The 72089-nt window shown below is 41.2% G+C and overlaps 4 protein-coding genes and 1 pseudogene across 5 annotated transcripts in view; 1 reads left to right on the top strand and 4 right to left on the bottom strand.

Moving 5' to 3' along the window:
• Window positions 1–13991: 13991 nt before the first annotated feature.
• LOC140611369 (olfactory receptor 7D4-like) lies at window positions 13992–15341 on the bottom strand. Its single transcript, XM_072788149.1, has one exon. It carries the CDS (start codon window positions 15334–15336, stop codon window positions 14398–14400), a length of 939 nt encoding a protein of 312 aa, XP_072644250.1. The 5' UTR covers window positions 15337–15341; the 3' UTR covers window positions 13992–14397.
• Window positions 15342–28230: 12889 nt separating this feature from the next.
• On the bottom strand, window positions 28231–29801 carry LOC140611370 (olfactory receptor 7D2). The gene has a single exon (XM_072788150.1). The coding sequence runs from the start codon at window positions 29785–29787 to the stop codon at window positions 28732–28734; it is 1056 nt and encodes a 351-aa protein (XP_072644251.1). The 5' UTR covers window positions 29788–29801; the 3' UTR covers window positions 28231–28731.
• A 6833-nt stretch (window positions 29802–36634) lies between these two features.
• LOC140611466 (developmental pluripotency-associated protein 4 pseudogene) lies at window positions 36635–37517 on the bottom strand (annotated as a pseudogene).
• A 12022-nt stretch (window positions 37518–49539) lies between these two features.
• On the top strand, window positions 49540–50478 carry LOC140611467 (olfactory receptor 7D4-like). Its single transcript, XM_072788214.1, has one exon. The coding sequence runs from the start codon at window positions 49540–49542 to the stop codon at window positions 50476–50478; it is 939 nt and encodes a 312-aa protein (XP_072644315.1).
• Window positions 50479–63562: 13084 nt separating this feature from the next.
• The window catches only part of ZNF317 (zinc finger protein 317), a 16400-nt gene continuing 7873 nt past the window's right edge, over window positions 63563–72089 (bottom strand). For both annotated transcript variants that reach the window (XM_072787394.1, XM_072787395.1), the window contains 6 exons: window positions 70469–70591; window positions 69657–69796; window positions 69072–69198; window positions 68529–68624; window positions 67171–67253; window positions 63563–66677 (listed from right to left, as the gene is read on the bottom strand). In XM_072787394.1, the coding sequence (XP_072643495.1) occupies window positions 65358–66677; window positions 67171–67253; window positions 68529–68624; window positions 69072–69198; window positions 69657–69796; window positions 70469–70499 (1797 nt within the window). In that variant the 5' untranslated portion in view covers window positions 70500–70591 and the 3' untranslated portion in view covers window positions 63563–65357. The remainder of the gene's footprint in view (window positions 66678–67170; window positions 67254–68528; window positions 68625–69071; window positions 69199–69656; window positions 69797–70468; window positions 70592–72089) is intronic.

The following is a 72089-nucleotide window of genomic DNA, read 5'->3' on the forward strand; positions in this document are numbered from 1 at the left end:
GGTCAAGAATTTGCAAGTCTAACAAGTTCCCAGGAGATGCAGATGCTGCTGATATGGAGAAACACTGCTCTTGTCTGTGTCCCTAATGTTCTAGTCTAATAAAAGTTTTTCTCCACTGTTTATATCTCCCCTCCTTGACCTCAGCCTGAGCCTTTACTAGGATATGCTGGCTCTTTCAGATGGCCTCAAGGAAACCCCTGGTTGCCCTGGCTCTGTCTTCTATAGTGACTTTCCCCCAGAAAGTTCAAGGAGATGATCCAGGCAGAGAATATCCCATATCTCTGGGAGGCCCAACATAGTCTGCCTTGGAGACACCCAGAGCTTATTCAAAGCTTCCAGGAACTTCCCAGGCTGAATTCTCAGAGCACCTCATTAAATAAATTGTCCTATTGTCATTGTAATTTTTAAACAATTAAGATCAAGAGAATAATAGGAATGAAACATTCTCCCCCTTCTGTTTCCCTGAAAATTGCTATGCAGAGAGGCGTATTTCCTTCTTCCAATGATTTCTTCATTACCTGGTACATCCAAACACGTGCAGTCAACAAGATCATGCTCCTAGAGATTAAAAAGAGTTTTATCCTCCATCAAAGAAATCTTCCAGGGTTCCTTAAGATACTGTCCTTAAAATATTAAAAAAGTCATAAATAGGAATAAATAAATAAGCACAATTGTATTTTCTTGGGGTAAAAAAAAAAAAAGATATTGCCCCAATTCTTGCCTCCCCTTCTTCACAGGGTTTAGTTTCAAAGTTGAGAGTTTCTCCCTAAGGGATGTGTTCATGTTAAAAAGAACACAGCAGACCTGACCTGCAGAATCCCACTGTAACAAAAATGAAATGCATGAAATGTCTCTGGAAAATGAACTAGAGGTGGTGGGGGTGACTGGGTGGTGGACACTGAGGTGGGCACTTGATGGGATGAGCACTGGGTGTTATTCTGTACATTGGCAAATTGAACACCAATAAAAAATAAATTTATTAAAAAAAAGAGGTGTCTATTTCAAGAAACAGAATGTAGCCGTTAGTGACATTGCTGTTGGAAAACCAAGCATTCTAAAGAGTGGAAACGCCCCCTTAGAATTTACTTGGCATGTGAGATCGTGGCAGACCTCAGGGAGAGAAATTGTGATGGAGGTAGAAAGATTCCAGATTAGTTGGTTGAAGATAGGGAACAATGTGGGAATGGAAGTAGCATGTATAGACCAAATCTCCTAAAATTTGGAGCAATGTCCAAAGGAGAGTAAAGGTCGATGAGTGAGTTTTTTTTTAATAAGTATTTTTTTAAAATTTATTTATTCAGAGAGAGAGAGAGAGAGACTGAGAGGCAGAGACACAGGCAGAGGGAGAAGCAGGCTCCATGCAGGGAGCCCGACGCGGGACTCGATTCTGGGACTCCAGGATCAGACCCCTGGCTGCAGGCGGCGCTAAACCGCTGCGCCACCGGGGGTGCCCCGATGAGTGAGTTTTATTTCTATTGAAAGAAATGGGAATATGGAAGATTCCCATGTTATTAGAAATTGTAACATTACATGGAATATACAGGATTTAAAAAAAGATATTTGAAGTGTAGGTTTCCCCAAAAGTTAGGACAGGATGGGATTCAAAGTTTAGGTGGAGGTTTTTAAGAGGCAATCATTACTAATAATTATATAAATATTTATAATTTTATATTTATTTTTATATTTATTATATAAATAATTACTTAATTACAATGGCCAATGTTGTGGATAGCATAGTGTTCAATGAGAAGAGGATCTATCTGGTGGACACTGTACAACTGAGAACTGAAGGGATGGGGTAGGATTCAGCCAGACATTGGCTTTTCTTTCCTTTCTTTTCTTTTCTTTTCTTTTCTTTTCTTTTCTTTTCTTTTCTTTTCTTTTCTTTTCTTTTCTTTTCTTTTCTTTTCTCTTTTCTTTTCTTTTCTTTTCTTTCTTTTTTTTTTTTTTTGACATTGTCTTTTCTAACTCCTGATCTCAAAACAGGAACTTCTTACTCATTCCTTACCAGTAGTTGACTTATACTACCATCCGTGCAGACCGATGATTGCCAGACCAATATATTGGACCCTCCAAGATAATGGTGCCAATGGGGTGTTCTAGGCCCTTCAACTTCTTTCCAGGATGTTTCACCTTCCCCAAATGTTGCTTCTCTATTATCCCATCTCTTTTTTTTTGTTTTTTTTTTAAATAAATTTAGTTTTTTATTGGTGTTCAATTTACCAACATACAGAATAACACCCAGTGCTCATACCATCAAGTGCTCCCCTCAGTGCCTGCCACCCATTCACCCCCACCCCCCGCCCTCCTCCCCTTCCACCACCCCTAGTTTGAAAGCAAACACCATCAACTTCTGCGCTCATGAAATTGTTTCACTCCAGTGTTCTCAACTGGGCTGATTTTGACCTCTCTAGAACAAGTTCTGGTTATCACCACATGGTGCCGGCATCTAGTGGGTAAAGACCAGGGATGCTGCTGTTAAACATCCTACAATATACAGGACACTGCCTCCCCATGACAAACAATACATACCCCAAATGTCAATATTGTTGAGGTTGAGAAACCCTGGTCTAAACTGTTGGGGAATAATATTAAAATTTTTATCTAAAAAATCCCAACCATTTTCTATTATTTTATAAAGATATTGAAAATATGTAAATAAATCTCAATTTTTTTCTTTTTTTCTTTTGTGCTATTTAATGGTTTGTATTTTTTAATAATAAATTAATTTTAAAAAATAATAAATTAATTTTTTATTGGTGTTCAATTTGCCAACATACAGAATAACACCCAGTGCTTATCCCATCAAGTGCCCCCCTCAGTGCCCGCCACCCAGTCACCCCCACCCCCCACCCTCCTCCCCTTCTACCACCCCTAGTTCGTTTCCCAGAGTTAGGAGTCTTCCATGTTCTGTCTCCCTTTCTGATATTTCCTACCCATTTCTTCTCCCTTCCCCTCTATTTAATGGTTTGTATTGTAGCTAGATTTATATTTTAGTCATTTTGAAGTGCACATTTCTACACACTTGCATTGAGGATATTCACATTGTTGGGCAACCATCACCACCATCCATCTCCAGAATGTCTTTATCTTCCCAAATTGAAACTTTGTACCCCTTAAACACTAACCTTCTACTTCCTCCCTCCTTCCAGCTGCTCACAACCACCATTCTACTTTCTGTCTGTGAGTTTCACTACTCTTGGTACCTCGTATAAGTGGAGTGATATAAAATTTATCCATTTGCAATATCTCAATTTTGACCTTCCCAATTTTCAAAACCTGAACTTCTGAAGTCCACTTTTCTTCCAAATTTCCTCCACCCACAGCCCTCCTTGCCTCAATGGATACAATTCCATTCTTTCATTGTTCAGGCCCCAAACCCTGGAGCCAATCTTGGCTCCTCTCTTTTATCTCACACCCATCTCCCTACTGAGAACAAATCCTCTTGGCTCTATCTTCCGAGTATAGCCCCATGGACAAGTTCTCAAGGTTTTCACTACTAGTGCCACCCTGGCCCTACCTTCCTATACATATTTCACCTGGCTTGCTGCAGGTGGCTCTGAGCAGACATCCTCACACCCTGCAATCCATTCTCAACCCAGCAGCTAGAATGATCTTTGAAATCCTGTCATATGGTGTCATGCATCTGCCCCAAACCCTGCAACGACTCCCCACATCACTCAGAACTTACGAAAGCAAAAATCTTCCAAAGGCAGGGAAAGCCTCACAAGATCAGTACTGGATATCTTACCTCCTTTTGCATTTGCTCCCATTCTCTACTCCAGCCACATCCTCCCCCAGGTGACCTCCCACCTCAGGGTCTTTGTATTAACCTTACCATTTATCCAGGGTACTCCACCCTAGATGTGCATTCACCTTCTTCATAAATGTATGCTTGGGATGCCTGGGTAGCTCAGCAGTTGAGCGTCTGCCTTCGGTTCAGGGGGTGATCCTGGAGTTCCGGAACTGAGTCCCACATCGGGCTCCTGCAGAAAGCCTGCCTGCTTCAACCTCTGCCTCTCTCTCTCTGTCTCCCATGAATAAATAAAAAAATCTTAAAAAAAACAAATGTAATGTACTCAATAAGGTTTATTAAGAACAGGCTTTTTAATAGGACAACTTGCTTTTCCCATACACCTCTATCTGTTTATCCTTGTGGAGACCGAACTTAAAATATGACTGACACAGTAAAAAGTAAACAAAAAATGTTGTTCTAGAGGGGCTGCTAGTGACATTGTTTCCTGACCACAGTTGATTGGCCCAAGCTGAAAGAGAACACATTTGTACAGATCAGAATCATTTTGAGTTTTTTTTTTTTTTTTTTTTTTTTAGAGAATAGACTTTAATTGTAGATAGTTCCTGGCTATATTGAACACTTATTAGTTATATGAATATATCTAAGGTACAAAACCAAACTGCCCCTAGTGCTTCATTTGGGAATAAAAATACAGTTTGATAGGTGTGTCACAAAGGCTAAATGAGATAGAATATAAAAGTCCTTAATATTTCATTAGAATAAAAACTGCATTTGTTAATCACAGCTGCAATGAATATTCTGTTCCAACTTAGAAATCAATTACAGTTAAAGGAAAACAAATAAAACAGCTCTTCTTAAAGCATATTTAGTGACACACGGTTTATATAGCACTTTCATTCATATTATGTGAATTAATTCCCAAAATGCCCTTAAATTTCACATTCATGGTGAACAGAGAAAACTAATGCTTATGGAAATTAAGGACCATTCAAAGTCACAAATCTACTAAGTGGTCCATTTGGATTTTTTTCCTTGTTTTATTTTTTTATTTTTTTTTACTGGAATTCAATTTGCCGGCATTTAGCATAACACCCAGTGCTCATCCCGCCAAGTGCCCCCCTCAGTGCCCATCACCTAGGCATTCCAACCCCCACTCACCTCCCTTTCCACTACCCCTTGTTCATTTCCCAGAGTTAGGTGTCTCTCATGTTTTGTCACCTTCACTGATATTTTCACTCAATTTCTCTCCTTTCCCTTTACTCCCCTTCACTAATTTCCAAATGAATGAGACCATATAATGTTTGTCCTTCTCCGATTGACTTATTTCACTCAGCATAATACCCTCCAGATCCCTCCACTTCGAAGCAAATAGTGGGTATTTGTCGTTTCTAATGGCTGAGGAATATCCCAGTGTATACATAGACCACATCTTCTTTATCCATTCATCTTTTGAGGGACACCGAGGCTCCTTCCACAGTTTGGTTATTGTGGACATTGCTGCTATATACATTGGGGTGCAGGTGTCCCGGTGTTTCATTGCATCTGTATCTTTGGGGTAAATCCCCAGCAGTGCAATTGCTAGGTCTAGGGCAGATCTATTTTTAACTCTAAGGAACCTCCACACAGTTTTCCAGAGTGGCTGCACCAGTTCACATTCCCACCAACAGTGCAAGAGGGTTCCCTTTTCTTCGCATCCTCTCCAACATTTGTGGTTTCCTGTCTTGTTAATTTTCCCCATTCTCACTGGTGTGAGGTGGTATCTCATTGTGGTTTTGATTTGTATTTCCCTGATGGCAAGTGATGCAGAGCATTTTCTCATGTGCTTCTTGGCCATGTCTATGTCTTCCTCTGTGAAATTTCTGTTCATGTCTTTTGCCCATTTCATGATTGGATTGGTTGTTTCTTTGCTATTGAGTGTAAGAAGTTCTTTCTAGATCTTGGATACTAGCCCTTTATCTGATATGTCATTTGCAAATATCTTTTCCCATTCTGTAGGTTGTCTTTGAGTTTTGTTGACTGTGTCTTTTGCTGTGCAGAAGCTTTTTTTTTTTTTTAAGATTCATTTATTTATTCATTCAGAGAGAGCGAAGAGAGAGGCAGACACAGGCAGAGGGAGAAGCAGACTCCACGCAGAAAGCCCGACGCGGGATCGAGCCCCGGGTCTCCAGGATCACACCCCGGGCTGCAGGCGGCGCCAAACCGCTGCGCCACCGGGGCTGCCCTGTGCAGAAGCTTTTTTTCTTGAAGTCCCAATAATTCATTTTTGCTTTTGTTTCTCTTGCTTTCATGGATGTATCTTGCAAGAAGTTGCTGTGGCCAAGCTCAAAAAGGGTGTTGCCTGTGTTCTCCTCTAGGATTTTGATGGAATCTTGTCTCACATTTAGATCTTTCATCCATTTTGAGTTTATCTTTGTGTATGGTGAAAGAGATTGGTCTAGTTTCATTCTTCAGCATGTGGATGTCCAATTTTCCCAGCACCATTTATTGAAGAGATTGTCTTTTTTCCAGTGGATAGTCTTTGGTGCTTTGTTGAATATTTGTTGATCATAAAGTTGAGGGTCCACTTCTGGGTTCTCTATTCTGTTCCATTGATCTATGTGTCTGTTTTTGTGCCAGTACCACACTGTCTTGATGACCACAGCTTTAGGTAGTACAGCCTGAAATCTGGCATTGTGATGCCCCCAGCTATGGTTTTCTTTTTCAATATTCCCCTGGCTAATCGGGGTCTTTTCTGATTCCACACAAATATTAAGATGATTTGTCCCAACTCTCTGAAGAAAGTCCATGGTATTTTGGCAGGGACTGCATTAAGTGTGTAAATTGCCCTGGGTAGCATTGACATTTTCACAATATTAATTCTTCCAATCCATGAGCATGGAATATTTTTCCATCTCTTTGTGTCTTCCTCAATTTCTTTCAGAAGTGTTCTGCAGTTTTTAGGATATAGATCCTTTACCTCTTTGGTTAGGTTTATTCCTAGGTATCTTATACTTTTGGGTGCAATTGTAAATAGGATTGACTCCTCATTTTCTCTTTCTTCAGTCTCATTGTTAGTGTATAGAAATGCCACTGACTTCTGGGCATTGATTTTGTATCCTGCCACACTGCCGAATTGCTGTATGAGTTCTAGCAATCTTGGGGTGGAGTCTTTTGGGTTTTCTCTATACAGTATCATGTCATCTACGAAGAGAGAGAGTTTGACTTCTTTGCCAATTTGAATGCCTTTTATTTCTTTTTGTTGCCTGATTGCTGAGGCCAGGACTTCTAGTACTATGTTGAATAGCAGTGTTGAGAGTGGACATCCCTGTCGTGTTCCTGATCTTAGGAGAAAGGCTTCTAGTGTTTCCCCATTGAGAATGATATTTGCTGTGGGCTTTTCATAGATGGCTTTTAAGATGTTGAGGAACGTTCTCTCTATCCCTACACTGTGAAGAATTTTGATCAAGAATGGATGCTGTATTTTGTCAAATGCTTTCTCTACATCTATTGAGAGGATAATATGGTTCTTATTTTTTCTCTTGTTGATATGATCAATCACATTGATTGCTTTACTAGTGTTGAACCAGCCTTGCATCCTGGGGAAAAATCCCACTTGGTCATGGTGAATAATTTTCTTAATGTATTGTTGGATCCTATTGGCTAGTATCTTGTTGAGAATTTTTGCATCTGTGTTCATCAGGGATATTGGTCTATAATTCTCCTTTTTGGTGGGGTCTTTGTCTGGTTTTGGAATTAAAGTGATGCTGGCCCCATAGAACGAGTTTGGAAGTACTCCATCTCTTTCTATCTTTCCAAACAGCTTTAGTAGAATAGGTATGGTTTCTTCTTTATATATTTGATAGGGCAGCCTGGGTGGCTCAGTGGTTTAGCGCTGCCTTCAGCCCAGGGTGTGATCCTGGAGACCCGGGATCGAGTACCACGTTGGGCTCCTTGTATGGAGCCTGCTTCTCTCTCTGCCTGTGTCTCTGCCTCTCTCTCTCTCTCTCTCTCTCTCTCTGTCTTTATGAATAAATAAATAAAATCTTTAAAAAAATAAACATTTGGGGATCCCTGGGTGGCTCATCAGTTTGGCGCCTGCCTTTGGCCCAGAGCGTGATCCTGGAGTCCCAGGATCGAGTCCCTGCACGGAGCCTGCTTCTCCCTCTGCCTGTGTCTCTGCCTCTCTCTCTCTGTGTGTCTCTCATTAATAAATAAAATCAATAAAAATGTTTAAAAAATAAAAAATAAAAAAATAAAAAAATAGACATTTGATAGAATTCCCCTGGGAAGCCCCTGGCCCTGGACTTTTGTGTCTTGGGAGGTTTTGGATGACTGCTTCAATTTCCTCCCTGGTTATCAGCCTATTCAGGTTTTCTATTTCTTCCTGCTCCAGTTTTGGTAGTTTGTGGTTTTCCAGAAATGCATCCATTTCTTCTAGATTGCCTAATTTATTGGTGTATAGCTGCTCATAATAAGTTTTTAAAATCGCTTGTATTTCCTTGGTATTGGTGGTGATCTCTCCTTTCTCATTCATGATGTTATTAATTTGAGTCTTTTCTCTTTCTTTTTAATAAGGCTGGCTAATGATTTATCTATCTTATCAATTCTTTCAAAGAACAAACTCCTGGGGATCCCTGGGTGGCGCAGCGGTTTGGCGCCTGCCTTTGGCCCAGGGCGCGATCCTGGAGACCCGGGATCGAATCCCACATCGGGCTCCCGGTGCATGGAGCCTGCTTCTCCCTCTGCCTGTGTCTCTGCCTCTCTCTCTCTCTCTGTGACTATCATAAATAAATAAAAATTAAAAACAAAAAAACAAAAAAAACAAAGAACAAACTCCTGGTTTTGTTGATCTGTTCCACAGTTCTTCTGGTCTCTATTTCATTGAGTACTGCTCAAATCTTTATTAACTGTCTTCTGCTGGGTGAAGTTTTCATTTGCTGTTCCTTCTCCAGCTCCTTTAGGTGCCAGGTTAGCTTTTGTATTTGAGTTCTTTCCAGTTTTTGGATGGATGCTTGTATTGCGATGTATTCCCCCTCAGGACTGCTTTTGCTGTGTCCCAAAGATTTTGAACGGTTGTGTCTTCATTCTCATTAGTTTCAATGAATCTTCTTAATTCTTCTCTAATTTCGCAGTTGACCCTTTCATCTTTTAGCAGGATGGTCTTTAACCTCCACGTGTTTGAATTCCTTCCAAACTTCTTGTGGTTTAGTTCTAGTTTCAAAGCATTATGGTCTGAAAATATGCAGGGGACAATCCCAATCTTTTGGTATCGGTTAAGACCTGATTTGTGACCCAGTTTGGTCTATTCTGGAGAAAGTTCCATGTGCACTTGAGAAGAATGTGTATTCAGTTGCGTTTGGGTGTAAAGTTCTATAAATATCTGTGAAATCCATCTGGTCCAGTGTATCATTTAAAGCTCTTGTTTCTTTGGAGATGTTGTGTTTAGAAGATCTGTCGATTGTAGAAAGTGCTACACTCAAGTCATCAAGTATAAGTGTATTATTATCTAAGTATGTCTTAACTTTGGTTATTAATTGATTGATATACTTGGTGGCTCCCACATTCGGGGCATAAATATTCATGATTGTTAGGTCCTCTTGTTGGATAGATCCTTTAAGTATGATATAGTGTCCCTCTTCATCTCTTACTACAGTCTTTGGGATAAACTTTAATTTATCTGATACAAGGTTGGCTATCCCTGCTTTCTTTTGAGGACCATTTGAATGGTAAATGGTTCTCCACCCTTTCATTTTCAGGCTGTAGGTGTCCTTATGTCTAAAATGAGTCTCTTGTAGACAGCAAATAGATGGGTCTTGCTTTTTTATCCAGTCTGAAACCCTGCGCCTTTTTTTTCCCCTGCGCCTTTTGATGGGGTCATTAAGCCCATTCACATTCAGAGTTACTATTGAAAGATATGAATTTAGTGTCATCATGATACCTATTCAGTCCCTGTTTTTGTGGATTGTTTCTGTGGACTTCCTCTTTCTTTTACAGAGTCCTGCTTAATATTTCTTGCAGAGCTGGTTTGGTGTTCACATATTCTTTCAGTTTCTGCCTATCTTGGAAGCTCTTTATCTCTCCTTCTATTCTGAATGAGAGCCTTGCTGGATAAAGTATTCTTGGCTGCAGGTTCTCCTTATTTAGGACCCTGAATATATCCTGCCAGCCCTTTCTGGCCTGCCAGGTCTCTGTGGAGAGGACTTCTGTTAACCTAATACTTCTCCCCATAAAGGTTAGAGATCTCTTGTCTCTTGCTGCTGTAAGGATCTTCTCTTTATCTTTGGAATTTGCAAGTTTCACTATTAAATGTCGAGGTGTTGAACGGTTTTTATTGATTTTAGGGGGGATCTCTCCATCTCCTGGATCTGAATGCCTGGTTCCCTTCCCAAGTTAGGGAAGTTCTCAGCTATGATTTGTTCAAATACAGTTTCTGGACCTCTGTCCCTTTCGGCGCCCTCGGGAACCCCAATTAAACGTAGATCTTCCTTCTGAGGCTGTCATTTATTTCCCTTAATCTATCCTCATGATCTTTTAATTGTTTTTCTCTTTTTTCCTCAGCTTTCTTCCTTGTCATCAACTTGTCTTCTATGTCACTCACTCGTTCTTCTACCTCTTTAACCCTCGTCTTTGGACCTCCAGTTTGGATTCCATCTCATTTAATGGATTTTTAATTTTGGCATGATTAGATCTAAATCCTGCAGTCATGAAGTCTCTTGAATCCTTTATGCTTTTTTCCCAGAGCCACCAGTAGTTTTATAATTGTGCTTCTGAATTGGCTTTCTGACATCGAATTGTAATCCAAATTCTGTAACTCTGTGGCAGAGAGTACTGTTTCTGATACTTTCTTTTGTGGTGGGTTCTTCTTTCTAGTCATTTTGCTCAGTGCAGAGTAGGTAAAAACAAATTGTACTAGAAAAAGGAAGAAAAAAAAGAAAAAAGGAGAGAGAGAAAAAAAAGGAGGGGTACCCTCTGATTCTATATATTGTAAATCCTTCGTCTTCCCCTGGAGCTTTCCAGTGATGGTTGGTCAAAACCTTGCTCTTCCCTTGTCCTTCCAGCTGGTCATCTGGGGGAGGGGCCTGCTGTGCTGATTCTCAGGTGTATGCACCTGGGGGGGGGGGGCTTCCCCGCCTCCCGCCAGGTGCACGGCTCAGTGGGAGCTGTTTATCCTGTGAGGCCTCTGTTCCCTGGTGGCTGTGTTCCCAGGCAAAGGGTGACACAGGGAGGAACAACCACACTGGCGGCAGCCAGCTCTCCAGCCCTGGAGTCAGCTCCCGCAGTAACCACCGCAGCTCCCAGTCCGCAGGGGCCTGGATGCTCCAGGGGCGGGTCACTGACCTGCACAGCTCCAGGCATCATCCAGTGGCAGGAGCGTCCACAACGTCTTGTGTCCTCCGGCCTCCGCCCGTCCCGAGGGATTGCAGGATCACGGGCTGTGTCCCCCCGGCGTCCTGGGCTCCCGGGCCTGCGCCGCTGGGATCGGGCTCCCGGGGGCCGCGCAGCCACCCCCCGCGCCGGGCGGGCTCCAGCCCTTTACCCTGTGGGGTGTGGGTGCTCTCTCCCGGACGCACCTCCTCTGTTAGTGACCCTGGGAGACTGGAGGCTCCACCACCCCTCCTGGGATCCTGCTTGTGTTCCCTGCTGAGCGCCTTTCCATTCGGGAAGAATCTGGTGCAGATTCTTGAAGTTCCTGCTTCTCCGGGGCTGGGCTCCCCTGTCCCAGGGGTTCTCACCACCCGGCCTTAGCCCGGCTCCTCGCGGGGCCCCTCCCCAACTTGATTCTTTTTTATTTTATTTTTTTCTGTCTTCCTACCTTATTAGAAGCGCAAACTCTTCTGTGGTATTCCAGCTGTTCTCTCTTTAAGTCTCAGGCCGAATTCATAGGTTTTCAGGCTGATTTGAAAGTTATCTAGGTAAGTTGGTGGGGACAGGAGACTTGGGGACCCTACTCCTCCACCATCTTGCCCCGCCCTCCCCCAATAAAAATCTTTTTTTTTTTTTTAAGTTTATTTATTTATTTATTTATTTTTTAAGATTTATTCATTTATTCATTCAGAGAGAGCGAGAGAGAGGCAGAGACACAGGCAGAGGGAGAAGCAGGCTCCACGCAGGGAGCCTGATGTGGGACTCGATCCCAGGTCTCCAGGATCAGACCCCGGGCTGCAGGCGGCGCTAAACCGCTGCGCCACCAGGGCTACCCTAAAAATCTTTTAAAAAGATTTTGTTTTACTTATTTATTCATGAAAGACCCAGAGAATTCAGAGGCAGAGACATAGGCAGTGGGAGGAGCAGCTTCCCCCAGGGAGCCTAATGCGGGACTCAATTCCAGGACCCCAGGATCACGACCTGAGCCAAAGGCAGATGCTCAACCACTGAGCCACCCAGGTGTCCCTCAATAAAAATATTTTAAAAAATAAAAATTTAGAGGTTTTTTTTGGGGAATAACTCAATCTGGGTTGAAAATGCTTACCTTTGTTTTCTTTCTTTTTTTTTTAAAGATTTTATTTATTCATGAGAGACACAGAGACATAGGCATAGGGATGCAGAGACATAGGCAGAGGGAGAAGCAGTCTCCATGCAGGGAGCCGGATGTGGGCCTCCATCCCAGGACTCCAGTATCACACCCTGAACTGAAGGCAGACACTCAACCGCTGAGCCATCCAGGTGTCCCTTACTTTTGTTTTCAACAGGATCTATAACACACCAATATTATTATGCTCATTTCTCTGTATTGCAATCATTTGGTTCCCTACTCAATTTGTGCACAGCAGAAAATAAACTCACATTGGATTGGAGCTCATGGAATCAAAGTGAATTAAAGCTGCATCAAATAAGTCTTTCCTCTCTAACAAATTATAATTTTTGAGAAATCTTTCAGTCCTAACTATATTCCCGATAGCTAGGTCCCTTCTATTTCCTCCAAAAATTTCTCCTTTCATTATATTGTCTTGACACGTTAAAGGCTTTATCACTTGTCTTAGCTTGGGTTCTCAGAGAAACAAATGCTGAGCCAAGGATTTATGTGCAAGTGTTTTATTGGTAGGAACAAAGAACATGGAACATGGGTGAGAGAGAAGTGATACATGGAAGAAATACATCTGTCAAGTTTATATTAAGTCAGCTACCACAGAGAATGAGCAGAATTTTCATCCTGTGGGGAAATTCTGGAAAATGGTACAAAATACAAATCTAAGAATTATCCTAGTTAATGGATGAAAGACAATGAATCCCATAGCTCTCCATCAAGGGCTGTCTTTGTGTGGGCATAATTCCCTGGAGGTTCTGCCACCACCTATTGGGCAAAGTTGGTTCTGGATGGGGTTGGCAATTGGCCGTCACGCAGTGGATATGGTGAGAGGATCCCAGGGAATGTGGGAGAAATGTGGACAGCATCTACTACTCCAATCTTCACTGAACACTCAATTCTATCAACATTATTCTCAAATGAGCTAAGTTCTGAACACATTCCACATGTGTGTAACTACCAGTTCTGATGGCATCTCCAGAGAGTCCCAGAAAAAAAAAATAAACCATGTAAGAAAAACAACTTTTATTCTATTGTATTCATTATTACATGTTTTAGGATCTTAGAGGGTGTATCTTAAAATTGTATATATGGGAATAAAAGTCAAATAAAAGAAGGAAATGAAGAAAGAAAGAAAGATGGAAGGATCACAAAGAATGAAGCTACATCTCAGAGTTTTCTTAAGCAGTATATTAGTATGAATATAATCAGAAAAATATAGATTCCTATTTTGAAGTTTAAAATCACATCACTGTTCTTACAAAAAGTAGGATAGAAACTCCATGTCAGCTAGCCAGGTAACAATCCCAGTCAACCTCATTCTCTTCTTTTGAAAAGTGGGGTGAATGAATGGAAATATCTCCAAGACATGTTTTCAAGATGAAGTAAAGTCATACATGTGAAGGAACAGGCACAGTTCTGATATGGTAAACACTGGTATGACCATGTAAGACTTCATTCCATTTCTTGTGGGGAAAACAAGCACACAAACAAATGAAAGTGAAGAACATCAACATTTTATTTATTTATTTTTTTATAATAAATTTATTTTTTATTGGTGTTCAATTTACCAACATACAGAATAACACCCAGTGCTCATCCTGTCCAATCATGAAATGGGCAAAAGACATGAAGAGAAATCTCACAGAGGAAGACATAGACATGGCCAACATGCACATGAGAAAATGCTCTGCATCACTTGCCATCAGGTAAATACAAATCAAAACCACAATGAGATACCACCTCACACCAGTGAGAATGGGGAAAATTAACAAGGCAGGAAACCACAAATGTTGGAGAGGATGCGGAGAACATCAACATTTTAGAGTACAATTTTGGGGGCAGCCACAGCAGCACTTGATATGATGAGTACTTTAAACCTAAAGTTAGAAATCTTAAGAATGGCTACAAGAAAGCTGATAAAACATGGAACTTTTTGGACAGCATATAGGGAAGAAAAGTCAAAAAGGACTACAGAGGGATTGTTGAGGAGAGACTAATACAAAAACAAAAAGGAAGTCATGGGTACTTTGGGAATTAGATAAATCAAAGATGTCTATTAAAGGAGAAAAATATTTAAATTCACATTTGCCTTTGGGGCCTGCAATGTCCACTTGGTTCTGAGGCCAGTGGCCCATCATGGACATGAGGCTGCTCTGTTGAGGAGCCTTCGCAGGGCGCCCTTCACATCCTTGTTCCTCAGGCTGTAGATAAAGGGGTTCAGCATGGGGGTGACCACAGTGTACATCACTGATGCAACTGAGCTTCTCTGGGAAGAATGGGTCACAGCAGAAGTGAGATAGACCCCCAGGCTTGTACCATAGAACAAGGAGACCACAGAAAGGTGAGACCCACAAGTGGAAAATGCTTTATACTTGCCCTCAGTGGAAGACATCCTCATTAAGGAGGAGACGATCTGAGAGTAAGAGAAAAGAATCCCAGTGAGAGGAAAAACACACAGCAGAGCAGTGGCAACATACAAGCAGATGTTATTGATGAGGGTGTCAGAGCAGGCCACCTTGAGAATCTGAGCCAGTTCACAGAAGAAATGTGGAAGTTCAGTGCCTGTACAGAAGGTCAGCTGCCCTACCATTAGAATATGAATCAGGGAGACCCAGAAAATGGTGAGCCAACAAATCAGAACCAGGAGGACACAGAGTCGTGGGTTCATGATGATGGTATAGTGCAGAGGGTGGCAGATGGCCACAAACCGGTCATAGGCCATCACAGTCAAGAGGAAATCATCCATTCCAGCAAAAATCATAAAGAAATACACCTGAGTGATGCATCCTATATAGGAAATGTCTTTGCTGTGTACCTGGATGTTTAGCAGCATCTTCGGGACAGTGGTGGAGATGAAACAGATGTCAACAAAAGACAGGTTGGAGAGGAAGAAGTACATGGGGGTGTGGAGGTGGGAATCAGAAAGGATAGCCAGGATGATGAGCAGATTTCCCAGTACAGTCACCAGGAACATGGACAGGAACAAGCCAAAGAGGAGAGGCTGCAGTTCTGGATCTTCTGAGAGGCCCAGAAGGAGGAATACTGATACTTCTGTCTGGTTTCCTGCTCCCATGTAGCTGGTCTGTTTGCTGGAAAAGGAGACAAAAGCAACCCTCAATGAACAGTCAGCTGTGGGTGAATTCCTAGTATTCACCTTTGATCCCACTTTGCATGGACATCCTTCACCTTCCACTAGTCCTTCCAATGCCAGTGACTCATTCATTGAAGTGGCAACCCATTTCTATTTTATTTTTTAAAAAGCTTTATTTATTTATTCATGAGCGACAGAAAGAGAGGCAGAGACACAGGCAGAGGGAGAAGCGGGGCTCCCTGCAGGGAGCCTGATACAATACTCTATCCCAGGACCCCAGGATCAGGACCCGAGCCAAAGACAGGAGGTTCAACCAAAGACCCACTCAGGTGCCCTACCCATTTCTATTTTAAATGTGTATAATCATTCAGACTATCTTCAACTTAGCAGAAATCTTTCTCTTTTTATCTGCTACTCACTGGTTCTAGTTCTTCTATTCAATCTATGGATATAAACCAATTTCTTCTTTGGTATGATCTTCCAAAATAATTGAAGACATTCAAAGTCTTTTCTTTGATTACTCCCTTTATTCTAATAACCCTATCATAGTGATTAGGATGGGTTTTCAACTCAAACAACATTTACTCTGTTACCTGATGTCACAGTTGACATGCTGGTGTCACAGTTAACTCTCAGGTATCTTTTTTTCCCTAAAAATGTGGTTACTGCTATTACCTTCTTATTTATTTATTTATTTATTTATTTATTTATTTATTTATTTATTTATGATAGTCACAGAGAGAGAGAGAGAGGCAGAGACATAGGCAGAGGGAGAAGCAGGCTCCATGCACCAGGAGCCCGATGTGGGGATTCGATCCCGGGTCTCCAGGATCGCGCCCTAGGCCAAAGGCAGGCGCCAAACCGCTGCGCCCAGGGATCCCTATTACCTTCTTTATAATGATTCAAAATGCTGTTGTGCACAGTAAGATGTCAATAAATAATAGCTATTTTATTAATCTATTCCTTTTATGATAATTATTTTTTGACATACAACTGCCCCAAAATACAGTGTTATAGAACTGTGATTTAGAAAAAGGGGTCTTGAGGGTGCCTGGGTAGCTCAGTCAGTTAAGCGTTTCTTTTGCCTGAGGTCATGGTCTCTAGGTCCTGGGATCGAACCCCATATTGGGCTCTCTGCTCAGCAGGGAGTCTGCTTATCTCTCTGCTTGCCACTCTGCCTACTTGTGCATGTGGCCTCTCTGTCAAATAAATAAATAAAATCTTAAAAACAAAAAAAGAAGGAAAAGGGATCTCGAGTCAGACTTTCTAGAATAAAAATTTGGTCTACTAATTTACCCACTGTGTGGCCCTGACAAAGTTAATTAATCTCTTGTAGCTGCAGATACCTCACCTCTACAATGGGGGTGGTAAATAATCCATACATTGCAAGCCTGGTGAGTGAATTAAATGAGATCATGTATATAATATTTCTTGTATGGTTCTTGTGATATAAAGAGGACATTTGAAAAGGTGAGTTTCTGTTCTTACCATCACAAAAATTTTATCTTCTATGGCTATCATTTATCAATATTCTACTTAAACTGGGGTAGCCATCAAAGAGGGAACTCTTTTTTTTATTTTTTATTTTTATTTATTTATGATAGTCACACAGAGAGAGAGAGAGAGAGAGAGGCAGAGACATAGGCAGAGGGAGAAGCAGGCTCCATGCACCGGGAGCCCGACGTGGGATTTGATCCCGGGTCTCCAGGATCGCGCCCTGGGCCAAAGGCAGGCGCTAAACCACTGCGCCACCCAGGGTTCCCCAAAGGGGGAATTCTAATCATTATAAACACAACAGATCTGTAACCTCTTTTGACCACCACGTAGCACTTCTAGTTCATGAAGACCCTATGCCTCCCTCTTTCAGATACCACTTTCTAGGTAGATTCTTCCAAGAAAGAGGAAAAAGAATATGAACTACATAAATTAGAAGAATGGGAAAAAAATGGCAAAATCATTAAAATAAAATACAAAGCATGTATGGGAGTGTATGCCCAAGTGTACATGTCTGCAAGTGGGGATGTATTATATTAAAAATCAGAGGAGTTAATTACAAAATATATTGGTTGACTTAATAAAAAATATTTAAAGATTCTATAAATAAAATCATCTTTAAAATGTTAAAGGCAAATTTAAGATGTGAAAATAAATGTTTATACCTTCTATAATAGAAAAAGTTTCAGTATTATTAATGTCTGTAGAATGCTAATTAATTAAAAGGAAAACAGAACCACTGGGGATCAACTTAACCTAGGGAGGTGGATAGAAAAGACTTCTCTGAAATCTGAATATCTGAGCTGTGAGAGGAAGGAAGAACAATTAATTAACTGTTAATTAAGGGAAATAAGGAAAAGGCACACATTTTGAGCAGAAAGAACAGAACTTATAGTTTTCTCCATGGTTGGGTGAGCTTGGTAATGGAAAGAAATTGAGAGGCCAGTGAAATGGAGAACAGACAGTGAAGGTCAAAGGGAAAGAGTGTGTGAGCAGCACATGTGGAGCATCCTGTACTATTCCTTAGTGTGCTATCATGTTAGTAATTATATATATATTGTGGGTCAGAAACTGAGACTTTCTTAGCTCACCATTGTCTTTCCAGGGCCTTACATAGGGTCTGCACATAGTAGTTTTTCAACACATGCAAATGTTAGATGTATAATAAAGATTGAGACCAAAAGTGTCAACTATAATGCAAAAAAGGAATCTTCAAACTCATCATATACCTGAATGTGAACACAAAATAGAATGATAAAGTTAAATGCAAAGCATTCATAATTGTTTAAAAGAATAATATATCACGAACAAGTCATACCTATTTTAGGAATGGAAAGATGGTTTAATGCTAGGATGTTTGCAAAAAAAAAAAAAAAAAGAAAAGAAAAAAGGAAAAGAAAAAGGAAAACAATTCAGGGATCTCTGGGTGGCGCAGCGGTTTGGCGCCTGCCTTAAGCCCGGGGAGCGATCCTGGAGACCCGGGATCGAATCCCACGTCGGGCTCCCTGTGCATAGAGCCTGCTTCTCCCTCTGCCTGTATCCCTGCCTCTCTCTCTCTCTCTCTGTGACTTTCATAAATAAATAAAAATTTTTTTAAAAAGTAAGAAAAATGCTTTAAAAAACAATTCATCACAAATACAGGGAAATGAAGAGGAATAATAATCATAATCACAACAGAAAATGGATTTGAGAAAATGTAGCAGCTATTCCTGCGGTTAGCTTCCAGGATAGAGCCTCTCACTAAAGAAGGAAACTAAAAACAATTTCTTAACCTAATAAAGAATAGCTGTTGAAAACTGCAGCAACAGGGTTCTCTACATTAAAACACTAAAATATTTGTATTATCATGAAAAGGCCAAGGCAGTCCATTCCAACTTCAGTCATTCAACACTCTCATGAACATTTAAAGAGATTCATAAGAAAAATAAATCAGCCTGAGTACTCAATGCCAGAAGTAACGACATTATTTGTAGATACATTGTGGACACTAAAGGAAAACAAAATAATACAGAACTATCAAGTGCTATCAGCAAGTCAAATCTGCCAACAAAAATGGAATATAATAGAAAAATCCAATCACATGAGGAATGAAATAGTCAATACCTTGTGCTTCATAGATCTTCAGTTAATGAATAAATGATGGGATGGGTAATGGAACAGGAGCCTAGAATTCAAGGAATAGAATAGAGAAGAGGAGGAGACTCATTGGAAAATAGGAAATTTAGCAAGTGCTGGAAAGCCTGGTTTAAGGAGCGAGTAAAGCACCTTCATACTACAGAGACTTCAGCTTTGTACCTAAATATGGGACTGTTCCAGTTTCATTACTCTTAGAGGTAGACCAGTACCCACTTTCTCGCCCCATTCCCTCATACTCCTCCAGCCCTGACTGGGAAGCAGTGATCCTACCCTCTCTGATGGTTATCACTGAAGCTTTCTCTTCTCTGCAGTCTGTTCTGGAGCAGGCCATTTGGGTTTTCCCCCTAGGCTGGCAACAGAGAATTACAGGAAAGGGCCAACAGAGATATGTTATTATCATCCCAAAGGTTGTGTTCTTAGAGCTCTTCATTAAATAAATTGTTCTACTGACGTTCCTCTCTGAACAATTCAGCTCCCTTGGGATAGGAAGATGAAAGAATGGAAACATTTCAGACAATGCTGTGTCTGTGTAGAAAACAGTGGGCCAAGATGAAGGTATTTTCTTCAAGGAGAAATTCTTCTCTCTTTGGTTGACTTAAATGACAAAGTATCCCCTGAGGAACGTTGAACTCCTACAAGAACCAAAACCAGGAATGAGTATTCTGTGATGTTCACTTGTTCACTCCTTGAAGAGTCTTTGGAGATTGCAATGATCACTTAGTCCACAGTGTCATGGAGGCAAAGAGGTCCTTTCTGATGAAAAGCAGAGTGGTTAATAGTTTTGGTTCTATTGAAAGGACTAACCAAATGAGAACTGAAAATATTCCTTGACATTTGCTGGTGACATGGACGCCTTTGTTGATATTAGGGACGGCTCCATTTGTTACCTCTAAAGTGAGGGGTAGGGGCATAAACAATCCAGGTAGAGTGGGTTGATGAGTGACTATTGAAGAAATAGAGGTGCCGATATAAATCACCTATGACGTTTGTTAGGGAAGGTGAGGATAGAGGTAAATCATTGCATAAGAAATCATGGAGTATGGTTAGTTAACAAAATTTTTGTTTAATGGAAAATAAGGGAATGTGTTTGATTTCAAAGGGTATGACCATATTTATTTACTTCAGGCATTTAAATACAGAATACATTCTGGCCACACAATTCACAGGACACATATACAATCTAAGTAAACGACAATCATAATGTGCTGTATCTCCAATGTATGGGATACATGGGTCCAGAAATCAAAGCTGTTAGTAGAAGCAGCCCTGTCTAATGTCATGCCTGGTGAGCAAATTTGGCAGTATTTGCTTCAGGTCTCCTCCACTCTGGCATCAGCAGGTTTAGAGGTCTTGACATCTGGAAGGTAGCATTTCCAGAGACATAGAAAAAGTCCCATTGGGATGCCTGGCTGGCTCAGCGGTTGAGCATCTGCCGTTGGCTCAGGGCATGATCCCAGGTCCGGGGATCGAGTCCCACATCTTGGCTCCCTGTGAGAAGCCTGCTTCTTCCTCTATGTCTCTGCCTCTCTCTATATATATCTCTCATGAATAAACAAAATCTTTAAAAAAGTCAAGAAAAAGTCTCATTGAACTTCAAGCTATGTAGCTTGAGGTCCCTCATGGCAGAAAGACGAGTCATCATCATTACAGAGTTAATTTTTTTTAAAGATTTTATTTATTTATTTATTTGAGAGAGAGAGAGAGAGAGAGAGAGCGCACAAGTACAGAGGAGGAGGGAGAAGCAGACTACCTACTGAGCAGAGAGCCCAACATGGGGCTCAACTCTAGGACCCTGAGATCATGACCTGAGCTGAAGGCAGATACTGACTGAGCCACCCAGGTGCTCCTTGGCAGAATTAATTGACCCTGGTCATAAATGTCATTGCATGAGCATGGCAGTGGGCATGAACTGGTATCCAGCTGTGATCAGTCAGTGGATGGGAGCAGCCATCAGTATCCTCAGAGGAAATACAGTGGTGGATACACATGGCTGTCAGGCAGTTATACTCCCCCAGCAGGAGACTTGAGTGGGTAAGTCAGTTTCCTTTAGCTGAGGGCAATTCTCTAAGAGAGCTAAAGGCTGAGGAGTGTCAGATGGCTGCACTCCTTGAACCTGGAAAATAAGCCCATAGTTCTGAAGGGAGAAGCGGTTGACCCAACACAGATTTACTGTCCACCCCATCACCATTTGGATAGTGACCTGCAGCAACATGTAGTGTCCACAAGAGTTTATTTGTGATGCAGGAGAGTCAGAAGTTGGGAAGAATTGTCCTTAGAAAGGGGGAGCCACACTGAGAAATTAAGGATCTTGAGTAGGGCTGAACCAAGCATAATGTCTTTCTGACTGGTTCCTCTGTAACCCAATTCTCTCCCAATAAGGCCATAAGACAGAACATGAGATCAACCTGTGCCACTGCCAAGTGGAAACTATTTGTGGGATGTTTCACAGGCACATCAAACTGAATCTTTCTAACAACAAGTTTAGTGTTTTTCCCTCCCTACCTCCCTCTCTTCTTCCTTCCTTAGTGGGGATGAAACAGTCCCCTAGCTCATCTATCCATCCCATATCTTCTTCATCCATTCATCTATTGTTAGATGCTTGGGCTGCTTCCATATCTTGGCTATTGTAAATAAATTTGCAATAAACATGGGGACACACATGTCTTTTCAAATTAGTGTTTTTGTATTCTTTGGGTAAATAGTCATTAGTGGAATTACTGAATCATATGGCAATTCTATTACTCAGCCATAAAAAATAATGAAATATTGCCACTTACAATAACATGGATGGAACTAGAGGGTATAATGTTAAGTGAAGTAAGTCAATCAGAGAAAGACAAATACCATATAATTTCATTCATATATGGAATTTGAATTTGAGAAACAAAACAAAGAAAAGAAGAGACAAACATAAAAAACAGACTTTTAAATATAGACAACAAACTGGTGGTTGCCAGAGGGGAGATGGGTGGGGGGAGGTGAAATAGGTAAAGAGGATTAAGAGTACATTTATGGTGAGCACTGAAAAATATATAGAATTGTTGAATCATTCTATTGTACACTTGAGATTAATATAAAACAGTATGTTAATTATGCTGGAATCAGAAAACATTTAAAATGTTTTAATTGAAAGAAAAAGATTAATGGCACATTTGTTGCCAGAGAGAACTATAGTATTGTTTAAATTCTATAATGTACTTGCAGAATGATTCGTCTATCTTCCATCAAGCAGTCCTTGGCATCAATGGATCCATTACTGGGAATTCAGTCTTGCTCAAGCAAATCCATCCCCTCATTAAAAACAACAACAACAAAAAAAACCAAAAAAAAAAAAAAAACTGATGAAGTGAAATGAAGGACACAATGCTCTTTCCTACCTCCCTGAGTCTATGGCTAAAACCTCTTAGTCCACATTTATTTCAAAAAGGTCTTTCAAATTTGGTTTCATTCATTTAACAAATATTTAAGTGTCTACAATGTGGTACAGACTCACTATGTATACTCAGACCAAAGTTAGCTAAATACAGATCATACAAAGACTGTGTTGTGCAGGAGGTGGGAGATGACTACAAACTAGTCATAGGCCATTATTATCTGGAGGAAAATGTCCAAATACCCAAACACTATGAAAAAATACATCTAGGGCAGCCCAGGTGGCTCAGCAGTTTAGTGCCGCCTTTGGTCTAGAGTGTGATCCTGGAGAACCCAGATGGAGTTCCATGTCAGGCTCCCTGCATGGAGCCTGCTTCTCCCTCTGCCTGTGTCTCTGCCTCTCTCTCTCTCTCTCTCTCTCTGTATGTGTGTCTCTATGAATAAATAAATAAAATCTTAAAAAAAATACATCTAGGTGATGCAGCCTGCATAGATGATGGCTTTGTTATCTGTATGTATCTTCACCAGTGTTTTTGGAGCCACAGTGGAACTGAAACAAGTATCAAGAAAAGATAGGTGGAAGAGAATAAAGTACATGGGTGTGTAGAGGTCATAGAGCAGATGGCCAGAATGATAAGATTTCCAAGTATGGTACCAGGTACCTGAACAAGAACAGTCTGAAGAGGGGCACCTGGATGGCTCAGTGGTTGAGTGTCTACCTTTGGCTCAGGTCATGATACTGGGGTCCTGGGATTGAGTCCCGCATCAGGCCCCCTGCAGGAAGTCTGCTTTTTTCTCTGCCTATATCTCTGCCTCTCTTTCTGTGTCTCTCATGAATAAATTTTAAAAAAATCTTAAAAAAAAAGCAGTGAAGAGAAAAGTCCCAAGAAGAGAGTTCCGAGACACCTATTTGGTTTCCTGCATCCATGTAGCTGATAATTCTGCGAGGAAAGAGCCAAAGCAATACTAATGAAAACAAAGAAACAGAAAGGGCACTGGGCTGGCTCAGTTGGTAGAGCATAAAACTCTTGATCTCTGGGTCATGAGTTCAAGCCCAACATTGGTTATGGAGCCTACTTTAAAATAACAACGACAGGGGATCTGGGTGGCTCAGTTGGTTAAGTGTCTGCCTTCAGCTCAGATCTTGATTCCAAGGTACTGGGATCAAGCCCTGCATCAAATCCTGCATCGGGCTCCTGCTCAGTGGGGAGTCTGCTTCTCCCTCTGCCCCTTCCCCTGCTTGTTCTCCCTGTCTTGCTCTCTCTCTCTCAAATAAATAAATTAAATCTCTAAAAACTAAAATAACAATAAAAAACAGGAGTCCCCAATATAAAAATATTTTTATGATATTAATGCCCAAAGAAAAAACAAAATCAAACATTTTCACCAGCAAACTAATCATTCACCAAGAAGGATTACAGATGTCATTATCTTGTATAGGTATCATTATGGGTATAATCTATTCCCTCCTTTAGATCTTTATCACAAATAGCCATTGTCTTTCAGATCTATCCCCATGGACCAGCAGCTTCTGGATGTTCAGCTCAGTATCAGTCCATTTGAGGTAAAACACATCAATGGTTTGAACATTCTTCTTTCTTTTGGGCTGAAATTTGTCTCTTGGAATTTCTGTCTCTGCTGTTTCTTTCTTTCTCTTTCTTTCTTTCTTTCTTTCTTTCTTTCTTTCTTTCTTTCTTTCTTCTTTCTTTCTTTCTTTCTTTCTCTTTCTTTCTTTCTTCTTTCTTTCTTTCTTTCTTTCTTTTCTTTCTTTCTTTCTTTCTTATTCTTTCTTTTTTCTTTTTTCCTTCTTTCTTTCTTTCATTTCTTCTTCTTCTTCTTCTTCTTCTTCTTCTTCTTCTTCTTCTTCTTTTCCTTTTTTCTTTCTTTCTTTCTTTCTTTCTTTCTTTCTTTCTTTCTTTCTTTCTTTCTTTCTTTCTTTCTTTCTTTCTTTAAAAGGTTTTATTTATTTATTCATGAGAGACAGAGACATAAGCAGAGGGAGAAGAATGCTCCCTGGGGGGAACCTGATGCAGAACTCAATTGCAGGACCTGGGATCATGATCTGAGCCAAAGCCAGGTGCTCAACCCCTGAGCCACCCAAGTGTCCCCCATATTTCTTTCATATTGTAGCAGATCCATGCATGTTGATGGTGCTCAGGCCCCACTTTGCTCTGTGGTCCTACTCCCTGACAACAGCTAATTGGATCAGAGAGTGTCTGGTCCAACCTGGCTAAACATTTTCTCCCCTGGAAATTTGGAAATGAAACTTAGATTCTAGTTAAGAATCTGAGGGAGTGGAGTTGATGGGATACATTAACCATTAAAGTTATAAATAAGATAAGCATATCTGCTATCATATCATCATTATTTAATTCAATCTAGAGCCTGAAGTCTCCTTCAAAGTCACAAATCTAAAATCTCTAGAGATTTTTTTTAAAGATTTTATTTATTTATTCATGAGAGACACACACACACACAGAGGCAGAGACCAGGCAGAGGGAGAATCAGAATCAGGCTCCACACAGGGAGCCTGACGCGGGACTCGATCCGGGTTTCCAGGATCAGGCCCTGGGCTGAAGGCGGTGCCAAACCACTGAGCCCCCAGGGCTGCCCTGTTACTTTATTTCTAAACATTTTAGCTGGTTGGGAGAGAAAGAGAACCATAATAAAATGGAAACTGTGCTTGACAATTCTATTCCAATGTGGGAAATTTTAAGGTGATCATGTTTTTCTCCACAGTGGGAGCTTTTCTCTCCTTAAGTGTGATTTCAGAGCTCAGGATTCCTTCTAAAAAATATCTCACTGAAAGGGAACCCTCTTACACTGTTGGTGGGAATGTGAACTGGTGCAGCCACTCTGGAAAACTGTGTGGAGGTTCCTCAAAGAGTTAAAAATAGACCTGCCCTACGACCCAGCAATTGCACTGTTGGGGATTTACCCCAAAGATACAGATGCAATGAAACGCCGGGACACCTGCACCCCGATGTTTCTAGCAGCAATGTCCACAATAGCCAAACTGTGGAAGGAGCCTCGGTGTCCATCGAAAGATGAATGGATAAAGAAGATGTGGTTTATGTATACAATGGAATATTCCTCAGCCATTAGAAATGACAAATACCCACCATTTGCTTCAACGTGGATGGAACTGGAGGGTATTATGCTGAGTGAAGTAAGTCAATCGGAGAAGGACAAACATTATATGTCCTCATTCATTTGGGGAATATAAATAATAGTGAAAGGGAATATAAGGGAAGGGAGAAGAAATGTGTGGGAAATATCAGAAAGGGAGACAGAACATAAAGACTCCTAACTCTGGGAAACGAACTAGGGGTGATGGAAGGGGAGGAGGGCGGGGGGTGGGGGTGACTGGGTGGCGGGCACTGAGGGGGGCACTTGACGGGATGAGCACTGGGTGTTATTCTGTATGTTGGTAAATTGAACACCAATAAAAATAAATTTATTATAAAAATAAAAAATAAAAAAATATCTCACTGGAATCTGAGCTACATGTTCTGTGCCAATCAATATACTTAAATAACAATTGTAAAGGACCTAAGTCCCTGATGGCACCCTAAGTCAAAGACTTGCCCTTTCAGATATGAATATAAAAACATGTAACAGTGTAAATAAAACCTACTAACAAAATCAATAGAAAACACCATAATCTTTATCATTACTAGTTCATTTAATATGAACAGTACCCCCTGACATATGTTATTGTTTTAATTTTAGTAATGAGTAACAGAAGTAGAGAGAAGCTGACCAACTTGCAAATGGCAGAGCTGGAATTGGACCAGATGCCTGACTTCAGAATAGGTAGAAAATGTGCTTTGAGAATTTAAAAATTAAAAGGTGCCTTTCTAAGTCATTGGGAATGGAAGGACTAGTATAAAGTATGAGAATAAATTGTTTTTTACTTGGAAAGAGTAGATCTCACATCCCACTGAACAGAAATACATCATAGGTAGAGTACATTTCAAAAATGAAAATATAAATTTGAACTATAGGAAATAACTTTTGAAAAAATTTGTTACAATACATAGACAAAGATTTTAACAATACGATGCAAAATCACAAACCATATCAAGTCGTATTAGAGATATCACATATACTGGACAGAGATTGTGAATTATGACAATAAAGGAATGGAATTTTATATGTTAAAAACCCTATTCAAATAACCAATTTGGGAACTAGATTAATATTCCTAACAGGTCCACTTAGACAATGTGATATTTCCTACAGTCCTGCAAGTGAATAGTGCCAGTCTGATTTTAAGTTATACAGGACTCCAAGGCTACTATAGAAAGGATGACTACTTCAGAGGCACTTACCTTCCGTTGAAAAAGCATTTCTTGGGGTGCCTGGGTGGCTCATTCAGTTAAATATCTGACTGTTGATTTCAGCTCAGGTCATGATCTTGAGATTGTGAGATTGAGTCCCACATTAGGCTCTTGTGCTGGGTATGTAACCTGCTTGAGGTTGTCTCTTTCCCTCTCCCTTTGCCCCTCCTCCTACACTCTCTCTAAAAAATGAAAGAGAGCATTTCTAGCACAATAATAAATTAATTCTCCTCTTTCAAAGATGTAGGCCACATATAGATTTATATATGAATGTATATGTGTATATATGTATGTGTATAAGTGTTAATGTGAAATTGAATTAAAGTTCTCCAAAAAAGAGTAGGAGGATCACAAAGGAATGAAAAAGGAGATCTCAGACTTACTTTTAGCATGACAGTAAAAGTCATTAGAGTAGATAAATGCTCTAATTTGGATTTCTAGCCTTGGGACATGTAACAGTAGGAGTAGATTAGCCTATGTTGTTGAAAACAGCAACAGTGTGTATAAAAGCACTAAAATGTTACTGGTTTATTTTTTATTTATTTTTTATTTTATTTTTTTAATGTTACTGGTTTAATGAAACAAAATCTTATTTCTTTCTCTTGAAAAGTATCTACTAACTCGGACAACTATCCAGAGGAGTCCTCCACATATTGACCAGCTTTCTAAACTCTTTGGATCTTGTGATGCCTTCATTCCATATCAAGAGAAGAGTGAACATGAAGAATAATGTACCAACTCTTCAACTGTTTTAGTCTAGGAGGGATACATCACTTCCACTCATATTTTATTAGACACATCAAAACATATTATTACAACCTTTAACTTCAAGGGAGAAAGAAAATGCTATTCTTTTGGGTATCCAATAGGAGAGGATATCCAGAAATATTGTTAACCAAGCAAAAAAAAAAATCCACCATTCGGATGTACACATTGAAATCCATGTGAACAGCTGGGCAGCCTGTTATAAGAATATGGGCTCAGGGTCAGATTACTGAATTTGAATCCTGATTTTGCTACTTGGTTGCTCTGTAACTTTGGGGAATATTTTTAAGCTCTTAGATTCTCAGTTTTCTTACTTCTAAAATGGAGACAGTAATCATTCCCATAGAGGAAGACTACATAAGATAGTAGAGAGCAGTTAGCATAGGCTTACCATATAATAAGTACTAAAACACTGTATTTTAATATGTATTTTTAATCATATTTTATCCAGTAAAAAAAACCCAAAACACTGTTGGTAGTACATGCACACGAACAACAAAAATTCACAACAGAACACATAGAAATAAGTGAAAGTGAACAACCAATACTTTAAGTATTCTCTTTTTTTTTTTTTTAATTTTTTTATTTATTTATGATAGTCACAGAGAGAGAGAGAGAGAGAGAGAGAGGCAGAGACAAAGGCAGAGGGAGAAGCAGGCTCCATGCCCCGGGAGCCCGACGTGGGATTTGATCCCCGGTTTCCAGGATCGCGCCCTGGGCCAAAGGCAGGCGCCAAACCGCTGCGCCACCCAGGGATCCCTAAGTATTCTCTTCTAACATTTGAGATAACAAAGCTAAAAAGTAAGTGCTCCAAATCCAAGTTACAACTTACCATTGAGGAAGTTAGAAAGAAGATTGAGGACATAGCTTTTTAAAAAGATTTTATTATTTATTTATTCATGAGAGACACACTAAAAGAGGCAGAGACATAGACAGAGGGAGGATTGGGCTCCTCACAGGGAGTCCGATGTGGGACTCGATCCCCAGGCCTGGGATCATGCCCTGAGCCGAAGGCAGGTGCTCAACCTCTGAGTCACCCAGGCATCCTGAGGACATACTTTTTTGGACAACAGATAGGGCAGAAAGATCATCAGATAAATTATGCAGAAATTAGTTGTTTAAAAGTGTGTAAAAACTAGGAGAGAGTAATCATAGATCCTTCAAGACTGGGTGAAACAGAGTTTGCAAGATTCAAGAGTAAACTTTAGAATCAAAGTTTTGCCCTTGGGATCCAGAAAACTCCTTAGTCCTAGGGCCAGTATATCCATCACAGACAAGAGGTCACTCTACTGAGAAGGCTTCCCAGTGCCCCCTTCACATCCTTGTTCCTCAGGCTGTAGATGAAGGGGTTCAGCATGGGGGTGACCACAGTGTACATCACTGAAGCCACTGAGACTTTCTGGGGGGAGTGAGTTACTGCAGAAGTGAAGTATACCCCAACACCTGTCCCATAAAATAAAGAAACAACTGAGAGGTGAGACCCACAGGTGGAAAATGCTTTTTGCTTTCCCCCAGATGAAGACATCTTCCTTATAGATGAAGCAATCTGTGAGTAGGAGAAAAGGATACCAACAAGGGGAAAAACACCCAGCACACCAGTCATAAAGTATATCAACGTGCTGTTCAGAAAGGTATCAGAGCAGGCCAACTTGAGAATCTGTGTCAGTTCACAGAAGAAATGTGGAATTTCAAGGTCTCTGCAGAAGCTCAGGTGCCTCATCAGAGAGATATGAAGAAGGGATGTCATGATACCAACAAACCAGGTAGCAAAAACCAACAGGCCACAGAGGCGTGGGCTCATGATGACTGTGTAGTGCAGGGGGTGGCAGATGGCCACAAACCGGTCATAGGCCATTACAGTAAGGAGTAGAGTGTCTAGGATGGGAAAAAACATGGAAAAATATACCTGCGTGAGGCAGTCCATGTAGGAGATGGCTTTGTTCTCTGTGTGGATGTTCACCAGCATCTTGGGCACTATGGTGGTGCTGAAACAGATGTCAACCAACGACAGATTGGAGAGGAAGAAGTACATGGGGGTATGGAGGTGGGGGTCAGAGCAGATGGCCAGGATGATGAGCAGGTTCCCAAGCACAGTGACCAGGAACATACACAGGAATAGCCCAAATATGAAGGGTTGTAGTTCTGGATCCTCAGAGAACCCAAGGAGGATGAACTCTAAAATTCCTGTTAGATTTCCTGCTTCCATGTACCCGATATATCTATAAAGGAAGAGACAAGAGTAACATGAAGTAGCAGCAAAGTGGCACCCTCCATTTAACAAAAATGTTGGCCTTTTGCTCAAGTTATTTATGAGGTCAGTCATTTTGATAAGTGTTGGGTCTTATAAGTGAGATCAGAAAAAAATGGAGTCTTACGCCAACCACCCATCTTAAGAAAATAAGCCAGTCAGAGAAGGACAAATACCATATGATTTCACTCATCTGTGGAATTTAAGAAACAAAACAAATGATGATAGCAGAAAAAGAAAGGAAAACTGGGGTGTCTGGGTGGCTCAATGGGTTAAGCATTCACCTTTAGATCAGGTCATGGTCCCAGAGTCCTAGGATCAAGCAGGACTCTCTGCTCAGTGGGAAATCTGCTTCTCCTTCTTTCTCTGCCCCTCCCCTTAACATGTTCTCTCTCTCTTGAATAAATCAATAAGATTTTTTAAAAAGAGAGAGGAAAACCAAAAAAACTGATTCTTAACTATATGTCAACTAGCTGGAATTTAAATAGAAACAAACAAACAAAAACAGAATCCATTTTATAACAAGTAAAATGCAATCCTACAGAATGGAATCTAGAATTCTAATCGCCTATCTTTAAAAAATTTTTTTAAATTTAATTTAGTTAACATATACTATATTACTCGTTTAGGAGTAGAATCATCACTTGCATGTAACACCCAGTGCTCATCACATCACATGCTCTCCTTAATGCCCATCACTCAATTACCCCACACCCACACCCACCTCCCCTCCAGCAACCCTCAGTTTGTTTCTTAGAGTTAGGAGTCTCTTATGGTTTCTGTCTCTCTCTGTTTTTTCCCTAATCACCTATCCTAAGCATCCATTTTATAACAGTCCTATTGGATGGTCATGGAGCTTCAAAATGGGACACATAAAAATCACGTACCTCCTAATAGGAGGCACTGGAAAGGACCCAAAGTAACTTCTGTGAGACTCCTGCTAAAGATGCAGGACTTCAATTTAGAGACTAGGGAACATCAGACAAACTCAAATTGAGGGACATTATACACAATTTCTGATCCATGTCCTTCAAAACTGCCAATGTCATCAAATACAAAGAGTCTAGGAACTGTTCCAGATTAAAGGAAGCTTAAGAGACATGTCAACAAGGGGATCCCTGGGTGGCTCATCAGTTTAGCACCTGCCTTTGGCCCAGGGCGTGACCCTGGAGTCCCGGGATTGAATCCCACATCAGGCTTCATGCAGGGAGCCTGATTCTCCCTCTGTCTGTGTCTCTGCCTCTCTGTGTGTCTCTCATGAATAACTAAATAAAAATATTTAAAAAAGAGACATGTCAACATGAAATGCCTAATCCTGGATCTTCTTTTGCTATACATAACATTATTAGGATAATTGTCAAAATATAAATGAGTTCTATAAATTTGATAGTAGCATTATATTAATGTTACTATCTTGATTTTGATCATTATACTGTAGTTATGTGAGGAAAATGTCCTTGGTTTTTTTTTTTTAAGATTTTATTTATTTATTCATGAGAGACACACACAGAGGCAGAGATGTAGGCAGAGGGAAAAGCAGGCTCCCTGCAAGAAGCCCAATTTGGGCCTTGATCCTGGACCCCAGTATCACACCTTGAGCTGAAGGCAGATGCTCAACTGCTGAGCCACCCAGGCATCTCAAAATGTCCTTGTTTTTAGGGAATACCAAAGAGTTAGAGGTAAAGAGGTATCATATTTGCAGTGCAACTTACTTGCAAATGGTTCTGAAAACACACACAAAGAAAAGGAAGAGAGAAAAGTGGATGAAGAAAAAAGTAAAGATGGTAAAGTCTAACATCTGGGGGATCTGAGATATACCTAGGAGCTTTTATATTATTCTTTCAACTTTTCTGTAAATCTGAAGTGAAGTCAAAATTAAAAGTTAAAAAGTAGCATTTTCACACAATACCCAGTGGGAAGAAAAAGAAGAAGAAAATCCATCCATGAGATGTTGTCAGGAAAGAGTCAAACTTCTAAGAACACTGCAGGTGTAGTGACCACTCACAGATTTGGAGCCCACATCCACACTCCCCTAGAAACCTCAGCAAGGGAAATTAGTCTAAAGGGGTCCTGGATGAATTGTATTCTTGGATGAATTGTATTCTAGGTCTCAGTCAGAAGCAAACACAAATCTCTGCAAGGAGCTTTCATCTGAGGATCTCTGCCACAGTATCCATAAGGGAGATTGGTCTGATATCTTTCTTTTCACAGCCTTCTGATGCTTGCCTGCATATGCCAGTTCCTTCTGATTCCCAGTCTTACTAAGCACTGCACTAAACTTTCACTCTAGAAGCACCAACATTTTGCTTTCTGAGGAATTCTAAAAATGCTTTAATCTTCCCCCAGCTATGCCTGTGCAAGTACTGCCCTCCCTGCCCTTCCATGCCTTTGTCTTCCTGAGATCATTTCTGTCCTTATTTCTCAGATGAAACATCATTTCCTCAGAGGAGCCTTTCCTGAACCCTCCCTACCCTGCAAGTGTAGACCCTTGACCCATGCCTTCATAGTCTCCTGAATTTTATGATATATAGCATATCATAGCTATATATTCACATTTACTTATGGAAATATTTAATTAACATGTCCCTCTCAGCACTGAATTATCAGCTACACAAGTTCAGATCACATGTTTAAAGTAAAATTTAGTTTTCCTCATATCCCCAGTGCTTTGTACTGGAATAGCATGGAAAGTGGAAAAAAGACTGAAACCAAAAATGAAAAAAACTGATCACATGTATTACAAAATAAATCTACAGGTTAACCTCACATTGACTACAGAAGCAACAAAGTGAAAAAGGAGTAAAATGAAGCACAATCAGTCAATGCAGAAAATAATACAGCTTCAAAGCAAATAAAAATACATTTAATAAAATCTAACAAGTCCTGATGGGAAGGGAACAGAGTAAAATTTTAGTCATATGGAACCAAAGGATACTGCCAAAAGGTGATAAAGAATAGCTATGTTAAAGTAAGTGTTAATCCAAGATCCATTATCCTAAAAAACAAAACAAGGAAACAAAAAGCAGAAAGGGGAAATGATGCCTGCTGTTATAATGATTTATTTAAAAAACTTTTTAAAAGATTTTTATGTATTTATTCATGAGATACACAGAAAGAGAGAGAAAGAGAGGCAGAGACACAGGCAGAGGGAGAAGCAGGCTCCATGCAGGGAACCTGACGCAGGACTTTATCCCAGGACTCCAGGATCACACCCTGGGCTGAAGGCGGCGCTAAACTGCTGAGCCACCCGGGCTGCCCTGTTATAATTATTTAAGACTGTTTCCAATAAATCAAAAGAAATGCCATAAGACAGAAAAGCGAAATGAGATATAATAGTAAGAAATCAAAAGCAAATCTGGTCGCTCTTAGCTGCTGATGTGATTGCCTGCTAGAACACTAAAGAAAGTCAACTTCAACACAATGAGAATGAATCAGTGTCATTAGCTTCTTATGTATCTGTAAACAATCATTAGGAAAGATAAGAGAGAAAGTTCCATTCACAACTGCAATGACGACATAGAGAACACCCGGCACCGAGTGGGCATGCAGTACATATTTCATGAATCACAGGGTGTATACAACCTGGTAGAAACCAAGTCATGATGGTGGTAGGGTGGAGAAACAGATATCCTGCTGGAGCAGAGATTCTCCAATCGTTGCCTGCATTAGAATCACCTGGAGGACTTGCTGAAACAGATTTCTGGGTCTCCTCAGAGTTTCTGTCTAGGGCAGGGCCTGAGAATATTCATTTCTAACAAGCTCCCAGGAGAACTGCTGCAGCTGCTCAGGAACCCCACTGCGAAAACGACTTCACTAGAGAAGCATAAGGAAGGTGTGGGCAGGTGGGTTAGAAACTCCTAAGAGTCCACTTGAGGGAGTGCCAATGCCAGTGACACTGAGAAAGTCACTAGTCACTAGTTTCTAATGAGGGCTCATTAGAGCTGAGGGTGACAGAAAGCAGTAGCAATGGAATCCAAAAAGACATAAATAACCAGGGAAATACATTCCAGAAGTGAAAAAAAGGGAGGGGGCCAGAAGTCATAATTAGCCCTATTACCTCCTTCCTCTACCCCATTTTTAATCCTGCTTTTCATACCCAGTACTCACTAGGACAGTGGGACTTAGTTGGCTGGCATTGCATAAAGAAACGTTGTGCAACCTCCTTCTCTTCTGTTGGATGCTTAGGACAGACTCTACCAGAGAATGGCAGGGAGACAGAACCCGTCACCAAGTCATGTCTGTGAGAGGCACAGGTGTGGTCTCCTCCTGGTCAGATGTCACTGAACTATAGGTGAGGATGGTAGGGAATTATTTATGGTTTCTCAAGTCCCTGGGGACTTCAGATGAGGGGAGATGAGGGGAGATGATTTCTCATTGCTCCTCATTAAATAAATTGTTCTCCTGATGTTCCATTCTTCAAGTCATTCAGCTCCCTTGGCGTAAAGAGAAAATGGCAGAACGGAACCTTGTGTGCTAATTCTGTTTCCACCAAGGCAGCTTTGGATCCAGATGGATTGTTCCGCCCCCATGGGCCTCTTCCTTCATCACTATGGATTTGGCTTTGATGGAAAGAGGCTTCCCCTCAGGAATGTGTTCCTGCTGCAAAGACCCAGCTCCCTGTAGCCACAGTGTTTAGGGTCTCAAAGTAACCCAGAGGAAAGAAAGATGCATTTGTCTCAGTGAATCCCTTGTGACCATATTGTTACTGCATAGGCTACATGGTGTTGAACATGCTGTGTAGATAAACAAAGACCCGTTTCAAGAAAGGGAGGGTCAACCATGTAAAATGATGATTCTAGGTCAAGTCAGAGAGGCTGAACAATTTCCTTGGGATTTATTGACATGAAAAATAATAAAAAGAGAGATTTGGTGGAGTGGTGGGGAGGAGTCTACTTGTACTGGGATTTAGGGGCGAGAAAAGTGACTTCTTCTCCTTTCAAGAGTGCTATCTTTAGAGGGAGGGTAATACCATAAGTGGCTTTTTTTTTCATTTTGGATGTGAAAAAATACTTAAATGACAAAGGAAACACTCCAATTGATTGTAGAAAATTAAATTGATATTCCATGATTTACCATAAAAACTGAAGTTCTATCATGTTTTGATTTTTTTATTTTTTTAAAAGATTTTATTTATTTATCCATGAGACACACACACACACACACACACACACACACACACAGAGAGAGAGAGAGAGAGAGAGAGAGAGGCAGAGAGAGGCAGAGGGAGAAGCAGGCTCCAAGCAGGGAGCCCGATGTGGAACTTGATCCTGGGACTTCAGGATCATGCCCTGAGCCGAAGGCAACGCTAATGAGGCTAGTGTGGCTCTGAGCCACCCGGGCTGCCCATACCATATGTTTTTAAATGAATAAACCAAGAGCAAAAAAATAAAAAAATAAAAAAATAAATAAACCAAGGGCACCAGGGTGGCTCAGTCACGTAAGCATCTGATTCTTTTTTTTTTTTTACATTAAATGTATAGCTTTTTTCTTTTAATGTTATCATACTTCATTCAAGTGGTTTTAAAAAAAGAATCATGCCAAAGAAAATCATGATTTTTGGTTTAATCCTGAGTTAAGAATATTAAGGATTTGCCCACAATGCATATGGTCTTCTATATACAACAGATGATTTTATATACAATTTCAAATCCAATACATGGGGCAGCCCCGGCGGCGCAGCGGTTTAGCGCCACTTGCAGCCCAGGGTGTGATCCTGGAGACCCTGGATTGAGTCCCACGTCAGGCTCTCTGCATGGACCCTGCTTCTCCCTCTGCCTGTGTCTCTGCCTCTCTCTCTCTGCATCTCTATGAATAAATAAATAAAATCTAAAAAAAATAAAACTTAAAAAAAATAAAATCCAATCCAATACATTATGAATTTATGATTCAGAAGTACCCTTAAATATTTTTAAGCAGTAGAAACACACATGATAGTTACAAGTGGAAATAATACCCGCAAAGTGTTCTATATTATTATCCCAGAGACACACCATAGAGGTCTCAGGTTATTAAGAAAACACCAAAAAATGTATTTTAAGAGTATGTTTTTGGGAGTGGGAAAGAATAACAGTTTTCCCTTTGGTTTTTTTTTTTTTTTTTTTTTTTTTCCCTTTGGTTTAAAATACTCAACAGCCTAGGGGATCCCTGGGTGGCTCAGCGGTTTGGAGCCTGCCTTTGGCCCAGGGCCCGATCCTGGGTTCCCGGCGTGGAGCCTACTTGTCCCTCTGACTGTGTCTCTGCCTCTCTCTCTCTCTCTCTCTCTCTCATGAATAAATAAATAAATAAATCTTGAAAAAATAAAATAAAATACTCAACAGCCTAAAGTCATGAACCTGAGAAGGTAGCAGTCTCTGGAGGAGTTAGAATTACAGAGAAATCCAGCGTGGAAGCACACCTGTGCTTTCTACTCTACCCCCACCCCCCACCCCCACCCCTCTGCCAGCATAGGCTCAGGTTCCCACTTTATTATTTTTTTTAAGCTAAATGTTAATTTAATTTTTTTTGTTGGAGTTCAATTTGCCAACATATAGCATAACACCCAGTGCTCATCCCGCCAAGTGCCCCCCTCAATGCTCATCACCCACTTTAAAAGAAGTTAAGGTCACTTCAATTTCAGAAGGGTAAACGTTTGGTAGTATGAATCACTTTTTCTTCTTATTAAGCAGAATGAATGGTAATTTCTGAAATGCTCTTACAATTTACAACTTAAGAGCCCCTGCATCTCAACCCAGGAAGCCACAGAGCCCGATGGAGGTTGCAGGGTAACACCTGCAATGCACAAGCTTGTGTCCCTGTAAGAAGGAAGCATGGAGGGTGTGAGCAGCCTGCAGTCTGGTCATCAGTGTCACCACAAGCTGATTGTAGTTCTCTTTGTACCATTAATAGTAATCACAGCTGTGTCCTTTTTACTGCTATTGAAAGGTCATTGGAGGCTTTTCATTAACACCTTATTCCTCCGAACACATTTGAGGCACAGCATATTGTCCCCCTGCTGTGGGGTAGAAAGTTACAAGCGGAGAGCAAGAAGAGGGCACCTACTCTCCCCCGCTTTTCAGGCACCCAGGCTTGTCCTGCATGAAATTGCAGGTGAACCCAACCTTGGGTGTCTGCAGACATACTTCTCCCATGGACCATGCACCACTTGACACCTTGGGCCTCCTGTGGCCATGCCACTGTCTTCATCTTCCCAGCCCTGGCTGCAATTCTATACCAGGGGGCAAACACCAATGGCATCTGGGGCTGAAGTTGTCACAACAACAGTATTGACCCCCTCCAGGAGAGCATCAGACCGCTCAGGGGGGCAGCTACTTCAGGAGGGTAGGTTCCACCAGAAGGTATCTTTGTTCCAGGACTTTCCAGAGACATTTCCCCCTTGTCCATTATCAATTTTCTTTGTGTCTGTGTGAGAATCTTGGTCTCCTCTGTGGTGACAAGAATGTTCTTCTTTTGACCTGGGTAAGCATATTCGCAGATTCGCTTATATACATCTAATTTCTGGCCTTTGGTGTTCAGCTTGAATTCTTGGCACCAGGTCCGCAGGATGTCTCGGTGAAGCAAGTTGGCTGGTGGTAGTTTAGAAGGTAATGGAGGAATTGGGATTTTCTTCCGAATTCTTACTCTTGTACTCTTGCCTTGGGCCATCTTTCTGAACAGGAAGCCTCATCTTCTTTCATAGATCTTTTCTGTTTGGTCCCACTTGCTGAGGTTCCTGGTAACTTTGGTTCACCAGAAGCCTGCTGTTTCTCTTTAGCTTCTTCTGATAAAGGTTGGGATTGGCCAGCCAGATAGTCTTGCCCTGACTTCATGGATGGAGTTCTTTTTGCCTTTTGCCTTCTCCATATCCAAAGAGAAGTCAAGGCTGACAAAAAGAAAAGTCTTACCTAAGCATCTGGTTCTTGATCTCAGCTCAGGTCTTGATCTCAGGGTCATGAGTGCAAGCCCTGCATTGGGCATGGAACCTACTTAAAATTCTTTTAAATGAATAAATCATTTATTTTATAAACTATTTACTCTTAATTGTAAGTGAAATGTCTAATTTTTTAATTGGTTAAGTAAACTAAAAGTGGAGTGGTGAAGTCAAAGTTGGATGTGTTACTAACACAACTTTAGTAAGTAAAAGCAATTTCCTGTCTATAAGTATAGATAATTTTCTACCACATATAAATCACTTAACAAGCATTTGTAATCTCAGTGGTATAATCTAACAGCCATTGGAACCATAACTACAAGACTTCAAATATTATATAGGGAATTTCTTCATTCCTTTTAGTAAATAGTCTTAGCAAAAACTCTGCTATGGCAAGATTCGAAAAACCTATGACTGTGAATTAATATTTTTAGGCTATGAATGGAACACATTTCTTAATAAGTTTAGAAATTCTTTGAGACAAAATGTATCAAAACATTAATTGGACAGGCTCTCTCATACCACAACTTATTATATTCAGTTACAGAAAAGTATTTGCATTTTTTCAAATTTTGAATCAATTGCTCTCTGATACTCTTTAGACTGTGGACAATTATTCAGTGGCTTAGTTGCAACTTTGATGTTAAAAATATCCTTTTTAGTCTTTTCCTGATAATTTCCTAACAAAATTTTGATAATTGAAAAAATATGCTTTATCATCCATTTAAAAATCTTTCTCTTGTGTGTAAGATTTCGAGCCATACATGTAGCTGACCAAAGTTACAGGATCAGATCTGGGGGGAAAAAAGGCTTTAAAACTTCTGTTGGCTATATACCCATTTCATAGCAGTTTATTCACATATTCAAAAGATGGAAGTAATCCAAGTATCCCTGGACAGATGAATGGATAAGCAAAATATGGTGTATACATACAAGGAATAATATTCAGCATAAAAAGGGAAGGAGGGATCCTTGGGTGGCGCAGCGGTTTGGCGCCTGCCTTTGGCCCAGGGCGTGATCCTGGAGACCCGGGATCGAATCCCACAACGGGCTCCCAGTGCATGGAGCCTGCTTCTCCCTCTGCCTGTGTCTCTGCCCCTCTCTCTCTCTCTCTCTCTCTGTGACTATCATAAATAAAAATAAATAAAAAAAATTTAAAAAATTAAAAAAAAAAAGGGAAGGAAATTCTTTTTTTAAAAAAGATTTTATTTATTTGTTCATGAGAGACACAGAAAGAGAAGCAGAGACTTAGGCAGAGGCGGAAGCAGGATTCCTGTAGGGAGCCCAATGTGGGACTCCAACCCAGGACCCCGGGATCACAACCTGAGTGGAAGGCAAAGGCTCAACCACTGAGCCACCTAGGGAAAGAAATTCTGACATATACTACAACATGAATGAACGTCTAAGATAGTGTGCTAAGTGAAACAGGGTACTCTTGAAAGGACAGATATTGTATCATTCCATTTGCAGGAAGTTCCTAGGGTAGGAAATTCACAGAGACAAAGAGGGGAGGGTTGGAGCCAGCCGTGAGGAAGGGGGTGGGGAGTCTGTGCTTCCTGGGGACAGAGGTTCAGTTTGGGAATTGAGAAAGTTCTGGAGATGGATGATGTGGGTGGATGCACTACAATGTGAATGTACTTAATGCCAGTAAGCTGTGTGCTAAAAATGGTTAAAATGATAACTTTAATGTTATATTATTACATATATATTATATTTTATCACAATACCAACAAAACAAGTTAAAAAAAGAACTTCTGCTAGACATTGGTCACCTGATTTCAGGTGACAAAATTAATAATTTTTTAAAAAGATTTATTTATTTATTTATTTTAGAGAGAGAGAGAGCACACACGAGTGAGAAAAGGGGCAGAGGAATCTTCAGGCAGACTCCCCACTGAGCAGGGAACCCAATGGGGCCTGGATCTCACAACCCTGAGATCATGACCTGAGCCAAAACCAAGAGTCCAATGCTTAACTGAGTTACCCAGGTGCCCCAAGTTAACCAATTTTTGACCACTGACAGGAAAATTATCAGATTCATTAATTATTTGTTAAAAATATCTGTTAATTTTGTCCACTTCATTGTTTCTGAAAAATTTTTACAAAAAAACCTGTTTCATTTTGCTCTGTTGCAGCTCATTGTAATTGCCCTCCACAATGACATATCTTGTGTCTGTTTCTTTACATTGTGGTCACAGTTATTGCTTCCTGCATCGCTGCTCAGTTCTGCATCACTAGTTTGCCTTCATTTGGAATTCAAAAATGTGTCCATACTTATTTAGAAAACAAATTGTTCTGGAATTGAACTAGAAAAAGAACTGTTCTGTAATTGAAACTAGAAAAAAAATTTCTGTAATTGAAATAAATATTTCAATTTAACTGTCAATCCAATGTATATAGTATCACTATAACGTGTGCTTAATTCATATAAAGATATTATGATAATGTTCCACTGGTGCATTAAAAAAATTATTCAAACTGAATGAATCTGTTGTACTAACTAGATGACCTGCAAGGTACACACACTACAATGTACCCAACTATGAAAGTGAAATGTAATTTCAACAACAAAATAATGTTTTGTGTATAAATACTGGATTTTTTAAGTTGTGATAAAAATACCTAAATTTTGCTATTTTAACCTTTTTTTTAAAGATTGTATTTATTTATTCATGAGAGACAGAGAGAGAGAGAGAGAGACAGGTAGGAGACACAAGCAGAGGGAGAAGCAGGCTCCATGCAGGGAGCCCGAGGTGGGACTCTATCCCGGGTCTCCAGGATCATGCCCTGGGCTGAAGGTGGCGATAAACTGCTGAGCCACCTGGGCTGCCCTATTTTAACCATTTTTAAGTGTGCAGTTCTTGGGCATTAAGAACATTCACGACATTCACAATTGTTGTACAACCATCGCCACCATCAACCACGTTAAACCCCAGTCCAATTAAATCTGAGTCCCTAGTGGTGGGATCCAGGTATGAGGATTTTTCAAATATATATATATATATATATATATATATATATATATATATATATATATATATTGGAGTTTGATTTGCCAACATATAGCATGTCACCCAGTGCTAATCCTGTCAGTGCCCCCCTCAGTGCCCATCACCCAGTCACCCCAACCCCATCCACTACCCCTTGTTCAGTTCCCAGAGTTAGGAGTCTCTCATGTGCTGTCACCCTCTCTGATATTTCCCACTCATTGTCTCTCCTTTCCCCTTTATTCCCTTTCACTATTTTTTATATTCCTCAAATGAATGAAACCATATAATGTTTGTCCTTCTCCAATTGACTTACTTCACTCAGCATAATACCCTCCAGTTCCATCCATGTCAAAGCAAATGGTGGGTATTCATCGTTTCTAATGGCTGAGGAATATGATTTTTGAAGTTCACCAAAGACTTCCAATATGAAGCCAAGATTGAGAACCAGTAACATATATTCTCTCACATAACCTCTTTCAACAGATTTGATCAATGCCAAAGTTTTTGGATAATAGCATGAACTGTGAAAAGAGTTGAGACTTATATGTATATTTTAAAAAGAGAGTTGTGCATTTCACCAGGATGCCTGGGTCATAAGTAACAAATTCAGAAGATCCCATAGGTTATGGGATTCAAACTCAAAATAGTTTTGATACATGTAGGACTTCAGAATATTCCTCAAACCCCACTAAAGGTGTTCTCAAAGAAGCAATATTCAGATATGAAATATCAAATATGAATCTCAATATTCAGATATGAAATATCAAGAGAAATGAAAACCATGAAGACTATAAAAATTATATGTCCAGAGACGCATGCTTACCAATCACAAATGTTTAGTTTTGCATAATTTCTTTAAAAATTTTTACTTATTTACTTGAGAGAGATCAGGAGAGAGAGAGAGCAGGAGAGTGTGAGGTGGGGGAGGAGAAGAGGGAGGAGAGAGAGAGAATCTCCAGCAGAGTCCCTGTTGAGCATGGAGCTCAACTCGGGACTTGATCCCACAACCCTGAGATCATGATCTGAGCCAAAATCAAGAGTGGGACACTTAACCAACTGAGCCACCCAGGTACCCCTAGTTTTGCAATAGTTTCTAATCCACGGACCACCCCCCCCCCCAAAAAAAAACCAAAAAACAAAACAAAACAAAAAACCTCAGGTATTGCAATTAGGCTGTTCCGGTGAGGAATCTCCACAGCAGATGATCCTGTTCCTTTTGATGATCCTGTTCCTCTAACAGTAGATAAAAGGTTCAGCACAAGGGTGACCATTATGTACACTATTGATGCCACTGCATCTTTTTGGGGGAAGTTGGAATCATAAAGTATGTAGCCTTTTCACACTGGCTTTTTCCACTTAGTAACATGTTTTAAAGTTCCTCCATGTCTTTTTGTGGCTTGATAACTCATTTCTTTTTAGTGTTGAATAATATTCCATTGTCTATATGTCCCACAGTCTATCCATCCTCACCCATTGAAGAACAGCTTCATTGTTTCCAAGTTTTGGCAACTATTAATAAAGATACCATAAACATTTGTGTGTAGGTTTTTCTGTGCAGGTAAGTTTTCCAGTCCTTAGGATAAATACCAAGGAGTGTAATTGCTGGATCAATGTAAGAATATGTTTAGTTTCATAAGAAACCACCAAACTCTCTTCCAAAGTAGCAGTACAATTTTGCATCCCCACCAGCAATGAATAAGAGTTCTTCTGCTCCACATCCTTGTCAGCATTTGATGTTGTCAGGTAGTCTTAGTGTTCTGGATTTTGATCATTCTAATAGGGATGTAGGGATATCACATTGTCGTTTTAATTTGCTTTTCCTTGATCACCTATCACGTGGAGCATCTTTTCATATGCTTGTATCTTTGATGAGATGTCTGTTCAGGTCTTTGGCCTGTTTTTAAATTAGGTTTTTTTCTTATTGCCGAGTTTTAAGAGTTCTTTGGAGGGGTCTCTAGTTGGTTGAATCAGCTGAGCAACCCACTCTTGATTTCAGCTCAGGTCATGTTCTCAGGGTCATGAAATCAAGCCCTGTGTGGAGTCCCACATTGGGCTCCACGCTCAGCTGGGAGTCGGCTTGATTTTCTCTCCTTCTGCCCCTCCCCCTGCTTGTGTGCTCTCTCTCTCTCTAAAATAAATAAATAAATCTTTTAAAAAAAGGAAATGTCAGATGCAGAAGGACACATAAAGACAAATACCATACGACGTCACTTATACCTGAAAATGAACACACAAGCAAACAACAAAAACAAAAAACCCAAGATTATTAAGTACAAAGAACAAACAGGTAGTTGCCAGAGGGGTGGTGGCTGGGAGGGGGGGGATGTGTGAAACAGATGAGGGATTATGAGGCTCAAACTTCCAGTTATAAAATAAGTAAGTCCCAGAGGTGAAAAGTATGGCATAGGGAATATCGTCAATAATATTATAATAATGTTCTAAGGCAATAGATGGTCACTACACTTATCATGGTGAGCACTGAGTAACATGGAATTTTGAATGACTATGTTGTATATTTGAAATGAATAGTAATGTTGTATATTAATACTTCAATTAAAAATAAGAAAGAAAGAAAGAAAGAATAAGAAAGAAAAAGGAAAGAAAGAATAAGAAAGAAAGAAAGAAAGAAAGAAAGAAAGAAAGAAAGAAAGAAAGAAAAACAAAATACATAGGAGCTTATCATGAAGGAAGGAAAGGGGAAAAGAAAGAAACAAGAGAAGAGAAGAGAAGAGAAGAGAAGAGAAGAGAAGAGAAGAGAAGGAAAGAAAAAAGAAATTGCATAGATCAGGAGCCACTTGCAGGCACTTATTATGATGAGCATAGGGTGTTATATGGAATTGTTGAATCACTATATTGTATATCTGAAACCAATATTGCACTGTATGTTAACTGGAATTTAAAATTTTGAAAAAAAATCAGCAGTCCTCATTCCTAGTTGACCATTATTTTACCTGTGGATATTTTAAAATATACTGCCACTAGCTTCAGTTTAGAATCAGTTTATTTATTTTTTTTTAAAGATTTTATTTATTTACTCATGAGAGACACAGAGAAAGAGAGGCAGAGACACAGGGAGAGGGAGAAGTAGGCTCCCTGCAAGGATCTGATGTAGGACTCAATCCTGGATCCCTGGATCACGTTGAGCTGAAGGTAGAGGCTCAACCACTGAGCCACTCAGGCATCCCTAGAACCAGTTTAATCAAAATTTCTATGTACAAAGTTCTTGATGGTCCTAACATCCAGAGTTAAGAAACCCTGCCTTAGAATATTGCTCGGTGCTTTTTTTAAAAAAAGGATTTTATTTATTTACTTCAGAGAGAGAGAGAGAGAGAGAGCGAGCATGAATGAGAAGAGGGGCAGGGGAGAGAATCACAAGCAGATTCCCCACTGAGTGCAAAGCCAGGACGCAAGGTTTGATCTCAGGACTGTGAGATCACAACCTGAGCCAAAATCCAGAGTCGGACGCTTAACTGAGCCACCTAGATGCCCCTCTGCATGTTCATTTTTACTATTAATTGCCTGCATGTATTGCCCCATTACAAAAATCAGTTGCTATCAACTGTATCTTGTTATTATTAAAGAATGCAATCAAAATTATCCTTGAAATCGGGGCAGCCCTGGTTGCTCAGCAGTTTAGCGCCGCCTTCAGCCCAGGGCCTGATCCTGGAGACCTGGGATCGAGTCCCACGTCGGGCTCCCTGCATGGAGCCTGCTTCTCCCTCTGCCTGTGTTTCTGCCTCTCTCTCTCTCTCTCTCTCTCATGAATAAATAAATAAAATCCTTTAAAAAAATTATCCTTGAAATATATTTAGGAATAATGATTCTGTTGCTTAAGAGGAGATGTTTGAACTAAGGATTTAATTCAAACCACCTGGAAATTTTTCAAGTGAATGTTTTAATTAAAATATGATAAACAGAGAGGGTAAACAAATCAGATGTATATACAGCTTTATGCAATGTTATGAAGTGGACATACTTGTGTAACTGCCAACCAGAACAGCTATAACATTACCAGCACCCCAGAAATAGCATACAGTACTCCCCAAAGATCATTGCTATTCTGACTTCCAACACCAGAGCTTTGATTTGTCCATTTGGGGCCTTTACATAAATGAGATCATACTGGAAAAAACATTTAAAAGAATGATTCCATAATACTTCCACAGGAAATTTTCCATATCTCAGAATCCAAATTGGGCCATAAAATGCATTTTAAGAGGCATCTCTGGGAATCTTGGAGAACCTTTCTCTGGACACTGAGCAAGAATTAACCAAAAATGTTTCTTGGGATGCCTGGATGGCCCAGCGGTTGGGCATCTGCTTTCAGCCCAGGGCATGATCCTGGAGTCCCAGGATTGAGTCCACATCGGGCTTCTGCATGGAGCCTTCTTCTCCCTCTGCCTGTGTCTCTGCCTCTCTCTCTCTCTCTCTCTCTCTGTCTCTCATGAATAAATAAATAAAATCTTTAAAAAAAGATGTTTCTTGATCCTTAGATTTATTTAAAAAAAAAAAACTGGAGATGGAATAAGATGTTCCCTAAGGGAAGCTGTGTACCCTGGAGGCTACACCCAAGAGGAGAGGAATATTTTAGGAAGAAAAAGTCCCAGGGACGCCTGGGTGGCTCAGTGGTTGAGTGTCTGCCTTTGGCTCAGGGCATGATCCCGGGGTCCTGGAATCAAGTCCTGCATTGGGCTCCCTCCCAGGAGCCTGCTTCTCCCTCTGCCTGTGTCTCTGTCTCTCTCTGTGTGTCTCTCATGAATAAATAAATAAAATTGTTTAAAAAAAAAAAGGAAGAAAAAGTCCCAGTGGAGACTGAGAGGTGGGACTGGAGGACGTGCGTATATGTGTATGCGAGGAGGGGGTCACACAGATCCTACATGTGGCTCCATCTTTGCTCCCAGTGGGTAGACAGGGCAGAAAAGATCACCTCCCTGACCCTTGAGAGGGGGTGGGGAATCTCCAGAAGCAGACAATCAAAACAGCAATTTATTTAATGAGAAGTGAGGGAATTCAGCCCTGAATAATCCTCTTGTGCCCTTCAGTTCAGGCTTGCCTCTCCCACGTCTCGGAAGGAAATGCCCTTGGGCTATGCCAGGTGTCATTCGGGCCCTGGGCCCCCATGCTTAGATATCTGTCCCTGCTTCTCCGTCCTTATTTGTCTTCCATTGGGAGAAGCTAATATTATAGAGCTCAAACCTTCAGCAATTCCACTGTGATGCCCTAGCATTGCTCAGAAACTGGTGTGCAGAGAGGTAAGAGGGGGACCAAAGATTTACTTGCATGCTTTCCTGGCACGTAGGTAGGGATGCAAAGGGAGGAAAAGCCCACCCAAATCACAAAGAAGTCCCCGGCTCTGGACAGGGTTCTCCACGCCCCACTGCACCTTCCGTTCTTACCTCATCTCTAGCTCTGCTCTTCTTTCCCTGCCTCTTAGTTCTGGGTCTCCCCCCTCAGAATTCTCTTTTCACTCACTTGAACATTCCTCCCTTTTATTTTCTAGAGGGAACTTTCCACATGAACAGAGCATCTTCCTTATGCTTAATACTGAGCTAGGTACTGCATACAAGGAGGTAACTACAATGTGTTGCTCCCCTGGAAGGAGGAAAGCCTCAGGAGCAAACATGTACATGCACTGTGACAGCTTGCCCCATGTGTGGTCCAGTTTCTACAAGGTTCCGAGGTGCAGAGGGAGAGTGGTCAGCACTGCTTGGGGGGTGTCAGTGACAATTTCAAGACAGAGTGTGGAGGGAGGGATAGAACTTTTCCAAGTGAACAGGGAGAAAGAGGACTCCAGGGGAAGGTAAATGCAAAGATCCAGAGCTACAAAACTGCACGGATGTACCCAGAATTATAAGAAATGTCAAGTATCTGATGTCAAAACATTGTTTTCCAATAGATAAAAATGTGACTCTCATACAAATATGTAGCAAGCATATGTCAAAAACCTCTTTCTTAATGAGGAAGTCAGGAGAGTAAACCTAGTTTGCAGAGCATTTGAGTAACAGGGATTTATACTGACAGGAAAGGAATAATGAAATTAGTTTTCCAAGTTAGATGCAAAAATACAGGAAAATAAAACTGTAGCTTTTAGGGCGCCTGGTGGTTCAGTTGGTTAAGCATCTGCCTTCTGCTCAGGTCATGATCTTGGGGTACTGAGAGCATGCCCTGTGTTGGGTTCCCTACTTAGCAGGGAGTCTGCTTCTTCCTCTCTCTCTACCCTTCCCCCCAACTTGTGTGCAATGTGCTGCTCTCTATTTTTTAAAAATTTAAAACCTGTAGTTTGGGGGGGTTATCTTCTCTAGCAGAGAGAGATTCACTGTCCCACAGGCAATAAACAATAAACTTTGGGATGATCTTCTTAGCTGAACAGAAACAAATTCATCTCTACTGGACAAAAGTCACTTGTAGTTTATTAATCTCCTATGTGTTAGCACTGATGTCACAGAGTCTAGATCTCAGGCAAACCAAAGAACATTCCCCCAGAAAATGGGAGATTGAGTTGGCCTCTTTGGCAATACTTCAATGTAATGTTCCAAAGAAATGCAGCCATTACTTTTGAGTAACTTAAAAATTTTGGGTAACTTCCTCCTTAATACAGAGGATGAATCAGAAGACAGGAGGGATTGGTGGAATGGGTAATGAGGCCAGAGCAAGGAGACAGGGGCCAAATCATGGAGGGCAGTGGAGTTTGGACCTTTTCCCTAGCGGGATACTGAGCCACTAAGTGACTTTTAAAAGATGTGAACAATGATGAGATGGGAGCCATTCTGACTTCCTCTGCATAATGGGCTATGAGGGTGCCACGTAGGTGTAGCCCAGATGAGAAGCTATGAGGACCTGAATTAAAGCCTCATTGGTGAGTTTAGGTGTCCAGTGAAAGTTTATGTTGCCATTTTGCTACCTAAGACAGTCAGATTCTCCCTAAATACCAATCTTCATGTATAAGTCCTGTAGCACTGCCATCCTCACCCATTCCTGAATCCCCATGTCCTACTGCATGGAGGGTCTCAGATGCTCCCACTGGCAAAGTTCCTCTCATTTGTTTTCCTATGATCCATGGAATCCTGAAGCAATCAAATTTGCATTTGTCATCTAGGGGGATTATACTCATTTCATATCTGAAAAATTTGCCCTAAATCAGATCTTTCATTCTGTATCACACACACACACACACACACACACACACACACACACAACCTCACCACCACCACCACCACCACCACCAACAACAACAACAACCCATACTCAGAGACAAAGCAAGGATCTCCAACACTTTGCTGGATTTCTATCTGCCTCCCATCAGAGGCCTGCAGGCAGTGGACATTACTCCCTATTCACAATCAGACTCCTTAATGCTGCAGCCAGGTAGAGAGTTTTTTAGTTCTGTAGGCTGCGGCTACCTTTTAGTTGGAATCACCAGATAGGGGATCCCTGGGTGGCGCAGCGGTTTGGTGCCTGCCTCTGGCCCAGGGTGGGATCGAGTCCCACGTCGGGCTCCCTGCATGGAGCCTGCTTCTCTCTCTGCCTGTGTCTCTGCCTCTCTCTCTCTATGTCTGTCATGAATAAATAAATAAAATCTTTAAAAAAAAAAAAGAAATCACCAGATAAAATCTATACGCTTCTGTGATGGTAAATATTTGGTCAAATCTGATTGTGTGTGTGTGTGTGTGTGTGTGTGTGTGTGTGTGTGAGACAGTGTTTCTGGGTGAGATTGCCATTTGGTTCCCTAGATTGAGGGAAGCAGATTGCCCTCTCTGATGTGGGTGGGCCTCATGAGATCCATTGAAGGTCTGAATAGAACAAAAAGGCTGAGTAAGAGATGATTACTCCTGCCTGACTGCCTCCAGGCTGGCTTTCCCCCTGCTTCCAGGCTGGAATGGAAACATCAGCTCTTGCCGGAACTCAAGCCTGCCAGGCTTCAGACCGGAACCACGCCCATCAGCTCTCGTTCTCAGGCCTTCGGACTCCAACTGTATAAACAGGTTGCAGATCTGTTAGTTAGTTCTGTGTTTCTGGGGAATCCTGACTTATTTTACAGCTTCTTCCCCTTGGTTCACCTCTAAACACATAGTTTACTGTTTAACAGACTCCATTTATCATGAAGGCTTTTCAATCTTAAAAAAATCTTTAAAAAAATCTTTGCACAGCATCCTTCTCTGAGCCAAACTTCAGACAGAGAATGTTCTTTTCCCAGATACTGGTAAGGTACCAGACAGACACTGGTAAACAGCATGAGAGAAAAAATATCACTAAATCCTGTAAATCCCAATGATCTCTCTCTTCTCTGTTTCTCTGGACTTGAAGAGACCACAGCCACAAGGCAGAATGGAGATGCTCATGAGGCTGGTGGTCCTCTGAAAGGAACCATGAGTTGGGGGTGATGCAGAGGATACTGCTCCATTGTGTGTGACATGAATTTTCTTTTTTTTTTTTCTAAAGATTTTATTTATTTATTCATGAGAGACACAGAGAGAGAGAGGCAGAGACACAGGCAGAGGGAGAAACAGGCTCCATACAGGGAGCCCGACGCGGGACTCGATCTCGGGTCTCCAGGATCACACCCTGGGCAGAAGGCGGCGCTAAACCGCTGAGCCACCTTGTCTGCCCCTGAATTTTCTTAAGATTTTATTTTTAAGCAATCTCCATGTCCAACGTGGAGCTTGAACTCATAACCCCAGGATCAATAGTCCCATGCTCTACTGACTATGCCAGCTGGGTGCCCTGGGACATTCATTTTAAAGAGGTGATCCTGGTTGTAGTGGTAGAAGCAGGAAAAGGAGGGTGTTACTGAAGAGATTTTGGTCAGCTAAAGAAATCATGACTCTTAGGTAAGACATAAGTCCTCATGATTTTGAAATGTATGGCACACTCTTATTTTGTTATTGTTTTAACATTATTCTTGCCTCTTTCCAGGCAATCTCCATAAGGCCTATGGAAGCAGGGAACCAAACAGCTGTTTTAAAATTCATCCTTCTGGGGCTTTCAGAAGATGTGGACTTGCAGCCCCTCCTCTTTGGGCTGTTCCTCTACATGTACCTAGTCTGTGTTATAGGGAACCTGCTCATCATCCTGGCCATCAGCTTGCACTCCAACCTCCACACCCCTATGTACTTCTTCCTCTCCAATCTGTCCCTCAGTGACATCGGTTTCACCTCCACCACCGTCCTCACGATGTTAGTGAACATCCAGACACGGACCAACACCATCACGTATGAAGGCTGCCTTACCCAGATGTATTTTTTCATGATTTTTGCTGGACTAGATAATTTGCTACTGACAGTGATGGCCTATGATCGGTTTGTGGCCATCTGTCACCCCCTGCACTACACAGTCATTATGAACCCTCGCCTTTGTGTCCTCCTGCTTCTGCTTTCTTGGTTAATCTGCCTTACGTATTCTTTGTTGCAAAGTTTGATGGTTTTGAGGGTGTCCTTCTGCAAAGAGACAGAAATCCCCCACTTCTTCTGTGAACTTACTCAGATCCTCAAGCTTGCCTGCTCTGACACCCTCATCAATGACATCCTGCTGTATTTTGTAAGTGGCCTGCTGGGTGTTATTCCCCTGACTGGGATCCTTTTTTCTTATTCGAAAATTATCTCCTGCATAATGGGCATTTCCTCGGTTGCAGGGAAGTATAAAGCCTTTTCCACCTGTGGGTCTCACCTCTTGGTTGTCTCCTTGTTCTATGGTGTAGGCCTTGGGGTCTACCTCACTTCTGGAACAACCCATCCCTCCAGAAAGGGCTCAATAGCCTCGGTGATGTATACGGTGGTCACCCCCATGCTGAATCCCTTCATCTATAGTCTGAGGAACAGGGACATGAAAGGGGCTCTGAGGAGACTTTTCAGGAGTGGAGCTTACTCTCCGTGAGATAACCAAAGTTAAGGACAGACAATAGAGATCCAAAGTGCTGATAACTGGTGTTTCTGAATATGTAATCTTAAGACAGAACATAAATGTTATTTATGATTTACTGAAAGAAAAACATTACTGAACCAAAGGCAGACTTGAAGCACATCAAAAGTCTCCAACAAAAAGAATGGTCAACCAATAACTAAAATTCTTGTGAAAATACACTATTTCAAGGACACAGACTTTTGTAACCATCAAGGGAAAAGGCAAGTCATTGAGTGCACTGGGGAGAAGAGAGGCAGGAGTGACAAGTGTTTCATGCTACTGACTCATCTTTACCCTTCTTGGTTATGTTCTAGCTTCTAGCGCCATCAATGCTGGACCATGGTTTCCCTGGTCTCAGTGTAGAAACCATTACCTATCTGGATAGTCTCATACTGACCTCCGTCACCTCATAAAATTTTACTTATTGAATCTTGCTTTGGTGGTGGCCATTAACCTATACTTAGGATGTTAATAAGAAACTTCTTTAGGAAACTCATTGTAATGTCTATTTTAAGTGACAGAAAATCCTGGTCTTTGTCAATCCATATAAGAAGCAATCTACTTGCTCTCTTCCTCATCTGGCGCACACTTGGCCAAACTTTCACGTGCCTGGCTCCTTCTCACAATCGGGCTTCAAATCAAAACTGTCAGTTCTTCAGAAGCCTACCCTGACCACTAACCTCCTACCTAGTCCAGTTTTCTTTTTTCTTTTTTCTTTTTTTTTTTTTTTTACCTAGTCCAGTTTTCATAGCATTGGCCATATTTTGAGAAGCAGCATAGCACAGTGGCTGAGAGGGCTCTGAGTTATTAAAATTTTCCATTAATCAAAATGGTGCCATCTTACACAAGTTACTTCTCTGTGCCTCTGCCCTCATCTGTAATAATGATCACAGTACATTTCTTGAAGAGATCTGGTGGGGATTAAATGTTACACATACTATTGCTCAGAACAGTGTCTGACATAGGCACTCAGTAAATGTTAACCATCATGATAAGGGGCCAGGAGGTCTAATTTGGCCATGAAAAGGTACAGAGATTGTGAACAGCCGTCATCCCTTGAGCCCTATTAACTAAAATAGCTTACACTGCCATAGAGCAAAAGGGATAGCACAGGGGAGGGATCCATTACCAGCAGAGAAGAGTTGGAAAAACCGACTAGAGAGGGTTGAACAGGCTATGGGTTCACATGGGGATGAGTGCATCTCCAGAGCAGACTCAGGGCACCAAAGAAGCCACACAGGAGAGGGGCCCTGTTCAAAGCTGAGCCCTCTGAACAGCCTCAGGAGTACCCCATGCTGAAGGACAGATATGCACAGACCAGAAGAGAACTTTCCTGAACCTAGACATTAAGTATTAGGCCAGGAAATGTCCCCAGAAGAGACTGTCCCCAACAGGGAACTCAGAGGGCAAAGCATCCTTTATACTGGTTGAGCGAGATTGGGTAGAATGGTAGATTCGCTTGAACTGAGAACAGAAAATGTCTTAGGTTGATTTGAGGACTGTTGAACCCTCTTGGTGATCACTAGATTTGGACAAAGGCAGATTCCAATGTTTGAATCCTAACTTGGCCATTTATTAGAATATTTATTCTCAAATTCTTTATTTGTAAATAACTGTTGGGGTGATTATAGAAAACTAGTGTTGTCTAATATAGAGATTCTCACAAAGTAGTTGGCACCATATTTATGAACATAGCATTTATTTATTTGTATCCCCATCTTGTGCCAAAAAGGTAGATCTGTTGGCAAGATCCTGTACTCTGGAAAGCTATACCCAACTGCATTCTTCCTCAGCAGGTATCTGACGATGTGACACAAACTGCCTGTCTCTTACATAAAAATCACTTTATTTGGTATAATAAGGTCTTAGCTTCAAACCATTCCATGAAACCCCTTCCCTGATGCCAGGCTGGTTCAACACTTGTAAAACAATCAACGTGATAGATCATATCAGCAAGAGAAAAACCAAGAACCATATGATCCTCTCATTAGATGCATAGAAAGCATTTGACAAAATACAGCATCCATTCCTGATCAAAACTCTTCAGAGTGTAGGGATAGAGAGAACGTTCCTCAACATCTTAAAAGCCATCTATGAAAAGCCCACAGCAAATATCATTCTCAATGGGGAAACACTAGGAGCCTTTCTCCTAAGATCAGGAACACGACAGGGATGTCCACTCTCAACACTGCTATTCAACATAGTACTGGAAGTCCTAGCTTCAGCAATCAGGCAACAAAAAGAAATAAAAGGCATTCAAATTGGCAAAGAAGTCAAACTCTCCCTCCTCGTAGATGACATGATACTGTATAGAGAAAACCCAAAAGACTCCACCCCAAGATTGCTAGAACTCATACAGCAATTTGGCAGTGTGGCAGGATACAAAATCAATGCCCAGAAGTCAGTGGCATTTCTATACACTAACAATGAGACTGAAGAAAGAGAAATTAAGGAGTCAATCCTATTTACAATTGCACCCAAAAGTATAAGATACCTAGGAATAAACCTAACCAAAGAGATAAAGGATCTATATCCTAAAAACTGCAGAACACTTCTGAAAGAAATTGAGGAAGACACAAGAGATGGAAAAATATTCCATGCTCATGGATTGAAAGAATTAATATTGTGAAAATGTCAATGCTACCCAGGGCAATTTACACACTTAATGCAGTCCCAGTCAAAATACCATGGACTTTCTTCAGAGAGTTGGAACAAATCATCTTAATATTTGTGTGGAATCAGAAAAGACCCCGAACACGGGATCCCTGGGTGGCTCAGCGGTTTAGCGCCTGCCTTCGGCCCAGGGCGTGATCCTGGAGTCCCAGGATTGAGTCCCGCATTGGGTTCCCTGCATGGAGCCTGCTTCTCCCTCTGCCTGTGTCTCTGCCTCTCTCTCTCTCTCTCTCTCTCTGTCTCTCTCTCTTTCTCTCATTGTGTGTCTCTAATGAATAAATAAATTCTTAAAAAAAAAAAAGAAAAGACCCCAAATAGCCAGGGGAATATTGAAAAAGAAAACCAGAGCCAGGGGCATCACAATGCCAGATTTCAGGTTGTACTACAAAGTTGTGATCATCAAGACAGTGTGGTACTGGCACAAAAACAGACACATAGATCAGATTAATGGAACAGAATAGAGAACCCAGAAATGGGCCCTCAACTCTATGGTCAACTAATATTCGACAAAGCAGGAAAGACTATCCACTGGAAAAAGGACAGCCTCTTCAATAAAAGGTGCTGGGAAAATTGGACAGCCACATGCAGAAGAATGAAACTGGACCATTATCTTACATCATACACTAAGATAAACTCAAAATGGATGAAAGATCTAAATGTGAGACAAGAATCCATCAAAGTCCTAGAGGAGAACACAGGCAACACCCTTTTTGAACTTGGCCACAGCAACTTCTTGGAGGATACATCTATGAAGGCAAAAGAAACAAAAGCAAAAATGAACTACTGGGGCTTAATCAAGGTAAAAAGCTTCTGCACAGCAAAGGATACAGTCAACAAAACTCAAAGACAACCTACAGAATGGGAGAAGATATTTGCAAATGACGTATCAGATAAAGGGCTAGTATCCAAGATTTCTAAAGAACTTATTAAACTCAACAGCAAAGAAACAAACAATCCAACCATGAAATGGACAAAAGACATAAACAGAAATTTCACCAAAGACGACATAGACATGGCCAACAAGCACATGGGAAAATGCTCCGCATCACTTGCCATCAGGGAAATACAAATCAAAACCGCAATGAGATACCACCTCACACCAGTGAGAATGAGGAAAATTGACAAGACAGGAAACAACAAATGTTGGAGAGGATGTGGAGAAAGGGCAATGCTCTTGCACTGTTGGTGGGAATGTGAACTGGTACAGCCACTCTGGAAAACTGTGTGGAGGTTCCTCAAAGAGTTAAAAATAGAGCTACCCTACGACCCAGCAACTGCACTGCTGGGGATTTACCCCAAAGATACAGATGCAGTGAAATGCCGGGACACCTGCACCCCAATGTTTATAGCAGCAATGTCCACAGTAGCCAAACTGTGGTGTCCATCGAAAGATGAATGTTCAAAGAAGCTGTGGTCTATGTATAGAATGGAATATTACTCAGCCATTAGAAACGACAAATACCCACCATTTGTTTTGATGTCGATGGAACTGGAGGGTATTATGCTGATTGAAGTAAGTCAATCGGAAAAGGACAAACGTTATATGGTTTCATTCATTTAAGGAATATAAATAATAGTGAAAGGGAATAAAGGGGAAAGGAGAGAAAATGAATGGGAAATATCAGTGAGGGAGACAGAACATGAGAGACTCCTAACTCTGGGAAACAAACAAGGGGGTAGTGGAAAGGGAGGTGGGCAGGGGGACAGGGTGACTGGGTGATGGGCACTGAGTGGGGACTTGATGGGATGAGCACTGGGTGTTATGCTATATGTTGGCAAATTGAACTCCAATAAAAAAATATAGAAAGAAGAAAAGAAAGAAAGAAGAAAGAAAGAAAGAAAGAAAGAAAAAGGAAGGAAGGAAGGAAGGAAGGAAGGAAGGAAGGAAGGAAGGAAGGAAGGAAGGAAGGAAGGAAGGAAGGAAAACCCCCTCTTTGGTGACCTGGGCAGAATTAGATGAAGTCAAGAGGACAGGACCATCCTAATGAGCCTGGAACAGCATCTGATTGCTTTCTTTCTCCTAGTGCCTAGCATAGAAATTACTACTCTACCACAAGGTTTTTCAATCTAGGTACTGTTGACATTTGGGTCCAGATAATTATTTGTGGTGGAGACTGTCCTATATGTTGTAGGATGTTTAGCAGCATCTGTGGCCTCTGTGCACTAGATGCTAGTGGCATTCTCCCCATCCTAGTCATAAAAAAGTCTCCAGACATTGCTAAATGTCCCTGAGGGGCAAAATCACTCCTGGATGAGAACCACCTGGTCTGCTATGACACAAAGTAGTCAAGGAAAGGAAAATGCAGGAGATACAAAGTGAGGGGAAGACTCTAGTTTTCCTAAGGCCCAGAATAGAATGGACCCGAGACACTGGTCTCTAGTCAAGAGTCATTGCATGCAGGAGGCCATACGTTAGGAATGGAAGCACCAATGCACATTTGTTGAGTAAACAGATGAATACTTGGTGAAAAGAACCAGAGGAAAAGAACCTTGTTTGTTCTTATTACCTGCTTTTACCTCCAATGCTAAGTGTGTGGAACATCCTGAGCAGATACTTACTAAATTGACTGTTTTGTGCTCATAGTACATATGCCTGGCCATTAGTCCAGGCACCTACATGTGTTAACTCAGTTCATCTTCACAACCACCTTAAGGAAGCAGAAACTACCAATTATCTCTACTTTGCAAAAAGGGGAACAGCAGCACAGAATGCTGATTCACAGAAATCACTGCAGCTGTATAATCTAAAAATGTCCTCTGCTGATCTCTGAGGTGAGACATTCCTATGAATTCTGTCTCCAAGTGGATTGCTTTGGGGAAAGATGTATCTGTCTTCCTACTGGCCTCCCTTCTCAGAGGACCTCTGTCCTCCCTACGTCTGAGGCAGAAGGAAGTCCCAACAGCCTATAAGGTCCACTTTCTCCCACCAGATAAAGGACTAAGAGGTTCTTTTATACAAAGTTAGCTGAGTCTCTATGGCCTTGTCTCAGGGATGTGGATCCCTACACTCTTGTCCCATCTAATGGCCAAACCAACTCCATCAAGGACCATTGCCTGACTTCATCATAAATCCCCTTGCAAACCACTGGAGGCACACCCAAGCAAAGAAAATACATAGGATCAAAGGCACTATCACCCAACTGAATCATACTTCTCTTCTAAAAGGAATTTCTATCAACCAATCAGATAGGATGCCATCCACAGACAACATCTATCATTTCCAATGCCCAGAAAAGATATACAAGAAAGGCTCTAATTTCTCTAAAACACAATTGAATGGTGAGTCTTGGGCAGAACCTAGCTAGAAAGTGCTGCTTTCACCTGCCATCAAGACCTCAAGCTACAGAAACATGGAGCCAGTGATTAGAGCTTGCAGAGTTTACTTCGCCCCATAAGTACATGGGAACCAAGGAAATTAGCCAGATGTATGGTTTTTGAGACCCGTCAGGCAGGAGCTGCTTATTACCATGGTCTTAGCAGCTGTACAAAGAATTTCATTCTCATAAAAATGTGCTTTGGTCTCCTGGGGGTGATCAGCTTCTCAATGGTAAGCCAAATTTTCTTCCATTCCTGCGCACTTTGTTTCCATGCCTATATACTACGTACTGTTTCCACGTGTAATTCTAAGGCAAACATACACCTGCTCAGATCTCTACAACTTCCACCAGAGGGTATGGGAACCTCCACCATGAGCTGTGTACATATAGGCCAAAACTTATCCAAATATTTAAGCACGTACAATTTATTATATGTGTTATCCCTATAAAACTCTTCTCTCATTTAGACTTTTACAAAACATTGGCCCTGTGGGGTCTCCAAAAATGGCCATCATTTCTTCTCTTTCCTGTACCCACATCCCTTCTATATAACTGATTACCTACCCCTCCCCTCTGGGCCCAGCCATGTGATTGCACTGTCAGTGGGGTGCAGGGAAAGATGACACAAACCAGGACTTGAAGAAAATTTGCACAGGGGACTTGAAGAAAACCTGGCAGGGCAGGTTCAGCCCCCATCTCGACTGTTGGAGGATGACACCTTGAGTGAATGCGCTGGCAAGCCAAACTGGCAGCCCATGGCAGACATGAGGGAGCCTGCCCAAGCACAGCCCAAACTGTTAACAATAAACCATGTGATGGTGGTTTTAAACCAGTTTTGGGTAGTTCACTATGCAGCAAATATAGAGTCCACTAAAGGGCCCAGGTTACCTTTCTAAACTGCAAATCTCATCAAACATCTGTGGATTTCCATCAACTTCAGTTAACATTTGAGACTGATACATAAAATGTTGATGCAATGTTGCATATTATATGGTCTATATCCCACTTCTCCAGTTTTATCTACCATTTCAGAGAATCCTTTTACCTGAGAGAGAATGAGTTTTTTCTGTGCCTTTGTACCTAGGATTGGCACGTTTATTCAATTCTGATCCTGAGCACTATACACAAACTGCCTACACTTAGCTTGCATTATCTCTATGTGGCTTTGGTTGATTGTCAGTAACCCCTCCCTGGGACTTCCTGAATGGACTAACTGCCCATACTAGCAATCTTATTGTTTACATGTCTCTCCCCCTAGACCTTTATTCCCTTGAAGATACTACCCTGTCTTACTCTCTTCTCAAAGTTGAATTCAGTGCAAGGCACTTAACTGACACTCGTTGGCTCCCTAGAGAGTAACCTGAGTGGATTGGAGTTACTCAAACATTAGAGAGGACAGAGCTAGTTCCTGCTGGAAAGCCCCAAAGCACAGAAAGCTAGTGAGACATGAAGACTGGGTAAGAGTGTAATTAGAAGGTCCTTCCAGAAAGATCAAGTACGAGAGGATGTTTGTCCTGACAATGGCAGGGAAGTGCAATGAGGTCCAAGAGTTCCAGGTCACTTAGGTGTAGCTGGGAATTGTTTCCTTCTGCTCTTGTAATTAATGGGATGGAGGGACTGCACAGAGTGTAGCTGTGCTGGATTCCCAAGGCTCTTAATTAAAGACACAGTTCCATTTTCATCTCTCCTCCTCCTGGGCCTGGCCTCTGGGGTACACATTTTTTTTTCTTCCCCCAGACCTAGGCAAATGCCAAGCAATGATTGCTCTTCACTAATGAGCTCAGAAAACTTTCACTGAGGCCTGTGGGACATTGATGTGCAAGTGCCACCACCACCACCACACACACAATTACTGCATGGAAACACTGCTGGGATTTCAGGAGAGCAAATGGAAGACAGAAACCCACAACCACACACCCCTCTTCCTTGCACTCTCAGGCAAACTGATCCACTAGTGTCAGCACCTGACAAACGGTCTTTCCAGCAGGTAAGCACTCTTCTCATCTGTGTCTTCTGTAGGCCAATGACAACCTTACAGTGGTGCGTGGAGGACAGCAGGTTAATCAGTGTAAAATATTCAAATCTGCCATGATCTTGGATAAGGCAGAGAAACTAATTTTTTTTTAAATTATGACACTTATTAAGTCAAAACAATTGTCAAAGGTCTAAGGCTGGAACTTGTCTTAAGGAAGCATTATTTATTTATTTTTTCTCAAGGAGAAATTGGCAAGCTTTTAAAAAAAAAAAAATCCACTTTTATCCTGAATTCAGAAAAGCAGCAGGAGACTAAAAAACATAAAGGAACTCTTGTTGCTTAACTGAAGAATGAAAAAGACCTTCTTGGGCTCCAATATGAAGGAGACCACAGTTAAAAGAATTGCTAGCCTTAGCCCAGATTGAAGGAGTCTCTAGAAGAATCCAGAGAAATAGGGTCACCAGAGGAAACTCTGGCCTCTCACGCAGTAGCTACAGCACCAAGTAAACACAGGCTAACCTCTAGCCAGAAAAACTAAAACACACTGAGGGCCTATTACTGCTGATCCTTTTACCCTAACATATCATGTCAAACTTACCCCACCCCCCAAAAAAAATTGCGAGGCATGTTAAAAGGCAAGTAAGAGGGATGCCTGGGTGGCTCAGTCACTGAAGTGTCTGCCTTCAACTCAGGTCATGATCTTAAGGTCCTGGGATCCATCCCCACATTGGGCTCCCTGCTCAGTGGGGAATCTACTTATTACTTTCCCTCTGCCTGCCACTCCCACTGCCTGTGTGTGTGCTCTGTCAAATAAATAAATAAAATCTTGGGGAAAAAAAAAAAAAAAAAAAGTAAGAACAGTCTTTAACACAAGAGAACCAAGCATTGGAACCAGACTCTGTTCTGGCGGAGATTTTGGAATTGTCAGACCAGGAAACTAGCTAGCTATGGTTAATATGCTACATTTTCTAATAGAAAAAGCAAAGATGTAAGAACAAATGAGTAATGCAAGCTGAGAAATAAAAACTCTAAGAATCAAAAGGAAATGCCAGAAATCCAAAAACACTGCAACAGAAATAAAGACTGTCCTTGATGGGTGTCGCAGACTGGACCTGCCTGAGACGACTTGGTGAAATGGAAGATGCCTAAATAGAAACCTCTGAAACAGAAATGCAAAGGGGGGTGGGAGAAGCACCAGACTCAGATCGTTTCACAGGAAATTCTACTAAATCTTCCAAAACCACACAGTCCTAACACCATATAAATTATCCCAGAGCACTGAGAATGAAAAATTCCCAACCCCTTTTAGGAAACAAGTATAATACTAATACTTAACCAGACAGACAGTACATACTACAGGCCAGTGATCACACATGAACATACCAATGAGAAAATTCTAAATAAAATACTAGCAAAAAGGATCCAACACCATGTTAAGAAAAGAATACACCATAAACAAGTGAAATTCACTCCACGAATGCAAGATTTGTTGAATATTGAGATATTTATTAATATCATATACTTTATTAATGAATCAGAAGAATCATGATCCTCTTCATAAATGTTCAAAAAAACCCACAAAATTCAACACTCATTCATGACAAAACATTCAAGAATATAGGATATCTTCTCAATATGATAAAATAAATATAATACCTTAGTTCTAGAAGACATTATCTTAATTAATGGGAAACAGGGGCATCTCCTCTAGAACAAAGCAAGGATGCCCACTATCTGTTACTATTTGCCACTGTACTAGAGGTTATTAGCTAATGCAATCAGACAAGCAAAAACAATTAGAAGCGTAAGAACTGGTAAACAAGATATCTCAATTTGCAGGTGATATGGCAATATACCAGGAAAACCCCAGGAAACCAGGAACAGAGCTAGCTCAAAAAACAATTCAGTGAAGTAGCAAGTTACAAAATTAGTAGCTTTCATGTACAAAACTGTGAACAGAAGACATTATGGTAAAGAAAAACCTCATTTATAATAAATGGCTAAATACTTAGGGAAAACTCAACAAGAATGTGTAAAACCTGTATATGGAAAACTTTTGAACATTCCAGACAAACACTAAAATAGACCTGAACAAATAAATGGAAAGACATCCTCTGTTCTTTGATGACTTTATATTATAGAATTGTTAGTTCTCAAGTTAACTTACAAATTCAAGGCAATGACGATAAAAATACCAATAAGCTAATTTTAGAGTTGGACAAGATAATAGGAAAGTGCATATAAAACACAAACGGGGGGCAGCCTAGGTGGCTCAGCGGTTTAGTGCCCCCATCAGCCCAGGGCCTGATCCTGGAGACCCGGGATCAAGTCTCACGTCAGGATTCCTGCAGGAAGCCTGGTTCTTCCTCTGCCTGTGTCTCTCATGAATAAATAAAATCTTAAAAAAAAAAAAAACACACACACACACACACAAACAGGGGCACCTGGCTGGCTCAGTCAGTAGAGCATGTGACTCTTGATCTCGGGGTTGTAAGTTTGAGCCCCACGTTGGATACAGAAATTACTTAAAATAAAAATATCAAAAAATAAAAAGAAAGAAAAGAAAAAGAAAAAAAGAAAAAGAAAAACCAAGCAAGAATATCTCGGAAGACACTAAAAAAAGAAAAACCACGAGAGGGAACTAGACATCCCAGAGATTGAAACTTATTATAAAGCTTCTTATAATTTAAACAGTGGCATGGCACATGAACAAATAAATCAGTAGAATAAAAGCCCAGAATTAGACCAGATACATATGGAAGTCAATATATGACAAAGGTGACATCTCAAATTCCTAGGGCCACGATGTACTTCTCGTATAAATAATGCTGGGTCAATATGGAAAAAATAAAGCTAAGATTAATAGCTTACACAATACACAGAAAAATCAATTTCACAGGGATTGTAAATCTAAATATATATCTACAGGTATATACTAAAATAAAAATACCAAAACCAAAACAACTTGTAGAAGAAATTAAAGAATGTCTTCTTGTCTTCTGAGTGGCAAATATTCCTTACACCGGAAAAGAAGAGTGCTGTCCATAAAATTAAAATTAGGAAATCATTTCAACCAAATACACCAATTAAATCATTGGAGACAAGCCACGGAATGGAAAACATGCAAAACATGCATCCAGAGGGCTCATAATGGAATGTGTAAATCATGGTAAGAAAAAGGCAGGCAACTTTAGTATCTTATCCAACTCTATAAAATAGCTTCTTGGGAAACAAATTTGCACATTCACTTTGGAAAATTGGCATCATCTATAAAAATGAACATATGTACCCCATATGACCCAGCAATTTCAGTCCAGGGTATACACCCAAGAGAAATACATGCACTTTTGCACTATCAGAAATGTTAAAGCATGTCCATAGCAGCATTATTCACAATAGCCCCCATAATGAAAAGTGAAATGTCAATTTATACAAACTGCTTAAATAATTGCAGAATATTTGAAGAGAACACACACAAAAAACATACTAGCTAGAGATACTCTAATAAAGATTAATTTCACAGAAATAATGGGCAAATTCAGACAGACACAAAAGAATACGTACTGTATGGTTCTGTAGAGTTCAAAGACAAAAAAAACAAAAACAAAACAAACCCTCAAGCCATGCCGTCAGTCAAAATCCTGGTTATTTGTGCAGAGTAGGGAAGGGTTTCTCACAGGCATGAGGCAAAGAAGGGATTTAGCTATGCTGGTATTTCTTCTTGCCAGTTGATTACATGGATTTGTTCACATAATAATTAAGCTGCACATGTGTGAATTAAGCATTTTTGTGTTTCAGTAAAACCTGTTTTAAATGTTAACACACACAACCACTGCAGAAATGATTTTGGCCTCAATACTGTCAAGTACGTTGAAAGTGCACAGACCTTACACCAGCAATTCACGCTCCTGGAATAACTCACCAGTACTCCACAAAGTATGTACACCATTCTTAAAGCAGCTCTGTTCATCAACTGGGAAAAATGTCAACAACTAATTGTCCATCAGCAACAGAAAAGGTATGCTGCAGGGTGACAAAAAAGATTGCTATGTGGAAGCGAAAATTAATAGCTACATTCATCCATGTGCTTCTTATCCTCCCCCACTACTACTAATCTGGCTACCACTCTAATTCTGCAAAGGCTTTCTAACAGGCTTGTCCGCACTTTGTCCTTCCTTAGCCTGTCAACCTGGAAACCAGCGATTCAAACAGAAATTAGACAGTCACCACCCCTCTGATCAAAACCCTCCACTGACTTCCTACCACATGGAGGATAAAAGGAAAATCCTTCCAGTAAACCCACAAGATCAGGATCCTGACCCAGCTCTGTACTCATCCTCCTGTGACTCCCAAGCTTGCTCCACTCCAGCCACACTGCCCCTTTGCTAATGCATGGTGGTCCCAAGCAGTTTTCTTTTCCATTGCCTTTGAACTGCCTAGGGTGCTCTTCCCGAATACAATATTACATCACTGCTCAAATGCTCCCTTAAAGGCAGGCCTTCCTTGCCCACTCAACAGCTCTGCTAAACCCCTGCATTTCCTCTCACCATTACTATGCCTAACTTTTCCTCCACTGCATTTACCACCATTTGATATAAAATATATTTACTCGTTTATCAGATGCCTTACTCTAAGCAGAAGGTAAGTGCCATGAAGGCAAAAATCCCAATTCGCTGCTATAGATGTGGGGCAGACACAACAAGGCCTGACGTAAGTGTGGACTCAAATACAAGCACTACTACTTGTGGGTTGACCTCAGACAAGCAACCTAAACTTTCTTGCCTCTGACTCTCCATATGCAAAAGGGAAAGAGTGACGGTATTGCTTCTTAGGGCTTTGTAAAAACTAATATACTACTTCAAGTCAAGAAAATAAATACTTAAGTCAAAGACTTGAAATACAATTTTAAAACATGGCTTAAAGATGTAAAAAACACCCATATTCAACAATCAAAAGATTATATCCACATACAGCAGTTGTAAAACCTAATGACTAAGTGTATGTATTCCAGATGGCATCCACCTAGGAGTATCGGAACCCTCCCTCAACCAAAAAATTATTAAATTGATAAACAATGAAATATCAAAGCCACTTACGCCAATAATGTTTTATTTTTTTCTCATGTAATAGGAAGTCTGAAAATAACAAATTCATGGCTACTGTAGACAAAGAAGCTACTGGGGAGGCCAGGATCCTTATGCCTTTTCTGCAGGATCCTCTTTAGCCTGTGGCTTGCATCCTTATAGTCACAGATGGATCTTTTAACACTAGGTACTTATCTCCTTGCAAGGTGTGAAGTAGGGCAAAGAGCAAAAACAAAACACGTAGAAGAATCTAGGTTATAATCCCTTTTCAAGTACTTTCTTCTCATAGCTCACACAGTGACATCTGCTTATCTGTCAACAGCCAGGCTACACATAAGACAAAGACTGTACTAGCTGCAGAAAACTCTGAAGAGACTTTTAAAAACAGCATACTTTAGTAATCTGAAAAAACTTGGGATTTTCTTGACATGAAAGAGATAGTGGGAGAGCAATGAGAGGTTTACATCACTCTTGGCTGGACAGGAGACCGAGAACGTCCCAGAGGATCCATCTGATGGAAGACATCATGCGCTGATCCAAAGCACTTAAATTAGACACTTGTAACAAACAGATATTAAAAATATCCACGTTACATAGTATGTAACATAATTCTAAACAGTCCACTGGTCAAGTAAGTTATCCAAAAGGAAATTAATACACATATCAGGAATGAAATTATAATAAAAATACTATATACAAGCCTTCTGTGATGAAGCCTAAGCATTATTTAGGGGAGCATAATCTTAAAAATAGAGACTATAATGTAATGAGCTAGGGTCTGTTTTCATGATTAAAGACTGACAAATGCAATTTCATGTTTACTAGAAAATTCCATCAGGGTATGAATTCTCATAAGCCTAAGAAAGCGGGCTGTGGCTAAAATCATCCCCATATGGGAACTGTGTACAGTGTGGGTTCTCACGTTTCCTGAAAGAATCATACTGATTATACTTCCAAAGTTTGAAACAGAAACCTCTCCTAGTGTGAGTGAGGTCTCACAAAAACTGATGGATTGTCCTAGGCTAAGGTTCTCAACCTCAGCAATATTGACATTTTGGGCCACATCATTCTTTGCTGCAGGGGCTCCTGTGCATTATTATGTGTCAGTAGCATCTCCCCCCCAGTTTTAACAACCAAAAATGTCTCCAGAGAAGCTAAATCATCCCTGGTTAGCAACTGCTGCTGCAGACCAGGGGTTGGCCAAATTTTTCTGTAAAGGGCCAAAAAGTTAATTATTTTAGACATTGTGAGTTGCATGTGGGGTGTCACACGTTCTTCTTCCTTAAAAATTTAACAACTATTCTTAACTTGCAAGCCATACAAAAATAGACAGTTGGCTTGTTTGCTGACCTCTGTTACAAACTTTCCTACTTTATAAGTTTTTCTCTTTTGTATGATCTCTTTCATGGAGAATACAGGGTGAGACCAGTAAAGGTTTGCCCAAAGGGTGAATTTACAGATTCTCTCTAGTGTGCTTACTCATATGCCCAGAAGGTGCCAGGTGGCGCTAAAGTCATCTTGACATTAAACACCAAGCTATGGTTTCTTTCCCTAAAGTTGTCCTTTTAAAGAGTTGAATGTACACTGATGGTTTCTGCATACCACAAGTGTGTTTTTGCCCCTAGCCATTTCTCACAAATCCCCACTTGTGAAAAACAAGTCCTTCCCAGCCATTACACAAACTGGATTTCTCCAGTTACATGTACTGGTTTGTGTACAGTTGAGTTCATCTAAGTGCTCCTGCCTTCCATACACCAAGAAGGCTTCCTCCCAGTCTGAGATCTCGTTTCTCTTAAAGATGCATTACTGGAGCCTCTTCCACACAGATGACACAAAGAGCTTCTCTCCTCGATGAGTCTTCACATGACTCCGAAGGGATGAATGGTCACTGAAGGCTTTCCCACAGGCCAGGCATTCGTAGGGTTTCTCCCCAGTGTGTATCCTCCTATGCACATTAAGGTTTGAGCCTATGCTGAAGGCTTTCCCACAATGATCACACTCATACGGCTTCTCTCCTGTATGACTTCTCATGTGTGTCTTGAGGGTCGACTGGTTTCTGAAGGCTTTCCCACACTGCCTACATTCAACACGTTTCTTTACAAGATGAATGCTCATGTGCCTCCTCCGGGATAAATAATCCCCAAACACTTTCCCACAGGCAGCACATTCGTAGCGTCTCTCTTGAGTGTGTATTTTCCTGTGTGTGGTCAGGTTTGAGCTTGCGCTGAAGGCTTTCCCACATAGATCACACCCATAGGGCTTCTCTCCAGTGTGAGAATTCATGTGTGTCTTAAGGATGGACTGGTTTCGGAATGCTTTCCCACACTGTCTACATTCAATGGGTTTCTTTACAATATGAATTCTCATGTGTTTTCTCCGTGATAAGAGATCACCAAAGGATTTCCCACATTCTTTACATTCATATGTTTTCTCTACCATGTGGTTCTTCTTGTGCAAATTGAAGTTAGACTTCCATCGGAAGGCTTTTCCACACTGTGTGCATTCATATGGTTTCTCTCCAGTGTGATTCCGGACATGCTCTTTGAGATGTGAGGGATGCTGGAAAGCTTTCCCACAGTCGTGGCATTCGTATGGTCTCTCTCCTGTGTGCGTTCGTTTGTGTGCAATGAGGTGGCAGCTCCTGCCATACGCCTTCCCACACTCATCACACTTGTAAGGTCTCTCCCCAGTGTGAACTCTCATGTGTATCTTCAGGGAGGAGAGGGTTCGGAAGGCATTTCCACACTGACTGCAGTCAAAGGGCTTCTCTGTGAGGTGAGTTCTCGCGTGACTCCTGAGGGCAGAGGGATCATTGAAGGCTTTCCCACAGGCGCTGCATTCATAGGGTTTCTCCCCAGTGTGTATTCTCCTGTGCCGTGTGAGGGACGCACTCGTGGTGAAGGCTTTTTGGCACTGATGACATTCATGCATTTTCCTGCCATTGTAAATGCTCACATGTTGGGCTAGATGTGACCTGTTCTTGAAAGCTGCCCCACAGTCCCGGCGGTGATAGGGCCTCTTGCCAGCGTGCCTTCCCATCTGCTGAGTAAGATGAGTGCCCATGCTAAAGACTTCAAACAGGTGAGTGTACTCAGTGGGTTTATCTCCAAGATGTGTTCTTTCCTGTTGATTAAGAGAGGAGTGCTGACTAAGGCGTTTCCCACAACTCACCACATTCCTAGGAGTCCTCTAGTCATCCCCACAAAAACTGATGTATAAGCACGTCATTATGACAAATGAGGTCATGATTTGCAGTGCCAAAGTCCTGTTTCTGCCCCATTTGGGCTCCATCAAATAACAGGGTGGATGCTACCCCCTAAGGCTCCACGGGTGTAACTTTCACAAAGCTTTTGCATATATACTTTGTTAACTGTTTAAATCTGAATTGAGCCCTAACACTCACTATCTGGGGCACAGTTCTAGAAAAATTTGGTTGTTGCAACTCTAAGTCAAGAAATTTGAGGCTGGGTTTTTAGGGTTTTCCCCCGAAGCTGACATTCAACGTCTGAAACAGCTGTCTCTTGGGGAAGGCCACTCATGCCTGGTTCTTGAGCTGCTTTTCTGAGGCTGCCCCTGTTTCCTCCCAACATGGGAGATTATCCCAAGGAAGTCTTACCACTGTCACACCACTGGATGTTTCCTTCCCAAAAATATCTTCCATGAGAATGGACCATTTGCTTTTAGATGGAGTCTCCCAATCTGAAACAAATTGGTAAAACATTAACCCGAGGAGAGAAATATTAGCTGGAGAAAGATGGTGAGATGGTAGTGACAAAAACAGGGGAGATTTCTTTGCAATATTAACCCTAAAGAAAGAAAAGGCGTTATCAAAGGGGAGAAACATATGTGAGTAAAAATGTCTGTATTTAACTTGATTCACCAAAGGATAAATTCTTCAAAGACTGACAGTGATAACAAAAGAAAGAGTATGACCAGGAATGTTGAATATGAAAGAATGGGACAGAGCTCGTGTAGACATGTCAAGTTTGATGACACCCAGAAACTCTGCTTCTGGCTATTTATCCCAAGAAAATGAAAACACTACCTTAAAAACATATCCACACTCCCATGTTTACAGCAGCATTATTTACAATAGTCAAGGCAATGGAAGCAATCTAAGTGTTCCTCAATAGATGAATAAAGAAAACATGGCATGTAATATATAACAGAGTATTATTCAGCCATAAAAAAGGGAATATTCCCATTTTTGGCAACAGGAATAGAGAGCATATTGCTAAGTAAGATAAGACAAAGAAAGACGTATCATATCTTACTTCAGTGTGGAATCCGAAATACAAAAACCAAACCTCCCCCCAGCCCCGCCAAAAAAACTCAAAACAACTGAGCTCATGGATACCCAGAACAGATTGGTGGTGGTTGTCAGAGGCGGTGGGTGGATGTGGGTGTGAAGGGGGTCAAAAGGTAACTCCCAGTTATGAAAGAGATAAGCCCTGGGGATGTAACACACAGCATGGTGACTATAGTTAATAATTTTGTAATGCACTGAAGGTTGCTAAGACGGTAAATCTTAAATGTTCTAATCACAAGGAAAAAATATTTTTCTAACTCTGTGGTGATGGATCTTAATCCACATTAAAGATCCACATTAAACATGGTGATCCACATTAAACATGGTGATCACATAATGGTTCAAACATTGAACCATTATGTCGTATACTTTTTTTTTTCCATTATGTCGTATACTTAAAACTAACATGGTATCATGTCAGTTACATCTCAAAACTAAGTAAGTTGGCAAATGAATACGTAGACAGATGAAAAAGATGAAGGAAGAAACATATACAACACAGGAGAGGACAGTGAGAGCAAAGGACTTGTGAGAGAATGGAGAAGGAGCATTCTCAAATTTCCCTGGGTGACATTTCCTAATGGATCTCCCTCCATCCCCTCAGTGAATAAAGCAGGTACCCAGAAGCACTCGTGTTTTCCTGGTAGTGTCTGCCTGGTGCTCACCGGGAGATGTGGCTTGGTGCAGTTCCCTCTCCTCTGTCCTCAGCTCCTCTTCTTGCTCCAAGTGGGAGATGAGGCTGGGTTTGCCCACCTGATACCCTACTCACGGGGAAAGACACATGTTGAGGGAGGATCGTGCAGAGGACAACCCCCTCCGTTAGGCCGGGGTCAAGGTTTTGGTCTTCAGTGTTCTGAAGATGGACAAGTCTGACTTAGGAGCAGCAAAATGATGGTGCCAAATTTCTAAGGAACACAGTGAAAGGCTTTCATAAAACACAAAACACAAAGACCCACACGCTTTGCCCTTCAAAAGAATGAGGATTTCTTAACTCAGAAACCTATGCCCCAACTCAGACACATGGGACAACCTCCAAGGTCAATGCAATGAACAGTCTCAACAATCACTGGGAAACACCATGGGGGCGGGGGGGGGGGGGCAGGTCACCTTTGTTCACAATTAAGTTCCAAATCCCCATAGTCCCTGGGTCACAGCAAGTACTTAGAACAAAAACATCTGACACACAGAGAAATAATTTCCAGTCTTACCCACTGAGGCAAGGTTGCTATAGTTCTCCAACATCACATCTTTGTACAGTTTTCTCTGAGAAGAATCCAGCAAGGGCCATTCCTTCTCAGTGAAGTCCACAGCAACATCCTGGAAAGTCACTGACTCCTGAATCACCACACACATTTGGGGTCAGTAAGAAACCAGCCTATCCGTGTTCACAGAAAGATGGCTGAGGCTGAAGCCTGGGCACAAGAGACTCCAAACACAGGATTGTCAGATGGACTTCTGGTGTCTCAAACCAGAAGCCAGTCCTCAAGACTCTTCACTATGAGGTGATCTCATCTCTTTAAATTCAACTCTGCTGACAGAGGACCAAATCTCTCTCCACTTCTAACCTGGCCTGAGCATTTTGAGCTCTACTATGAGAGAAATACCTACTACATAAGTTCATTTCCCTAACTAGGTCCCTGCTACCAGGACAGCCTTGTAAACAGAATCTGGCTTTTTGTCCTGTGCCCTGGGTGAGGCTCTAAAAGATTTATAACGAGTGGTACTAGAACTCTGACAAGGAGGCATTCTAGGGAAGTGCCTCTCCCACCCCCAGGGGCCCAGAGATCCTGTACCTGAGAACCAACACTGGCTGGCATAGAAGGTTCCAGGCCATTGCAAACAAACAAGTCCATGTCCTGAGAAGAGGAATGGTCTTTTGACGAAGGAGGAATTTCTGACTCATGGATATAGGCAGGGTCCCGGGTGGACACAGCTGGGGAAGAGCAGATCCATGAGGATTAAAGCCTGCCCAACACTCACAGATCAGGAAACTGCCCCACACCTGCTTTGAGTATGCAGCACCTATCCCCACCTCTCTTCCATGCACAATGTCTTGTAAAAAGCCAGAGCAGCCCTGCTCCACTCAAGGGCATAAAAAAGATGGTGGGCTTACATATCTACCAAGAAAGTAGTATGTTTCTAAATTAATGTTTGAAAAAAATTAAAGCTCTACGAGGTAGAGCTGTTACTTTGCTCAGATTTATAATAATTCTAAGTGAATAAAAAAATAATAGGCATGCCTGGCTGGCTCAGTCAGTGGAGCAATGAACTCTTCATCTCAGGGTTGTCAGTTCGAGCCCCACGCTGGGCACAGAGATTTCTTGAAAATGGAATCTTTAATAATAATAAAATAACATAACCTTCATTACCTGTCCTTCCTTATATACCAACTACACACAATCTCTACCTTCACCCAAACTCACAAAGACCCCAAATCTGACAGTCACTGGGAGGCTACCAAGACTATACTCTATTCCCACCCCTTTTCAGTTCCTCCAACTCTGGCAGCCTACCTTGTGGCCATGTACAGCCCTGACCCAGTGAAGTCCAGAGGCCACTTGAACTGGACTTTTGAGTGCATCCGTTCATCAACCCAAGAACTTACCACATGTGGGAGACAGACCAAGAGCTGCCATTCTGTGAGAATGACAGTCAATCTGCCTAAACAACAGGGGACTGGCAGCAGGAAGCTTCCCTCTTGCTGTCACGGAATTCTTCCAGCAAGCATCTGTAGCAAATAAAAAGACTAGGAGTAGTCAAAGGTTTTCTGCCTCTTGGGTTCACAGGACAAATTTAACTTTTGCTTTCTAGCACCTCCTCTTTGGAGCAGCAAGTATGTCCGATCATGGGCCTTTGTCTTACTCAGGAAATTCTCCAGGCAATGTGGAGAAGGTCCCTGATGTGCCTCAAAGAAGATTCAGATCCAGTGTCCCAAGTAATCTGTCCCCAAGCACAACTTGGTCAGACTCCCTTACTTGTTAAACACTTGGGCTACCCCCTTCCCCCCAAAAAACAACACTTGGGCTCCCGACTTAAAGATTTATTTATTCATGAGAGAGAGAAACAGAGAGAGAGAGAGAGAGAGAGACAGGCAGAGACACAGGCAGAAGGAGAAGCAGGTTCCATGCAGGGAGCCCAATTCAGGACTCGATCCCAGGACTCCAGGATCACACCCTGCACCAAAGGCAGACGCTAAACCACTGAGCCACCCAAGGATCCATCCTCAAGGCTCACCATGGTTTAGAATGGTTCTAGCAGCCACAAGGATGGTCTACCTAGAACCACGTGTTCTAATCTCCAGTGCCTTCTGGCCAAACACTCTACACCACTTGGGTCATGAGTTTAAGCCCCACAATGAAAAAAAAAAAAAAAAGATAAAATAAATAAAGTGTATAACATAATGCAAAAGATCTAGCAGAGCTGGAACAATGTTAAGAAAGAAAACCAAACTTGAAGGATTTATGCTACTAAGTTCACTAGAGTAATGAAGAGTCATTGGAATATGTAACAAATAGACCAATGGAATAGATGAGAATTAGAAACAAACCTACACGTGTACAAATTATTTTCAATAAAAGAACAAGGCAATTCAGTAGGGAAAGCAATCTTCTTAATTAATAGTACTGAAAGAACTCAATAAGTAAAAAAAACTGCATTTTTTATTATCACCATGTAAGCAAAAATGTGAATTAAAAACTTTTGAAGTGAATCACAGGGAAAAAAAATCCACAGAAAATATTGTATTTTATTTTATTTTTTTAAGTTTTTTTTAAATTTTTATTTATTTATGATAGTCACAGAGAGAGAGAGAGAGAGAGAGGCAGAGACATAGGCAGAGGGAGAAGCAGGCTCCATGCACCAGGAGCCTGACGTGGGATTCGATCCTGGGTCTCCAGGATCGCGCCCTGGGCCAAAGGCAGGTACTAAACCGCTGCGCCACCCAGGGATCCCCACAGAAAATATTTTAACAACTGAGTTACACAACAGTATTTTAGACTAGACACAAATAGAATATATTTTTAAAAAATCAATAAATTGGACTCCCCCCAAATTAATATTTTATCACATATCATTAAGAAAATGAACAGTCTAGCATAAAACACACATAGATCGGGATCCCTGGGTGGCGCAGCGGTTTGGCGCCTGCCTTTGGCCCAGGGCGCGATCCTGGAGACCCGGGATCGAATCCCACGTCGGGCTGCCGGTGCATGGAGCCTGCTTCTCCC

The sequence above is a fragment of the Canis lupus genome, chromosome 19 (assembly GCF_048164855.1).
Source record: "Canis lupus baileyi chromosome 19, mCanLup2.hap1, whole genome shotgun sequence".
In the NCBI taxonomy this organism is placed as follows: Eukaryota; Metazoa; Chordata; class Mammalia; order Carnivora; family Canidae; genus Canis; species Canis lupus.

Excerpts from the sequence above, each read along its gene's own strand:
- LOC140611369 (XM_072788149.1), bottom strand. The coding sequence starts at position 15,336 with ATGGGAGCAGGAAACCAGACAGAAGTATCAGTATTCCTCCTTCTGGGC.
- LOC140611370 (XM_072788150.1), bottom strand. The coding sequence starts at position 29,787 with ATGACTGACCTCATAAATAACTTGAGCAAAAGGCCAACATTTTTGTTA.
- LOC140611467 (XM_072788214.1), top strand. The coding sequence starts at position 49,540 with ATGGAAGCAGGGAACCAAACAGCTGTTTTAAAATTCATCCTTCTGGGG.